The sequence below is a fragment of the Carex rostrata genome, chromosome 3, assembly GCF_964058835.1.
Source record: "Carex rostrata chromosome 3, lpCarRost1.2, whole genome shotgun sequence".
NCBI classification, from domain to species: Eukaryota; Viridiplantae; Streptophyta; class Magnoliopsida; order Poales; family Cyperaceae; genus Carex; species Carex rostrata.
The window spans coordinates 10,422,351-10,493,439 of NC_135920.1; the positions used below are offsets into that span (position 1 = coordinate 10,422,351).

Sequence of the window (71,089 nt, forward strand, 5' to 3'; positions counted from 1 at the left end):
GGAAATGTAGAGAAGCCGGCAGGATCATGATAGCATGAAGCCATCGGGTTAAGTACTTCTTCGTTCAAAAACTGCGCCCATTTGTCATCAGCTTGAGCACTGCCACCGTTAAATGAACTTCCTTGCATCATGTCAAAGGTGTACGTCGGCTCACAAGGAGAGTAGCTACTGTTCTCTATGTCTTCACCTCTTCCATCAGAAGAGAAATTCCCAGCTGGAGATTGAACTGAGGCTGCTACCGTCCATTGAGAGTTGGCCTCATAAGGAGCACCTTGATGCTCAATTATCTTTGGACCAGGTCCTGCTTTCTTGAATATACGACATAGTGCATATGAATCCTGATGTGAGAAAAAAATAGATTAAATCATTGGAAACTAACTTGTGGTATGAAATTAATTACAATTTACAAGTCACCTAATGAGCTTTTTATTACGTGACCAGATGGCGATACATATAGCTAGACCTTTGCATATATAAGAGAATGAAGGTTTTGGAAAAAAAAAAAAAAAAACTCTGTGTATATGATTATATCAGCTTTTTAGATTAAATATAAAGTTTCCCCTGTGGTAGTCACCTGAAGTCCTGCCGATGGTACATCACATTCACTATCATCAAGGCGGTATTCATGCATAACCCAACCAGTCCTGGAGCCATGCGGCGCTCGACCTCTATAGTACACAAGGGTTTTCTTCATACCAATGGAGCGTTTCTGGATGTTCACCTTTCGGTCTTTTCCTGTAGCTTTCCAGTAACCAGCCTTTGTTGCTCGGTTTGTTCTTGAGCCATTCGGGTACTTCCGATCCCGAGGACTAAAGAAGTACCATTCTAGATCCTTGCTTGGTAGAAATGATTTCTCTGTACAAAAATCAGAGTAGTTAATTTCATGTTATATATAAATATTCAACCGTCAAGTAATATTTCTTATTAATTTGTTTCTAACACGTTCACTCACAATTTGTAAAATTATTCTAAGAATATATATGTTCGATCTTACACATTGATGAGAAGCTTTTATATACTTTATTGACACAAATATTGATATATATAGCATAACTGTTATTTTACCAAGTGCAGAAAACACAAATTGCAACATTAAGTGGAAAAGAAAAATGGGGACCTCTAGCTATCATTAATTGCTATAAGTTGCATAAAGCTATCTGTAAATATGTACTTGTCATTAGATTTTCTATACATGATTTAGCCGACAGTGAGCTTGGTGCAATAATTATGCCTATGAGATAAAATGAATAATTAAGTAGCATAAAGAAATTAAAATTAAAAAAGACAAAGCAGAATGATTGGAGCCCACAATCTGAACAGAATCCAAGAAGGTCCCCATAGGAATACAAGATAAAAGTAAGAGCACAGGCAATTTTTACTTGCCTTGAAGAGTGTGAGCTTTCTAAAATATTTTGACTTGAGGCTAACAAATTTTTCTAACTTTGTTCTTTTCTATTTTTCCTCGGTTTTTACAATACTGGATTCAAGAGACGTTCTTTTGCAAATAACCCGAATATTCCTATTGAATTCACGTTATGCATCCTACATAATTTGTTTCATCAGCTGGAAGTTTATTATGGTATATATGTCGGTACCACATTGTAGGAACCTCAACAAGGAATCAACTTATATGCCATGAAAATACCGTTTCTTTTATCTGGTACTGCACTTTAGCTTTTGTTAAGATAAAGAAAACGTATCTACAGCAGGAGCAGGAGCATGAATGTGGAAATGTCAACATGTAAGATGACATTCCCTTCAAAAGAAATGCACCGACCACTTCAGAAAAATATAACAAGCTTCTTTCTAGAATATATATATTTGATTGGGTAAACAAATGGAACTATAAACTGGATTGCTACTGCATGTACTAGATTATATGATTGGCATACATGAACGAAATTATATATTCTGTATATATATATATATATATATCAACCTAAAATTGAACTTGTGAAAGACTTCATGCTTGTGTGTGGTGATTCCTTTCACATACATGATCTTCTCAAATCTCATAATTAATAAAAAAAAGAACTATACAACAGAAAATGCATATTGAATGAAGTATTTTCCAAGAAAACATGGGAATTGTCCTTTACCCCAAGAAGCAGCATGGTATCGCAAACGAATGAAAGCACTTGTTTAAACAAAGTATCAATAAGTATATATAATTTAATTACTCAACAAATTTTAAAACTCTAGTCTATACTATACACCTTCGGGTTTGGGACTATTGTTTTATAATAAAATACTTCATTGTTAATTACATTAAAAATAAACTTCTATAGTAAAAAAAAAAATTAAATTAGACCTCGCATTTAATGAGTAAGTACTCTATTTCTTGGAATTCGATGTTCAAGCTAAGAATAGTGTACTTTAATATTTCTTTGAATATGCATTAATTACATGTGTGTTCATCACTTCACATTTAAAAAAGAAAAACCCCTCTATTTACATGCTGCACATATTAAGCAAAAAATGCTTGTTCTTCCAAGTTAATTCATTTCTGCAAGAGATGCTAACGGATATACAAAATTTCTATTAAGAAATAAAGATGTGTGTACATACCCGGCAAATCCCAGGGTTCGCATTTGTAAAGATCGACTTCTGGAATGATCTCCAGTTCAATCTCCCTCCCATTTATCTTCCTCTTTAGATAGTATATCACTAGTTCTTCATCTGTTGGATGGAACCTGAAACCTGGAGGCAAGCTTACTGGCGCCATTAATTTAACACCTCAGTTTTCTCACAAAGCAAAAATTATTATAACTCACAACAAACCCTGAAAAATAGAAGACTGAAGCGAGTTAGCTAACAAACATCTAATTATGTGTGCGTTTATATATTACGCATGAGACAAAAAAAATGGGAATGAAAGTGAGGTAGAAGTACCTTTGCAATGGCAAAGGGATGGTGGCTAGAAGAGACAAAAATGGTGGGGAGAAGTGAAAGAGGAAGAAGGTAGGGAACCCTTCTCTATGGTTTTATAGAGAGCCTAAACCTAGCAATCAATGAGATTTTTTTTCTTTTTTTTTCTTTCTTTTATTTTTTTCTTTATATCAGCAGACAAGGGATGACGATTCTTTCAACCGTTCAGAGGAAGGCTCTTTATTTTTGAGCTTTAATGCTTTCTTTTTGTCTCATGGGGCTTTATATCGGTGGCAGAGATTATTTTATTAATATATGGAGCTTCTTTCTTTTTTCTGATAATAATATATGGACCTTCTATTCTTAGTCTTTTGCAGTAGAAAGAAGAATAGTTTGACGTGGCAAGTTCCTATTGGGCATAGGTGGGACCACAGGTAACTGTCTAGTCATCTATGGGTGTAAAGGAGCGGGACCCGAGGTGGGGACGGAAGCTTTCAGGTCAAGCCTTGACGTCACGTTCACACACGCTTCTCGATGTGGATTTGGATCCCGCCGTTATCATTTAACAATAATCACTTTTTAGATACCTAATTAAAAACAAATTTGTGCAGTAATTCTGTGCCTTTTACCTCGTATAATGTGTTGCTACAACTAAAAGGGGAACACTCTAATTGTTACAATAATTAAACTTCTTGCTATATATTAGTACATTATATTATGACAAGATTATCTGCGATGAGATTTCAAGAGTACAAGAACTTCCAAATTCATACGTCATATCCATGATATGTACGAATATGATTATGAAAATATGCAGAGAAAAATTTTCGGTTGTATCGTGAGAATAGTTATGAGAAATCTTAATTTTTTTTCTAAAAGCTTGATATCAATATAATTATTATTTTCAAATATTTTAATATAATTAAATAAAGTGGATTAAACAATAATATAATAATACTAATTAATTATGATTTTATAACGAGACTTCTACTCATAAACTTGTTATTCGATTATGATTTCATAACGAGACTTCTACTCATAAACTTGTTATTCGATCACTAAACAAATCAATTAAAAATTAATTTAGCATATTGATTATTACTGATACTTAATTTGTTTGAAATAAAATACAAATATGTATTTTATTATAATTTTGTTATGTAGAAAATTATTGTTTTTATTAAATATTCTATTTTTTTTTAATATAATAACAAATACTATAAATTGGAATATTGTAACACTGTGAACTTTAAAATTCAGATTTAATTAAAATAATAAGTGGATAAATCGAATAATATATATATACGTATATACGAAATTAGTGACGTGGATGGTGAACAATAATTATACGATTAATTGTGTTAAGAAAGAGGAGCAATAGGTGTTATATAAATCATTTAATCAATATCGAACAAGTGGAGGGTTTATTTTGCAAAAAGACCACTTACAAGTGGGGGCCCTTGTCATTCTTTCCTCTTTCCCTCCTTCCTTTCCTTTCCTGCGCCCCCATCTCTTCTCTCTTTTCTTTTGTTTCCGCCAAGAGAGAAAGACAACGAGAGAGTGAGAGAGAGACAACCCTAAAACCTCCCCCGGTGACCGTATTGCCCGAAAACGGAGATTTAGGAAGAGGAGCTCAAACCTCGCACATCCATCCGTTCCATTGGTAATTCCCCTTTCTATTTCTCTCTCATTTCTTGATTCCGTGTTTTTAGGGTTTCGGTGAAAACCCGTAGAATCGTACCAAACTGATTATTCCGTGCCTTTGTTGTTTCTATAGTGTAAATTGATTGATTCCGTGTTCCAAAGTGCAACCAAATTTCTGTTGGGTTTCGAGGAACGGTTCAAACCCATTTAATTAGCTTAAGCTGCGGAAAGAGTAAAACAAAAATTTTTACATCTAACTTAAGCTACGGATTAAATGAATCAAGAAGATTCGTTTAATCCTATTTACAGATCTACTCCATAATTGATTTCCTAAAGCATTAAATCTATTTACAAATTAAATAGATTAATATAACAATTTATACCTTGATTCCAAATCTCAGTTGGAATGCAGACCGAGCGAGTAGAGCCTCACCAGGGATGGAATCGACTCGCAGTATCACACGTGTGATACCTCTATTGGTTATCCACCAGGACTAACCGGAGAGCGATTTACTTCTTCTGCCAGAAATACCGTAAACCGCGGAATTCTGCAGAAACACTATTCACCGAAAAAGAGACAGATTAAATATATTTAAGAATGCAAGTTATTCCGTTTTACTAATAAAGCAAAACATGAAATACCGCAGAATCTAAAAATATATTTTTCCGAATCTCGTAATAACCAAAATCAGGGAAGAGAGGGAAAACCGATCAACGAAGTAATCAGATTAACACGTGAATTAGTGAGTCTTTCTCTCTACCCCTACCCCTCTATTTATAGACTTTTGAGGAGGTTGGCAAAAGACCAAAATACCCCTCAAAACAAATCTATTTACCAAAAGCCCTTGACACCTCATCCTTTTATCATGTGAAATGACCAAAATACCCTTGCCACCTCACATGACACATGTCAATACATGGGAAGTCGGCACCAAGGTAAAAAAGACCATTTTGCCCTTGGCCCATTAAGGATGAATAGTAAAAGGCTTTGATTTTGGGCTTTTGCCTTTGGGCTTTTAATTTTAATTAAGGCTTTGATTATTTTGGGCTTTTAAATCCATAATTCAAATCCATAATTAACAATTAAAATTCCAAATCAAATATATATAATTGTCATATACAATTATATTTCTTTTCGGTTATTGTTCGGTAGCTTTTATACAACGTAACGTGTACGTTTATAAATTAACCGTTGTTTCTGCTTGTCATTCTAAATGACATTTATAATTTAATTATATCATGTATAATTAATTATAACCATCTTAATATTAATTATAATCAATTTATAATTAATCAGTAAGATTCTCCGAGTAGCTCCTATATGGTGTGACCCAATAGGATCTGTGTTATGTTGGTAAACAGAGTTAAAACTGTTTTAACTTCTGTTAGTCATGGGTGGCATCTGGCAACACATCATGACCATCCAATTACACAGATGATGCTGTACTGTACAATATCACGATCCAGTAAACAATTTACTTGTGTCAGTTCTTCTGTCTCATAGCTATCAGATCAGTTTCAAGGTAGATGTGTGTCATCCTTGGTAACTGTATCTTTTCTTGATCTTGAGTAGATTATCAAATATAATTACTCTTGTAATTATACCGCATGCAGATAATCTAACTCTATCAAGGGGCCCAGTGATGCTATAGCTCGTATAGAGATACGAGGGACAAATAGTATTCTTGGCAGACTATCACTTCCTCAGCTAAGTTATATATATGGAAATGCTACCGTTATGGCTCCTTTTTACGGACAGCGTTAGATAACACTCACTCATATATATTTCTTAGTGGGAACGATAAATACCTCATACCGTAGAACTTTGACACTGAATGAAAACATAAATGACACGAACACAATTCTATTTAATGTTTCATTCGGGGTCTGTCAAATACCATGTTCCTAGAACATGTATCCATGTGATTAAAATGACATCTCGTGTCAGGTGGTTTGTAAAACTTAACCATCTTTTAATCCACATGCTAACTTTATCGCGGTAATTAGTGTTCCTGCTAATTACCTTGGTCAGTGACTTTTAAGAGTATATATATTATCTATATTATGGAGTTTCACAATTTCAGTCATGAACTCGAAATGATCCATAATTTCAATAATACTCAAGGCAAAAAAATGATATATAAATAAACATTCAATTCATGAACAAAGCTTTATGATTAACTTATCGTATTATTGACTTCTAGATTATTACAAACTAACAATCTCCCACTTAAGCTAGGAGCCAATCATCGTAGGCCCTAGTTACACAAATCTCTAGTATTCTAAAAATCTCGTAGATCTAAAGAAAAACTCATAGCCAGTCTCCTATGTGTCTCAAACCCATAGAGGCAATATGCATCTGGTGGTTGGCTTGAGGAAGAGGTTTCGTGAGTGGATCAGCTGTGTTGCTGACTGTGTCAACTCTACATATCTTTACATCACCTCTATTTACGATCTCTCGTATCAGGTGAAAACGCCGTAGAACATGCTTGGATTTTGAGTGCGATCTCGGTTCTTTGGCCTGAGCTATAGCTCCATTGTTGTCACAGTAGAGGTCCATAGGGCCTTGAACACTGGGAACCACTCCAAGTTCGCTAAGGAACTTCTTGATCCAGAAACCCTCTTTAGCTGCCTCGGATGCAGCTATGTACTCTGCTTCGGTGGTTGAGTCTGCTGTAGTCTCTTGCTTTGAACTCTTCCAGCTCACAGCACCACCGTTGAGTATGAACACATACCCAGACTGTGATCTTGAGTCATCACGATCAGTTTGGAAACTGGCGTCAGTGTAACCATTAATCACAAGCTCGGAATCACCACCGTAGACGAGAAACATATCCTTAGTTCTTCTCAAGTACTTAAGGATATTCTTTGCAGCAATCCAGTGCTCTTTGCCTGGATTAGCCTGATATCTACTCGTCACACTCAAAGCGTATGAGACATCAGGGCGAGTGCACAACATGGCGTACATGATAGAGCCAATAGCCGAAGCGTATGGTACTCTACTCATAATGCTTCGCTCATCAGTTGTCGAAGGACACTGAGTCTTGCTTAGCTGAACACTATGAGACATTGGCAGGAATCCTCTCTTAGAATCCTGCATGCTGAACCGATTCAGCACTTTGTCAATGTACGTGCTTTGACTTAAACCTATAAGTCTATTTGATCTATCTCGATAGATCTTTATGCCTAGTATATAGACAGCCTCGCCCAAGTCTTTCATTGAAAAGACTTTCTTCAACGAAGACTTGGCTTGTTGCAAAAGAGGAATATCATTTCCCATTAGTAGTATGTCATCTACATATAGGATAAGAAAAGCGATGGCACTCCCACTAGTCTTTCTGTATACACATGGTTCTTCTTCGCATCTGACGAAGTCAAGCTTTTTGACTTCTTCGTCAAATCGAAGATTCCAACTCTGTGATGCTTGCTTCAGTCCATAAATGGACTTAAGAAGCTTGCACACCTTCCCAGCATTCTTTGAATCCTCAAAACCCTCAGGCTGTGTCATGTACACATCCTCTTCTAAATTTCCATTTAAGAAGGCGGTTTTGACATCCATTTGCCATATTTCATAATCATGAAATGCGGCAATTGCTAGGAGTATCCGAATTGACTTAAACATAGCCACGGGCGAAAAAGTTTCATCATAATCTACACCGAGAATCTGTTTGAAACCTTTCGCTACTAGCCGTGCTTTGTATACAGTCATCTTACCATCCATGTCTGTTTTTATTTTGAAAACCCACTTGTTAGCTATGGGTTTTATCCCATCAGGTGGTACAACTAGGTTCCAGACCGTGTTGTCATACATGGACTGTATTTCGGATCTCATGGCCTCCAGCCATTTATCAGAGTCGGGCCTATCCATTGCTTCCGCATAGGTCAAAGGATCTTCAGTGTCATAGGCTGAGATCTCGTGCAGTCCCAAGTACCTTTCAGGTGCATGGACCACTCTTGTTGACCTACGTAGTACTCGTTCTTCGGGCTGTTGAACTTGATCCACAACTGTCTGCGGATCCAGTTCTACTTCAACTTGTGTTGAAGTACTTGAGCTCGGGACTAGAACCTCATCCACAGCTACTTGTGGATTTGGAACTTCCAGATGCTCATCAGCCGAAGTATCAAGAGGTGGGTTAATCTGATCTGGTTCAGATATTGTATTATGTGATGTATCTTGAATTTCTTCAAGTATTACATTACTCCCACTACTTCCTTTTGCGAGAAACTCGTTCTCCAAAAATATACCATGACGAGCAACAACTATTTTGTTCTCGGATTGGTAATAGAAGTAATATCCTTTCGTTTCCTTAGGATATCCTACGAAGAAGCATTTGTCAGCTTTGAGATCAAGTTTGCCAGACGTCGGACGTTTGACAAATACTTCGCAACCCCAAATTTTAAGATAAGACATAGTTGAGATTTTCCCAAACCATAACTCGTATGGAGTCTTTTCTACTGACTTGGATGGAACCATGTTTATTGTTCGTGCAGCAGTTTCTAGTGCGTGCCCCCAGAAGGATTTCGGCAGAGTGGCTTCACTCATCATGGATCGAACCATATCTAGTAGAGTTCGATTCCGTCTCTCAGAAACACCATTCCATTGTGGTGTCCCTGGAGGTGTGAGCTGTGAGACTATCCCACATTCCTTTAAGTATTCTTTAAACTCAAAACTCAAGTATTCGCCTCCACGGTCAGAACGTAGAGCCTTAATACTTTTGTTCAATTGATTTTCTACTTCAGTCTTGAATTCTTTGAACTTGTCAAAGGATTCAGACTTATGTCTCATCAAGTAGACATAACCGTATCTACTGTAATCATCAGTAAACGTGATAAAGTAAGAAAAACCATTTCTTGTGCAAGTACTCATAGGTCCACATACATCCGTGTGTATAAGACTTAACAAGTCACTTGCCCTTTCGCCCTTTTTGGAGAAAGGCGCTTTGGTCATTTTACCTCGTATACAAGATTCGCATGTGTCAATTGATTCCAGATCAAATTTACCAAGAAGTCCATTTTTATGTAACTTCTTGATGCGTTTCTCATTTATATGACCAAGGCGACAATGCCACATGTAAGTCGTGCTTTCATGTGATGCTTTGAGTCGTTTGTTATTTATGTTAAACACGGGTTTATTCATTTCCAGTATATAAAGACCATTCATCATATAAGAAGATCCATAATATAATTCATCTTTGTATATAGAACATCTATTGTCCTTTATCACAAAAGAGAAACCATTCATCTCTAAACATGAGATTGAAATGATGTTTCTGGAAATGCTAGGAACAAAATATACATTTTCTAGTTCCATTACAAGCCCGCTGGGCAAATACAACTCTATACTACCAGCTGTTACGGCTGCAACTCGTGCTCCGTTTCCAACTTGGAGTTGTATCTCCTTGTTACGTAGCTTCCTTCTATTCTTTAGTACCTGCATATTTGAACAAATATGAGCACATGATCCAGTATCCAATACCCAATCATTTATAGAGGTAGCAACGTTAACTTCAATAACAAAAATACCTGAGGTTGAAGCCTTGGAAACCTTTCCAGACTTCAGATCCGCTAGGTACTTCAGGCAGTTCCTCTTCCAATGACCCTTGCTATTGCAGTAATAGCATTCAGAGGAAGCAGCAACCTTTATCTTGGGAGGATTCGGTTTAAGAATCTTTTTCCCTTTGCCTTGATACTTGGGAGCCACCTTCTTTGGGGCTTTCTTTATCTTTTTCCCACCAGCTTGGATCATGAGAACAGAAGACTTTTTCTTCATGTCCCCATTAGCGATCCGAAGCATCCCTTGGAGCTCTTGCAAACTTTTATCCATACCAAGCATATGGAAATTCATGATGAATCCCGAAAAGCTTGGAGGAAGTGAGTGCAGGATAATGTCCGTAGCAAATTCCTTGCTTATCGGAGCATTCAGCTTCTCGAGCTGCTCAACATCGCTCGTCATACGGAGCATGTGAGTTCCCATAGAGCCTCCCTCGGCCAACCTGTGACCAAGTAGAGATTTTGTCACTTTAAATCTCTCGATACGCGCTTGCTCTTGAAACATGTTCTTGAGCTGATCGCATATGATATAAGTTTTGGTATCCTTGAATCGGCGCTGCAATTCAGGACCCATAATACTTACTACGAGACCTTGTACATCAAGCTCATCCTCTTTGTGCTTGTTGTACTTAGTGATATCCTCTGGTTTGCCATTTGTTCCTGGCTCAGCAGGGACAGGTGAGTTTAAGACATATTTTTTCTTTTCACGTCTTAGTACAATGGTGAGAGTACGGAACCAATCAGTGAAATTGGATCCGTCCTCTTTCAGTGTTTGTTTCTCGAGCAGGGAGCGTAGAGAGAAGGATGTTTCTTTAGCCATATTACTACAATGTTTAAAATGTAAAGATTTTAGCTTTGTTCATGTAATGTTTTATTCTAATGATAAAACTCCCACTGCAAATTTGTTCTATTCCCGTTTTGCAGTAGGACCAAGATCCCTATTTTCACCAATAACCAAGGCAGTGTATGCATATCATGGCTATCAGTTATCTTAGGTAAGCAAACTTGCTAATCACACCTCTTTGTGATTCTTGGTTTCGTTAAAACATCACGTGTATTTAACGAAGACTTTGCCCCAAGCCCAAAACTGTTTTGGAAATCATTGGTAAGTAACCTCACTCTATTTGGTTTGATATGTCGGACATAACCCTCGACCACCAAAGGTAAAAGGCGATGTCTACTGAGTAGTTTAATCATCAACCAATGAACAATGGTTTGAGGAGGATAGAGTGGGAAGGGCATACTACTTAGTATTTAATGGGTTGGTGTTTATGCTTAACAGTGCCAGCAATCTAAAAGAGATATGTCAGGAAGAATGATTAATGTGATTCTATTCGTATCTTTAAGCGACCTCTTTCATATGCTTCATTAAGCAGTCGTGGAAAGGAAGTCTAGAGTACGAAATGTGATCGCATTTATTTTCTATCCTTAACGTGCCAGAAAGAACGACTAATGTGATTTTATTCGTATCTAAAGAGACCTCTTTCATATGCTTCATTAAGCAGTCGTGGAAAGGAAGTCTAGAAAGGATACCGAATATGATCTCCATTACTTTCTATTCTTAGCGTGCCAGAAAGAACGACTAATGTGATTTTATTCGTATTTAAAGAGACCTCTTTCATATGCTTCATTAAGCAGTCGTGGAAAGGAAGTCTAGAAAGAATACCGAATATGATCTCCATTACTTTCCTTTCTTTTAGCAGTATCTCTTTCATATACTTAGCTTTTGTTAAGCAGTCAGTTCTTGCAACTGACTTTAGACATTCTAGCGGACACGTGAAAGTCGTCTGCCAGAAAGACAACGGTGAGTTCCTTCACAAATCTTTCTTTGACATCACGTTCTTTCACGGTTCCATGAAAACGATAAATCTAATTTATTCAGTTCATATCAAAGCAGTAAATCTAATTTACTTATATACGGGACCAAGTCAGGTATATTTATTTATCAGTTCCTAATTCTTTATTTTGCAGCTATGCTCAGTTCTTTATTTTATACCGTTTAAAGCATATAAACAGTTTACATGTTTTTAAAACAGATATTCTTTTCGTTCCATAAAGCAATTTGGTAACGTGACAAAGTTCCTTTTCGGCCAGCCATTAGGACATGTAAAAGGGGCTCCCAGGAAAGATTGGGGTCACGAGGACCGCTTAGACTCAATCTTTCCTAGACAGAACCATCTCTTTTACGGTGTGGAAATGACAGTTCTTACTAAGGTACTTTATTGCTTCATCACATTCTTCGATGAACTTTATTTTCCGAAGGTTTTCGAAAAGGCGAAAGATTTACACTAAATTTTGCCATTTCAAAAGCGTTAAAGCAATTTGGTAACGTGACAAAGTTCCTTTTCGGCCAGCCATTAGGACGTGTAAAAGGGGCTCCCAGGAAAGATCGGGGTCACAAGGACCGCTTAGACTCAATCTTTCATAGACAGAACCATCTCTTTTACGGTGTGGAAATGACAGCTCTTACTAAGGTACTTTATTGCTTCATCACATTCTTCGATGAACTTTAACGCGATCAAAAGTTTTTGAAAACGAAAATATAAAGAAAGCATAAAGAAAGCGTAAATCTAATTTAACTTTCTTAGTCGGAAAAATCGAACCAAGAAAATCTCATTTCTAATCGGTTTTGGACTTGTGCTGCAAATGTAAGAATTTAAACCGATACGCGGTACATGCACCTTATTTGCATAAGTTATAACTTTAGAAAATCAATCAGCGGGAGAGCCTTGAGCTCTGATACCACTGTTGGGTTTCGAGGAACGGTTCAAACCCATTTAATTAGCTTAAGCTGCGGAAAGAGTAAAACAAAAATTTTTACATCTAACTTAAGCTACAGATTAAATGAATCAAGAAGATTCGTTTAATCCTATTTACAGATCTACTCCATAATTGATTTCCTAAAGCATTAAATCTATTTACAAATTAAATAGATTAATATAACAATTTATACCTTGATTCCAAATCTCAGTTGGAATGCAGACCGAGCGAGTAGAGCCTCACCAGGGATGGAATCGACTCGCAGTATCACACGTGTGATACCTCTATTGGTTATCCACCAGGACTAACCGGAGAGCGATTTACTTCTTCTGCCAGAAATACCGTAAACCGCGGAATTCTGCAGAAACACTATTCACCGAAAAAGAGACAGATTAAATATATTTAAGAATGCAAGTTATTCCGTTTTACTAATAAAGCAAAACATGAAATACCGCAGAATCTAAAAATATATTTTTCCGAATCTCGTAATAACCAAAATCAGGGAAGAGAGGAAAAACCGATCAACGAAGTAATCAGATTAACACGTGAATTAGTGAGTCTTTCTCTCTACCCCTACCCCTCTATTTATAGACTTTTGAGGAGGTTGGCAAAAGACCAAAATACCCCTCAAAACAAATCTATTTACCAAAAGCCCTTGACACCTCATCCTTTTATCATGTGAAATGACCAAAATACCCTTGCCACCTCACATGACACATGTCAATACATGGGAAGTCGGCACCAAGGTAAAAAAGACCATTTTGCCCTTGGCCCATTAAGGATGAATAGTAAAAGGCTTTGATTTTGGGCTTTTGCCTTTGGGCTTTTAATTTTAATTAAGGCTTTGATTATTTTGGGCTTTTAAATCCATAATTCAAATCCATAATTAACAATTAAAATTCCAAATCAAATATATATAATTGTCATATACAATTATATTTCTTTTCGGTTATTGTTCGGTAGCTTTTATACAACGTAACGTGTACGTTTATAAATTAACCGTTGTTTCTGCTTGTCATTCTAAATGACATTTATAATTTAATTATATCATGTATAATTAATTATAACCATCTTAATATTAATTATAATCAATTTATAATTAATCAGTAAGATTCTCCGAGTAGCTCCTATATGGTGTGACCCAATAGGATCTGTGTTATGTTGGTAAACAGAGTTAAAACTGTTTTAACTTCTGTTAGTCATGGGTGGCATCTGGCAACACATCATGACCATCCAATTACACAGATGATGCTGTACTGTACAATATCACGATCCAGTAAACAATTTACTTGTGTCAGTTCTTCTGTCTCATAGCTATCAGATCAGTTTCAAGGTAGATGTGTGTCATCCTTGGTAACTGTATCTTTTCTTGATCTTGAGTAGATTATCAAATATAATTACTCTTGTAATTATACCGCATGCAGATAATCTAACTCTATCAAGGGGCCCAGTGATGCTATAGCTCGTATAGAGATACGAGGGACAAATAGTATTCTTGGCAGACTATCACTTCCTCAGCTAAGTTATATATATGGAAATGCTACCGTTATGGCTGCTTTTTACGGACAGCGTTAGATAACACTCACTCATATATATTTCTTAGTGGGAACGATAAATACCTCATACCGTAGAACTTTGACACTGAATGAAAACATAAATGACACGAACACAATTCTATTTAATGTTTCATTCGGGGTCTGTCAAATACCATGTTCCTAGAACATGTATCCATGTGATTAAAATGACATCTCGTGTCAGGTGGTTTGTAAAACTTAACCATCTTTTAATCCACATGCTAACCTTATCGCGGTAATTAGTGTTCCTGCTAATTACCTTGGTCAGTGACTTTTAAGAGTATATATATTATCTATATTATGGAGTTTCACAATTTCAGTCATGAACTCGAAATGATCCATAATTTCAATAATACTCAAGGCAACAAAATGATATATAAATAAACATTCAATTCATGAACAAAGCTTTATGATTAACTTATCGTATTATTGACTTCTAGATTATTACAAACTAACAATTTCCAATTTACGAATTTTCCCAAAAAAAAATTGATTAGGATTTAAATTGTAAAAGTGCCGGAATTTAATAAATTGACCTATGTATAGATCCTAACGAGCACGGCTAGCGGGATTGACGAGCTTACCGAGTCGCGAGATCGCGGACCCTCTACGTGCCCTACGTAACCAGGTGCGGGGGTTCACGGGATCTGTTTTGGGGTTTATTCGTAGAACTAAATAACGGTGCATGTTATTATATTTATGTTGATTGCTTGATTTAAATAAACTGTGCATAGCATGTTGAATCTCTGATTGAAATCATTTGTCGCCGCATTGCATTAATTGTGATATTAGTGTAATTGAATTGTATAACTGTTATGATTCTCATGTTGGTACGGTTTATCGATTGTTGATCTGTCGTTTTGAATAAGTGAGTGGAACCACAGTATGACTTGGATTGATTGTGTGAAGTGAACAGTGTATCATAGTGGAAAGTCTAGCTAGCTACTAGACTTTCATCCAGGACCCTTATGCGCATCTGGAGAATGGCCCTAGTGAACCCAGTACCGGTTGGGTAAGGGAAGTGCAGTGTAATTTTAGGTAGAACTGTGGTTCAGTGATTCAGTGAAAGTGTCAGTGGTTTCTTTTTGAGAAAAGTGATATTCTGTTGCATATTCGCGGAATATGCCCGTGTATATTTTAAGTGATGAATTGATGAAATTGTATGACTTGAAACCAGAAAATAGAACTGTTAAGTCGGAGGTGATCGATAGTTGATATCTGTACCTCATAACCAGACTTATATATATTATATCTGTGAAACCAAATCTTTCTGGAAATTCGTTGATTGATGTTGATGAGATGTGAATTGAAATCCGTTTGAATCTATTCCCGGTACATGTGCATTTATTATTATTGGTGAGTAAATAAATAGATGCCCTATTGCTAGTGTATTTAGTTCTGGTGATGGATTTCTCACAAATCCAGTAGCCCTTTAAATTCCGCACTGAGAAAATGGATGACAGGTTTTCTCACCCCCTCCCCTCGGGGAATTTTTCCCTTTGTATTGATATGTGTAGGTAAACGCGAGTGAAGTGGGACTCGGGCTCGACGCGTGAGTATAGGCCGGGCTAATAGGTTATGCCAAACCCCTTTTATGCCCATTTTGAATGTGTAGTTGAACCTGTAGTCGGTTATTTTGATGTATAGGTTATTATCGAACCGTATCATGTTATAAAACCCTAACGGTATGTTTTAAATTGTTGTTATGACTTAAATGTTGAAATTGCATATTAAATGTCATTAAAATTTCTAGTAAATGGGGAATAATTGTTTAATTATACGGGGATTTGATCGGGTTTGAAAACGGGGTGAAATTTCACGAAAATGGGCAAAGGAATGAAAAACAGTACCCTTATTGCGGGCCGCAATGAGAGTAGACAGAGGGAAAATTCGCAGATTAAAATCCAACCAGGTCATTGCGGGCCGCAATACATTTATTGCGGGCCGCAATGAATGGAGGCAGAGACCAACCAGGTCATTGCGGGCCGCAATACATTCATTGCGGGCCGCAATGAATGGAGGCAGAGACCAACCAGGTCACTGCGGGCCACAATACATTCATTGCGGGCCGCAATGAATGGAGGCAGAGACGATTTGCAGAGGCTGGAAATTTTGGAACTTGTTGCGGGCCGCAACTGCCCTATTGCGGGCCGCAATGGGGATTCTGAAAAATGCTGTTTTGGGTATAACTTAGCCAAATTAAATCGGATTTGAACCAAACTTGTTTTAAATCAAATCCTATGATAGTATGATTGTATTTTAATTAAAATTTATGTGAAAAAGGACTAATCTGGACCGTCCATCTTGATCGGTAAACTTGACTAATCTGGGCCGTCGGTTAAAGGATTTTCATGAAATTTGACCTCTCCGAAATAAAATTTTCCGGTGCTTCGTAACCTCAGACAACGCTCGCAGGGGGCTGCCGCCCCCCTGCCACCCCCCGCATACTCCTAGGAGCAGGCCCACACACATAAACATAACAATATATATATATATAAAACCGCATTTTAAAACACTGGCGAAAACTGCGCGACCCCCTGTTCCGGGGTGTGACAAATATAAACTCATAATAATACAACTCAAAATGATTTGATGTTATTTCATAATATCTCAAACAATTAATATATAATTATTTTAGTTGCTAATATGTTCAAATTCTCATTGTTTGCAAAAGCATAAAGTGAAGACAAAGTGAAAAATAGAAGAGAGAACACCTAATATTAACGTCTTCATCGTGAGAAAAAAAAATAGCTCCAACTTAATCTTTTTCTTTTCCCATCGATTTACACTAGATTGAAAAAAAAAAACAATGAAAAAAATACTCAATACCATTTCATACAAACTTCCATCCGTAACATACCATGACAATTTTATCCCAATTAACCCTATATTCATTCATTCCCATGGATTTAGGCTAGTGTTAAAATGACAGTAAGAGGGGCGTCTCAGACCCTAACTTATTTTTATTAAATGTAGAAAGAAAAAAAAAAGTTTCATACTGAGAAACAACATTAATGTATTAAATCTATTGTGATTCTCCTACAAATTTGCTGTGATTCTATGAGAATCACAGGACCTTGCTTTTTCAAATCTATCCATGCATTTGTTTTGAGATTTGTGCATAGAAAACAACATATTTTGATATTTATGCATTTCAAAAAATAGAGAGATGGATTTGAAAAGACAGGGTCATGTGATTCTCAAAGAATCACAACAAATTTATTTCCTAAGACGTATGAACTATGGTATATGTTCCGTAATGAACCCATTTAAAATTTGGGAGAACCTAGCTATCCCCCCGTAACAATCCCCCATTTATCCCCCAGTTATTAACTACCTGGATAACTACTAACTACCTAGGGGGGCCACTTACTATTTGGGGACTATCTAATATTTGAAAGATTTTAAAACTGGCGCGCGCAAGTATTCATATATAATGTATCAAGTATTCATCTATAACACATCAAGTATTCATAACTAATATATCAAGTATTTAAAAAAAAAACTGGACACATTTTTAGAGGTGGTTTTTTTTTTCCCGTTCAATCTAATCAATATTTCTGACGATCGGTGAGGAATTTTGTAAATCTAAAACCACGAATGTTTTCTACATAATTTTATCTTTCAAATGAGATCCATGATGACATGCTTTCGAGTTGTTCGTTGCACAAGTATTCATCATCATCAAGAAAGTATTCATTCTCGTCATGCAAGTGGAAATATAAAAACTGGACACATCACTCATCCATCTTTTACACGTTTTTAGAGGTGGATTTTTTTTCTCCGTTCAATTTAATCAATATTTCTGACAATCAGTGAGAAATTTAGCAAATCTAAAACCATGAATGTTTTCTACATAATCTTATATTTCAAATGAGATCCATAATGACATACTTTTGAGTTGTCCGTTGCACAAGTATTCATCTCTCATCGAGAAAGTATTCATCCTCGTCGTGCAAGTGCAAATTAAAAACTGGACACGTCACTCATCCATCTTTTACACGTTTTTAGAGGTGGTTTTGTTTCTCCGTTCAATCTAACCAATATTTCTGACGATCTGTGAGGAATTTTGCAAATCTAAAACCACGAATATTTTCTACACAATTTTTATCTTTCAAATAAGATCCATGATGACATACTTTCGAGTTGTCTGTTGCACAAGTATTCATTTCTCGTCACGGAAGTATTCATTCCTCATCAAGAAAGTATTCATCCTCGTCGTGCAAGTATAAATATGTAAACTGGACACATCACTTATCCATGTTTTACACGTTTTTAGAGATGATTTTTTCTTCTCCATTCAATTTAAACAATATTTCTGACGATATGTGAAAATTTTTACAAATCTAAAACTACGAGTGTTTTCTACACAATTTTATCTTTTAAATGAGATCCATAATGATATATTTTCGAGTTGTCCGTTGTATAAGTATTCATTCATACACGTTAAAGTATTCATTCGTATACCTCTATTTTTTTTTCAAAACAAAATTATTGAAGTAATGATAACAATATTATTAAGAAAAAAACAAATTTAATAGAAAGTATTCACACTTGTGCATTGATGTGTGAATATTTACATTGTAGAATATTTTATTTCAACATATTGTTAGATAAATATATTTTGTTACAAATTTTTTTTGGAAATTGATGATATTAATGTGTAATATGGAAAGTATTCATTTATTTACATTGAAGTATTCATTCATAAGATATCAAGTATTCATACATACACGTTGAAAAATTCATATCCAAGATATCAAGTATTCATAACAAAAATATCAAGTATTCATATCTCTATTTTTCTTAAAAAAATTTTTTTGTCATTTCTTAGTGAAGTCTAATTCACCATTAATGAAGTTTGTTCTTTGGAAATAACTCGCTACTTTAAGTTAATTTTAATACATTCATTTTTCAATTTTTTTGCCGCTTGATTTGATACTAAAATAACTCGAAAATATAAAAAGTTTGCATGTAAATGCATCACTCATAGAGTAAATTGGTTTGAACAGTTTGAATTCACCATTTGAACCCGATTTGATAGGTTTTGAAGTTGGTGTTATATAGACTGAAACGACATTGATGTTATATTAGCCATACTCAATATTAATACCTAAGACATCAAGTATTCATTCATACACATTGAAATATTCGTTCACACACCTCTATTTTTTTTTTAAATTTGTTTTTCCTATAATTTCTTAGTACTTAATACCAGTACAATCATACACAGTTCATACACTATATAGTTAAAATAACTACTAAAAGCCAATTGAAATAAAATAAAGTATAATCTATTAAATCCATATTAAGGTGTCTCATTGAAAGCCTTGCCTGTTGTAAACATCTGGATCCAATTGTGTCATTGTGTGCTGGTACGCATAGCACAAAACTGAAAAAATAAGCACCTGCAAAGGTCTGACAAGGAAATGAAGTAAAAAAAAATGCAAATTAGCCCTTATAGCCATTCAAAGTTCATTATCTAATCATTAAAATCAACCGGTACCCAAAGTTTCGGTAAACTCAAATTATAATCAATCTAACACTACTCACTCATGAGTTCAGCACTCAAGCGAGTCTCATTTCAGCCTGTGACCCTGGCACAATAACAGTACCAGATAAGTAGAGTAATGTATGATTTTCAGCCCGTCTTAACAGCATCCGAAACCTGTCTTGACAATCCCTTCCAGATGGCATCATTTATTTTTTAAGATCAGAAACTAAGGATCTCAGGTACATTATATTTGAAGCTATTTAAGTTGAAATTGACCCCTGAATTTCTAATCTCAAATCAAACCGAAGTTATAACATCAGTTATTCTTAATAGAGCTTTGCTACAGGAAAATCGATAATATTAATCGTGAATCGCCATAATTAAGTCAAAATAGTAAAACAAGTAGTAAATTTCTAGTGGTTTGACTGAAATCACCATCTGCAATCCAATTTCACATCAGTTCAATTGATCCAATTTTAATTTCCTAAGTCGATTTATCATAAGGAGCTGACCTTGACCTGCTGGAGAAAGAGGACAATGGAGGAGTGCGCCTGAAACCCGCTTGAAAGCTTAAAGCTACGATCAATGAGACCGGCAGTATCATCGTCGCAACCAATGGCGATCTTGCCTCTACCGCTGGAGCAACATTGGATCCTTCCAGTGATCTCGGCAAGGATCACGGCCTTCCCACCGGATTTCTCCTCGAAGAACTCGAACTTGCCGCCATTGATACATCTTGCTCTTTCCGATCTGTTTCTCTCCGTCAAGAAGCCTTCGTGTCCAGGTTAGAGAGAGATGGTGGACAAATCAGAGGTGAAGTCGGAGAAGAGATCGAGTGAATACTTGAGCTATCAACGAACGAGAAAGAGGAAGGAAAAGGAGAACGAAGGGATAAAGAAATGGAGAGGAAGGAGAGAGAAGGTAAATGGAGAAATTAGTTTTGTTAAGTCGTTAGTATGGATAAGGAGTTCGGGGGATGAAACGGGGGATGACAGCCCGGGGGAAATTATAATTACTCTTAAAATTTTGAGGACAAAGATAAATCTTATCAACATAATAGTAATTTTTAAGTTTATATCTGATTAGTATTTTTTTAGATATATTAAGTATTAAATAAGAGTAGGTTTCAGATTCGTAATGTTTTTTATGAGTCATGATATCAACACTACAAATCTTTTTATTAACACAACACTGTCTAAATATTTTAATATATAGACAAATTTACCCTTCATTAACTATTTCCTTTAGAAATTGTATCCCTCTCATTTACCATTATAGTATTTTCTTTTCTGAAAAATTACTTGGTAAATAATAATATTCCTTCACTCTCGTACATTATGATATATTTTTCTTTCTATAAAAGTTAAATTAATAAATTAAATAAATATTTGATCATATTTGTTATTTATATATTTCATCATACTTTTAAGATTTTTAAATATATTACAAAAATGAAATATTTTATTATATTATTGAAAATCTATCATTATATACGTTTATTTTACCCAAATTCACAAATATATACTTACAAAAAAAATGGCAAAATATTTTTTGTTGGATATAAATCTATCGATACTAATATGTAAAATTTCACCAACAATATTTTTTTTAGACAGGATCTTTTCAATTATTTTTCATTGAATATATTCATTACTATATTTGTTATAGATAATAAAACTCATTTAAATGAAGAAATCAAGAAAAAACATGTTAGAAAAAGGATTTTTCAAAATGAAAAACGTTTATTAATATATCTTTTAAATGAAGATTCCATGCTCTATGTTGTAATATTTTGAAGATTCGTGTTATAATTAAACTTATTAATTGTCGAAAAATTATTTTGGTGTTGACAAAATAGATATATACACGAGTTTTAATTTTATTATTATTTTTGGATGGGGAGAGGGTGGGGGAATTTCATGGGATGGTAGTAAGGGAGTATATATGTTTTTTGTGCTTTTTAGATAAACAATATTTCAATTTAGATAATAGAAGAAGATCCATAAAAATCAGTTTGTTTTAAAAGAAAATAGTAGAAAACCAAAAAAGAACCTTCTAATAGCTTGATAAATAACAATAGAATCATTGAAAGCTCCAATCTATTGTTTTTTTTTTCTCTATGAAGAAGATAGACAGATTAAGAAAGTACATTAAAAAATATATTAGCATTAAAAAATTTCCAAATTAAGGGAGCAACATAAGTAATTGATTGTGGAGGGTAATTTTGTCTATCAAATAGAAATTTTAAATTGTGTTGTGTCAATAACATATTTTGTAGTGTTAATATCAGCTCCCGTTTTTTATGTCTCAAGCTTACCTCACATCCTTATCTTTGTTTTAAAGTTTAAACAGTCGATCTAAACTGTTCAACACAATCTCCCTATTAAAATGCTCTTGGAATCCAAATTTTATATTTTTGAAACTTTTTTACTATTTTTTTTAAATATGTACAAAGTTATTATTTTTCGGAAGATTATGGACCATCTAAAAAACTGCGATTTTGTACCGAATTTTTTATTAATATCCAAATTTAATATTAAATTTCAAAAAATAACCACATCAGCAACGTTTCTCGAAATATACCCTTTCTGAAATTTTTTTTTCCGGAAACAGAGGCTACTTCCGGAAAAAAAATTTCCGGAAACGGGCTATTTCCGGAAAATTTTTTTACGGAAACAAGCTCTTTCCGGAAATTTTTTTTACGGAAACAGAGGTGGACTACAAAGGGCGCTGGCTAGGGCGCTGGCTCCACCCGTCCCCATCAGCCATCAGCGTTTTTTGAAGGTAATTTTTTTTTATTTAATTTATTTAATTTATTTAATTTTAAATGGTTTAAAATAATGTCCAAATAATTTAGGAAATACCAAATGTTCTATAATTGTTTAGAAATTACCGAAATAGTCTAGAATTGTTTAGAAATTACCGAAATGGTGTAGAATAATTTAAAAAATACCGAAATGGTGTAGAATAATTTAGAAAAATACCCAAATAGTGTAGAATAATTTTGAGAAATACCAAAATAGTGTAGAATAATTTAGAAAATACCGAAATAGTCTAGAATTGTTTAGAAATTACCGAAATGGTGTAGAATTGTTTAGAAATTACCAAAATGGTGTAGAATAATTTAGGAAAATACCCAAATAGTGTAGAATAATTTTGAGAAATACCAAAATAGTGTAGAATAATTTAGAAAATACCGAAATAGTCTAGAATTATTTAGAAAATACCGAAATGGTGTAGAATAATTTAAAAAATACCAACATAGTCTAGAATAATTTAGAAAATACCAAATGGTGTAGAAAATTACCTTAGTAATATAGAAAATTATCCGATTAATTTAATTTTTTTTTAGGAATCTCTTTTCCTTTCGGGTACCTTTCGGAGCTCTGATTGTCTGATCGATCGGATCTGCGATTCAGGTTTTTACATTTGAATTTTTTTTATTTTAATTTAAAATATAATTAATGAGTTCATTTTAATGGTTTAGAATATTGTCTGATTAATTTAGAAAATACCAAAATGATGTACAATAATTTACAAAAATACCAAAATGATGTAGAATAATTTGAAAAAATTTAAGGTGATTTACAATATTGTTCGAATTTTGTAGTATGGCAGACCCAGTACTTAAGCATAGATTTAGCCCCCTGTTGTGGATAGTTCACGGTAATCACAGGATATCTGAGGCGTCTAAGGAGGTAAACATTTACTTATTTCGTTTTTCATAACTCTGTAAGTAATCAAATAAATATTGTAATTAATTTTTTTTTCTTATTTTAGAGTAAAGAGATTTTAAACGTGAGACATTATCGGCACAAATGCGAGTATAATGAGAGGTACGCACCATTTTTAATTCGAATGGGCTTATATCAGCTCGCGACATTGCCCGATATCGCCCTCGATGCGGCCCTCATTCATGGACTTGTCGAGCGGTGGCGTCCGGAGACGCACACTTTTCATCTTCCATTCGGAGAGATGACAGGTATTAACTAATTTAAATATTTTTTTTTATTCCTTACTGACAAGTCAAATATATTACAGTTTCTCTGGAGGATGTGAGTTGTCTATGGGGTTTGCCTATTACGGGGGAGCCGATAACGGGATTTACAAACTCGGCGAGTTTTCAAGGCCGACTGTATGAGTTGCTGGGGGTGAAAGATGATGAAGTGAAGGGGTTCATGAAGAAGAGGGGAAATGATACGTACGACATGCTTATCGCCAAAAAAGCTGTCCGTGAGCGCTTCAAAACATTACCAACAGATTCGAACGAAGAACAATTGAAATGGTTAGTATTTTTTTATTTACAACCTTATTCGTATTTTATATTTTTTAATAATGTACTCACATTTTAAAATTGACGGTTAGGTATGTCCGTGGATTTCTCCTCGACATGCTAGGGAATACAATGTTTGCTGACAGTAGCGGGGACGGAATACCGCTGTGGTATCTCGGCATGATTGAAAACTTGGACGAGCCGAGAAAGTACAACTGGGGCGGAGCTGTTCTCGCTTATTTATATAGAAATCTATGCCTCGCATCCAGTCCTTCATGCAAAAGCATGAATGGTCCCACCATGCTTCTGCAACACTGGTCGTGGACCCAATTTCAAATTCATCGGCTGTTACCGGGATCTCAACCGAATTGGGGCGCAGAAACAGAAGATACATGTCCATCATTTGCTGACATGTGGAAAGGCCCACACAATTGGGAAAACTCGTCCCATGGTGCAACCTCCGGTCCAAGTATCCCTCGCGACCAGATTCAGAAACTGACGGATAACATGGTCAATTGGCAGCCATACGCATCTGTTTACCACAACCTTTCGAGAACAACCCGGGCGGATCAGGTACATTATAGTAAAGTCATATTATTTCTTTCATTTATGTCATCACATTTATAATTTGTACCTAACATTGCAACTCTAAATTTGTCAGCCGTTCTACTTGTACCGCGGTCCTCTTATTTTTTATTGGATTGTTGAGCATCACAATCCTGATCGCTGCATGCGACAGTTCGGAAGATGGCAACAGATAGAGCCACCGCTTCCCCAGGATGCAGTCGAGCACCAAGAGCTGCACAAGTAATATTCGCAAATCATATGTGGTTTACTTATTTTAAAGTATTTATTTACTTATTTATTCTACTAACCTTGTAAACAGGTTGAAATCGGGCTCAAAGAGAAATGCCAACTGGGCGCAAGTGCACCGTCGGCATGTAAACGATGCAACACATTATGCAGATCATGTGTACGAAGTAGGTCGTCCGTGGGATATAAATGACCTCCTAAGATATCATAAATGGTACCAGGAGAACTGCATGGCATCCGTCTACCTGTTTGGCCAGCACGTGGTGGGTATGGATCGTAATGTTCCGGTTTCAAGAGACGAACACTCCAAGTCTGGATACATTCCCAGCGGATCGACATTTGTTCGAAATGTAAACATTTCTAACTTTGAATTTTATGATTGTTTTATTATATATCATTTATTATACTCCGAATATACGTACAGGCTTTGCGTGGGATAGGAGAGTTAGCACATGGCACACGGGCATTTTTCACGAAGGGTCTCCGTGCAATTGGCAAGGGCAAGATGAGACTAGGTTGGTGCCTCTGCAGAGATAATGGTTATGGAGACCGTGCTATTGCCATGCTGGAGGATGCGGGGGTTCCACGTAATTGGGAGGAAATTCCATCCGACGATTCTTATCCTTTGGGAACGGAGCCGATGCCACCAGGCCCTGTATTTGAAGGCCCAGATCCAGTGACGGGCTGGTTATATGATGACTCACAATGGAGGGATTACATCCGTCCGGGAGAGTTCGCAGGGCATACTCTATCATCACGTGCCAATGCGCGCCAGGTATGAATTCAACTTACAAGCTGATTTAAAATTTAATTTGTAGATAAGAAAAACTATGTATGAATTGCAGGAGCAGACTCATGAGCATACTCAGGAGCAGACTGATGAGCAGAGTCATGAGCAGGCGTATGAGCAGACGCATGAGCAGGGGCAGGAGCAGGATATGAGTCATGCTGAATGGATGAATGTACTATTCGGCGATGAAGGTGGCCCGGTATGTAATACTTTGATTGAGGTAATTTTGTTTTTTAATTTACAATCAACAAGTAATAAAAAATTTCTTATGAAATGCAGATGTCTCAGGATCAAGCGGGTTATTATTACTATCAAGGACTGTCTCAGGAGCAGGCGAACGAGATGGAGCAAATACAATTTGACCAGGCAAGGCACGAATCAATGATGGCTCATATGGAGGCGCCTCCGACTCCATTCTTCGACCACGCATTCGGTGATCCCGGGGTGTCGTCTTCTTATGATGCAGGTGATCCTGGGGCGTCGTCTTCTTATCCACCTCCTGCAGAGGATCCGTCTCAGACACCACATGCAGTGGATCCCACTGACGCACCGCGACGTTCACAGCGTGCTAGGGTTGACGCTTCTCGCTTCTCACATTCGCAGTATCCGGACCACCATGTACATGCACAGCGTCGCCAGTAGGATTTATGGATTTTATCTTGTTATTTGCGTTATATGTTGTTATTTTTATTATCTTGTAGGACTCCTCGTATATTTTTTATTTATAGATTTGTGTTATATTTTGTTATTTTTGATTTATCTTGTCTTGTGTGTTGCATCGAAACCATATCCTATAACATAACAAAATAAAATAGTTCTCAACACATACAAATAAAATAATTGTCGACACGTACTTAATTAAATAGTTCTCAGCACATACATAATAAAATAGTTCTCATCACATACAAATAAAATAAGTCTCAACACATACAAATGCTAGCCAGACTTTTTTATGTCCCCCAGACGACGTGCTAGCCAGGCTTTTTTATCTACAAAATCATCATCAGATATTTCAACTCGTAAATATTCCTTTATCTGCACACATCTCGGACAGTCCTTTTCATCTCTTCCACAGAATTGACAAATTTTTTTATTTTCCCCGGTCTTTTCTCGATTGTTACTGTCCATCTTGGTGGTCTACAATTTCATAATCAGCAACATTATTACAGAATAAAATAGTTCTCATAACATTATTATAGAATAAAAAACACACATGTTAATTTCTACGACGCGGACTGAAATGTTGTCCGAGGGTGCGCCAAACGGTTGTACTTGTTCTTGCTGGTTGCTCTGCCGCTGCTTGCGCCTGTCTTGCTGCCTCCTCTACATGTAGTGTAGAGCATGCATTAGATTGTGAATTTAGTTAAAAAAAAATTAACAACAGTTGGTTTCTCAGTTATACCTGCAGCATTTCGATCAATTGTCTCACGATGAGCCTGGTGTCCGAGTCTCCGACCACGCATTCTGTCCATCTCCATCGGTATGCGGTCGTGCTGTCTCCTTCCTTTTTTTATCAGTCTCGACTCAGGTTTAATTTTTGGGCCCTCATACACTGGCCATTCACATTGGTTGCCTTTCGGTTCCCAATGTCCACTCCATGTTTGTGCCACTATTGACATACGGTACAAGGGGTTGACGTATAAATTTTCATTATATCTCATTTCACGGACAACGGCCATAAAATGAGAACAAGGTATGCCGGTCAATTGAGGCTTCTGACATTCACATTCAACCTTGTTGTTGTCCTTAACAACAACCCTATACCCGAAATCTCTATGAGTATACTCAAGTCTCGGCTGATTACGCCTTGCTGGAATTTTTTCACCCTTAACTAGGACCTCAAAAAGCCCATAACTTCCACGATAAGGAATCACAGTCATGTTCCTTCCTTTTCCAATACGCTTTTGCAATAACTTAGTTACCCTGTCGGACCACACCTGACCATGCTGACATGCCATTTGAGCTTTGTTCGATCGTTCAAAAAACCATTTATTTAATTTATAGAACGTATCCTCCACGACCGCTGCAACCGGTAATCGCCGACTAATTTTGAACACGGCGTTCAGTGACTCTGACCCATTTGTTGTCATTATCCCCCATCGGTGGCCTCCGTCCAAAGCTTTATACAACTTCTCTGGACATGGAAGCTCGTCTTCATCGTTAGGGTCCCTCTTACCCACCTTGTTAAGGTAGTCGATAGCCTTCGGACAACCAATTTCAAAGTCTTGTAACATCTCCTGCAACCTCCTAGGTTTGCATTTGTTCACCCCAGCTATGAATCTGTCACTAACCTCTCTCTTACGGCCCACGTGCTTGTAGAGATTTTCGGCAACATGTTGGGAGCAATACCGATGCACACATTGATCGGTAGACTCATCCCATCCGAGATTTGGATCCTGAAACACGGCTTTAATTCCCAAATGTCTATCCGATATGACACAAAAGAATCGATTATCTCCAATTACTTCCAACCTTAACCATCTCATAAAAAAACCCCAGTTGTCAGCGCTTTCTTTCTCCACTATTGCAAAAGCCACTGGAAGCAATTGGTTTTCAGCATCGTACATACATGCCATTAGCAGCCTACCTTGGTACCGTCCCGACATGAAACATGCATCGATACTAATCACTGGTCTGAGAAACGGTATCGCTGCAATACACGCTCCAAATGCCCATGCCGCTCTGTGGAAGTGCCTATCAGTTTCTTTCTCAATCGGTTTCGAGATCACACAATACTTAGTTCCTGGGTTGTTTCTCTTGATGGCTTCCAATAGTGGAATAAGCAAGTTGTACGAGTTCTCCCAACTCCCAAATAGATTTGCAATAGCAAGCTCACGGCCTCTCCATAATTTGTTGTACTTGGGGGTTACCTTATCATATTTCATCATAACGATATCTCGAATATGATTTATAGAAGAACACACGTCCCTTCTAATGGTCTTATCAATCGCAAGGGCAACCATCTCTGCTGTAAGCTGACAATGATCAGTACGTGTTGCCGATACTGTGCACGTATGGGGAAGTGCTTGTTTGGTAATAATCCAAGATTCTGAAAGACCGTTCTGCTTTGCGGACACCTTAAATTTACAAAAAACATCTCTGCACCCCACCTCGTAACGTCTAGGTTCGCTCCTAATAACCCTGCACTCACAATTATTTTCAAGATGAAACTCATTGATTGCTATCTTTAGAGCCGTTTTCGACTCAAAAAATACACCTTTAGCCAATGGATTATCTGTCATTTTTTTTGAGCTGCCGAAAAAATCGACATCCGCAGGCCGAAAACCGGATATGTCATTGAAACTGTCAACCGGATGTGTCATATTTTCCCGACCAGTAATCGGGTACTGTGATTGACGGGACTGTGGTTGTGAATGATTGGGCTGTCCGATATCATCATCGGAACCCGACGGCTCACCGGAGAGCATCTCATCTCCACTCGCCAAACTATCAGAATCAATTGCATCCACAGGTACATGCGAATAATCGCGTACATGTCTGCGGACCGCACTAGAACTGGGTCGGGATCTCATTGGTATATCCACAGAGTGCCGACCGGTACTAGGTCGGGATCTAACTGGTATTGGGTCTTGATCCACATGATTATGACTACTACTGGGTCGGGATATAATTGGTTGATCCACACAGTTGCTACCGGTACTGGGTCCGGGTCTCATTCTTACATCCACAGAGTACCGACCGGTGCTAGGTCAGGATCTAACTGGTATTGGGTCGGGTTCCATAGGATTCTGACTGGTACTGGGTCGGGATCGAGGTTCAGGAATCTGACTAGTACAGTTCGGTTCCAATTCTACATATAACTCCATAATCTGGAACCTTTGTGAAAAAGACGACACAATTCCTAAAATCATTTCGAATGATTGTTGGTCCATTACCGGTACTAATTGATAGTCACGTTGTCCATCGGTGGACATATTAAACCTGGCTTGAATTTTCAGATTTGCTTGACTAGCATTGTACCCAACAAATTTATAAATCTCATTCTGAAGATAATCAAAATTGTGGTTCACGGTTATCGGTAATGAGTATTTAGCTCGGGTACTGTAATAGACCCCCTCATCATTATATTGGATTTCCCCTCCAGTATAAATTTTCGCACAAATAGTTGTCATTTTTAATTTCGATTGGTCTGACAATTTCAAAAATAACAACATATAATTAATTAAAAATTGTGTTGGCATTGGTAAAAATATTCTGGACAATTTTCAATAATTATTCTACACTATTTTCGAATTTCATAAATTAATAGGGCAACATTCTAAACTATATTGGAATTTCTAAAATTATTATAAACCATTTTGGAAGGTTGTAAACAATTCTAAATTTTCTTGACAATATTTTAAAAAATAAAAAATATTTTGGAATGAAGTAATTAATTATAAATTAAATTAAATTAAAAATAACATAAAGAAAATATAATTACCTCAATCGAAAACCGGTCGATCTGACTGTCAGAGCTCCGTAAGGAATCCGAAAAGCAAAAAGTTCCTAAAACAATTCTAAATCATTTCAGAATTAATCATAATTATTTTAGAATTAATAAAATTATTTTAGAATTAATAAAAATTTTAAAATTATTCTGCACCATTTTTAATTTTTTTCAATTAATATGACAATATTCAGAATTTAAATAATTTCAAATTAAATAGTTACATATTTAAATAATTACAAATTAAATACTTCTAAATTTAAATTATAAATAAAATAAATTTAAATTAAATTTAAATTATAAATAAATGAAATTAATATTATAAATTAATGAAATTAAAATTATATATTACTTAAATTTAAAATATAAATAAATTAAATTATAAATAATAAATTAATAAAATTCGAAATATAAATAAATTAAAACTTACTGTGAGAGAGCGGATGAAATGAAAGCGACGACATTCTGCGAATTTATAAACTGCATTTCCGGAAATTCCGTCTATTTCCGGAAAAAAATTTTACGGAAACAGGGACAATTTCCGGAAATTTTTTTTCCGGATTTATCCAGTTTCCGGAAAAAAAATTTCCGGAAATTCGGTCTATTTCCGGAAAAATTTATTCCGGAAAGGGTATATGTCGAAAAACATGGCTGATACGGTTATTTTTTTAAATTTAATATTAAATTTAGATATTAATAAAAAATTCGGGATTTTGTACCTATCAAAAAAATTGTAAAAAAGCGATGGCAAGGTTGAAAATTCCAATATTATGATCTACGTACGCAGAGCTAAGAAATTTTATGAAGGTGATAAGTAAAAAAAAATATTGGAATTTTTTAAAAAGCGATGGCAAGGTTGAAATTTTAAATTTTGTAGGTGATAAGTAAAATAATTTCAGAGATTCAGGTCATGAATTTGACTTTAAAAATTTGCCAGGCTCCGAGTGTCGATCAGGTACGTTTTCTATTTTTTTAGGATTTTTTTTTATTTTTTTTACTCGAGTGTCTGATAGAACTTCTCAAAAATTGCTCTTGGGATGAAAATTGTTGAGTGAGTCTATGGTACTATGCATATTACGATTTGGCCCGTAATACGGTTAAATATTCGACTTTTTAAAATCCTAATGGTCGATCCGAACCATTAATCTTGTTCTCCATATTAATATGGAGTATGGCTAATATAACATTAGTGTCATTTCAGTCTATATAACACCAACTCCAAAACCTATCAAATCGAGTTCAAATGGTGAATCCAAACCGTTCAAACTAATTTACTTTATGAGTGATACGTTTACATGCAAACTTTTTATATTTTCAAGTTATTTTTTTATCAAATCAAGCGACAAAAAAATTGAAAAATGAATGTATTAAAATTAACTTAAAAACTCAAACATTTGACCGCTTGACTTGATATCAAATAAACTCAAAAACTTATAAACTTTACATGTAAACGCACAACTAATGAAGTAGATCGGTTTGAACGGTTTGGATTCACTATTTGAACTCGATTTGATAGGTTTTGGAGTTAGTGTTATATAGACTGAAATGACACTGATGTTATATTAGTCATACTCATTAATATGTGTTTGGAGACCAAATTTTACATTTTTTGAAATTTTTTTACTATCTTTTTAGATTTATTGAAAATCACTGTTTTTGGATGGTCCAGAATTTTCAGATCAAGTGACTTTCTAAATATCTAAAAAAATAGTAAAAAAATTTCAAAAAATGTAAAATTTGGTCTCCAAACACATATTAATATGGAGAACAAGATTAACGGTTCGGATCGACCGTTAGGATTTTAAAAAGTCGAATATTTAGCCGTATTATGGACCAAATCATAATATGCATAGTACCATAGACTCACTCAAAATTGTTTGTTCATATCCGTGAGTCAAGTGAAGCAAGTTTATATATCCCGCCACATCCTTATCCCTTTTTTTTTTTTTCTTGTTTGCCAAAATGTAATTCGCAGCAGCCAAACTAGCTAGTAAAATACAAAAGGTTAAAGGTCTAATCGAAGAATCAACAGGTTACACTTTCTGATCCAAAGCTTTATTATTTTTCTTCTTCACATCTTGTTCTGTTGAAATATAAATGTGCGGCCTTTGATCATTTCTCTTCAATCTGATCTCCATGATCCGCTATATATCCGAATGTCATCAAAAGAATAAATATAGAAAACCCATCTTTTATTGTTCAAAAAGAGGAGGGCTGAAATGCCCCACATTATTGTTTCTGTTTCCATAATCTAAATAATTGATCTAAACTGTTCAACATGATCTCTGTATTAATATGTGCTTGAAGATCAAATTTTATATATTTTTTTAAAATATTTTCTTATTTTTTAAATAAGTACAAATTAAATCGTACTACTTTTGGACGGTCAAGAATATTCTGAAAAAAATAAACTGTTATTTTGTACATATATAAAAAAAAAGGTAAAATATTTTTAAAAAACAAAAAATATAAAGTTTGATCTCAAAGCACATTTTAATATGGAGATCATGTCGAGTGTCTTAGATAAATTATTTGGACTTTAAAAATAAAGATAAGGATGTAGAACATGATTGGAATTTGGGGCACAACAACAATGGAGCATTTAAGGGACGAGTATCCTCTCAGGTATTGGAGTGGGACCCACAACCTTACGGCCCGGATAAACTCAATCTAGTGCCTATTTAGAGATAGCACAGGAGGCCAGTATTATTTGTGCTTTGTGATTCGTACAAAGTTAAAAGAATGGTCCAGATCCACTAATTCTAAAATATTCCCTTGTTCGGTACCGGAATTCGCATTTGAGCCCTCCTCTTGTTCAAAATACCACTGAACTTGTTTTGAAATATATATTAGGTTAAATCTCCTTCAACTTTATAAGAAAATTCATCTGAAACCACAACACTTCCATATAAAACACCAGTGAACTTTATATGAAAGTATAATTAATGGTCTCAAATTAATTTTAATTTTGAGTTTCAAATTTAACGGTTTAACTCAGGTCTAATTAACCAAAATGAATGTCTGCCGTGTCCCATTTTAAATACGACGATGTGAGATTTTTTTCGAAAGAAGGGTACTCAATTTTTTTTAATTAAATTTGTAATAAGATTTGATCTGTGTTTAATTGGGCGTTCAAATAAGATAAGGTTAATTTCTTGTGTATCTTTCAACTCTTTCTTATTTTCTTATTTATCTTAATTTCAAGACTTCAATATATTATATTTAGCTCTCAACTCTTCTCATTCTTTCTTATTTACCCTTTATATTAAGTCAACACACTTTAATTTTAATATTTCTGATTATACCCCGCATTTATTTCAACTCCTTTAATTAAAGCAAATGAAAGGCATATAAGAGGGACAATGGTGAGGCGACGGATGAGGAGGAGAGGCCATTTTTGAGCTTCTCCTTTGCTTCTCTAGTGGAGCTTTTTTATTCACAATAATTCGGATCGTAGTGCGAGTTGTAGTGCAGGTTTGGGTCTCTCGGTTACTTTTTGCACTTGGTCGGGAAAGCGTTAGGTGAGTAAAGACCTTGAAGGGTAAAGGATAGAAGAAATGTAAAGTGAACATTGTAAAAAAGAATGTGCTTCGGTAACCCGCTAACCTGATCATGAGTTTAGTCGTACACTCCTACTGGATTTGGAGTGCGGTGCTAAAATACACTAACCACCATTGTCTCTCTTCTCTCTCCCATGCCTTCATTTGCTTTAATTGAAAAAGATGAAATAAAGGAGGGACATAATGAGAAATATTAAAATTAAAGTGTGTGAACTAATTGTAAGGGGTACATAAGAAATAATGAGAAGAGTTGAGAGGTAAATATAATAGAGTGATGCTTCTCTGGACATAAGGACCTATTTGTAAAATGAATATATTTTTATTTTTAAAGTTCAAACAGTCGATCCGAACCGTTCATCTTGTTCTCCATATTAATATGTGCTTGGAGACCAAATTTTACATTTTTCTGATTTTTTTTACTATTTATTAAGATGGGTACAAAAAATATCAAATTCAGACCATTGAATTTTGTACCCATCTTAATAAATAGTAAACAAATTCAGAAAAATGTAAGCTTTGGTCTCCAAGCACATATTAATATGGAGAACAAGATGAACGGTTCGGATCGACTGTTTGAACTTTAAAAATAAAAATATGTTCATTTTACAAATAGGTCCTTATGTCCATAGAAGCCTTTGCCAATATAATATATTGAAGTCTTAAAGAATAAATAAATAAGAATTGAAGGACATATAAGAAATTAACTCTATAATATATTGAAATCTTGAAAGATAAATAAAAAAATAAGAAAGAGTTGAAGGGTATACAAGAAATTAACCCTATAAGTAAAGTGAATGGACTACCTTAAATCTAACCAGTATTCTAATTAAGCCTATACATTATGAATCTTTAATTCGTGACATGAATGGACTACCTTAAATCTAAAACATTATAAGTGAGAATGTCAACAAAATGCGAATAAGCTAGCGTAACTCTTTTGAATCTCAAAAATCAAAATGCAATATTTGCAGCGAAATAGTTGACACGTGGCGACTTAAAGCATACCAGTAACTACCATTACAAAAGGTAGAAACTTCAGTTTCTGATCCGCTCCACAACCAATTAAAGAAATTCTAGCAAAATTTTGACATATTATTTGGCAATCTCGATCGAGTTGGTAGTTCTTCTATGTATACCAATATTATGTTCTGCAAAATTATTGTGGGATATAAAATTTTTGTTTGGATGATTTGTTAGATTTAAGAAAATAATTAAATAACTGAAACAAATCAAGAAAATAATTAAATAACTGAATAGAAGAAAGAGAAGAAAAAAAAAAAGATCCTCTTCTCGGTGCAATTTCATTGTTTTGTTGTAGAACATGCAATATTTTAATATTTTCTCAGTATATTCCTAAACTATTATTCGTATTACTCTTACATAGTGTATGCAATAGCAAATTTAAGTGAAAAGAATGGAATCAATTAACTTCTATTTTTTTTTAAATTATATTTATATTCAATTTTCTTTATAAAAAGAAAGGGAAGAAGAAAAAAAATGCTCTTTTCGGTGCAATTTCATTGTTTTGCTGTAGAACATGTAATATTTTAAAATTTCTACAATATATTTTTAAACTATTATTCATATTACTCTTACATCTTATATCGTATGCAATAGCAAATTTAAGTGAAAAGAATGGAGTTAATTGACTTCTATTTTAAAAAATATATATATATTTATATATAAATTTTTTATATATTTTAGAGAAAAATGTCATGGTATTGTAAAATTGACTTCTCATTCTCTGCAGAAATTTTTTATATAATTGGTCTATTTGTGTTTAACTCTCATAGTTCGAAAATCCAATTTTGTTCCTGATCGTATGTTATTAATTATTACTTTTCTAGCATTATTCATTGTGTGTGTGTATTTTTGAAACAATCCCTTCATGAAGACGCATTGAATTATTTTTTTCTATAGTTCTTTTAAATTGGCTTAATTATTTTTAATTAAGTTAATATGCATGGTAGAACCTCCATTATATATCCTGCCTCCGCTCCTCCTCCCTGTCCTTATATTAATTTCCAGCAACGCAAAAGAAAATTATAGAGATCATTAATTTGTTTGGTAACACCAAATTTTAGGAGCATAGGAATGAGGATCTATAGAATATATTTAAAGAGTACAATAATTTATAGAAATGTGCACAAAAGAATTATTTGGTTGTATATAGCGAGAACAGTTACAGAAATGATTTTATGAGAGAAAAGGTCATGGAAAAGAGATTTTTAACCCAAGCAAAAAAAAAAAAAAAAAATCCTCCCATGGAAGGAAATTGAAAATCAGTAAAAGTTCAGTTCAAAATAATATGAAAATTAAAATTTTCCGAATATTACTTGAAAAATAACTTTCATATGTTGGACTTTAATTTGAGTTTCCAACGTTTACATTGAAAAAAAATTATAAAAGAAAAATGGAGGTCAAGCCTTCAAATTCTAATGATAAAGACACGAAATGTCTAGATTTTATAATAGTTTTTATTAAAAAAAAGTTACAGAAAAAAAAATTAAATTAATTTACAACGCCCATGTTAATATGTTGCTGTGTCAATCCGGAGTGTTTCGCAAACTAATAAGTGAAGTCTTGTATAAATGAGTCCGGCTAGTATGACATCGGTGTCATATGACATTAACTTCAAAATGATCGAATAGACTTCAAACAACTAATTCAAGCCGTTCAAACCAATTTACTTTATGAGTGATACATTTACAAGTAAATTTTTATATTTTCGAGTTATTTTAGTATCAAATTAAGCAGTAAAAATGTTTAAAAATAAATGTATTAAAATTAATTTTAAAACTCACATATTTGACTGCTTGACTTGATACTAAATAAATTCAAAAAATTATAATTTTTGCATGTGAACGCACAACTAACGAAGTAGAACGGTTTGAACTGTTCGGAATCATCGTTGAAGTCGATTCAATAAGTTTTGGAGTTGGTGTTATATAAGCTAAAATGACACTGATGTTATACTAGCCACACTATGTATAAATATATTACTAGTCGGCTACTTACCAGCTGACCTTCAGAGAAAAAAAAAAAACTTGTATAATTTTGTAAAATTTTGGCACCGCTACGGACCTTCAAAAAACAGCAAAATTATGCCGAATTAACATAAATTGGGTTGAACAAATTTCCATGAATTTCCATTGATAGTTAGAATAAATATCGTAATCTGTAAAATTTTGGCACCGCTACAGACCTTAAAAAAAACAGCAAAATTATGCCGAATTAACAGAAATTGGGTTGAACAAGTTTTTGGGACTAAAATATTTTTTTAGAGCAAATATATATATATATAGACTGATCCTTTGAGTGGCCCCATAAACTTTTGACATACAACTTGCGCCTCCCCACCCAAATGAGCTTTTCCTTTTACATCAATCCATCTCTGCCACCCTGCTTTAGGTTCCTTTCTCCTTTCCTGGTTTATGCATTATGCCTCTCCCCCGTAGCTACATACAGTATCTTACCAGTATTCTCAGCCAGCAATTAATTCGGTGTTACGGCTCCAATTAGTATCATACTTTGGTACCTCCAATTTATTTCTAGTAAAGTACTCCAATGGGGTAATTTTTTTTTGTGCTGCTGGAGTAAAAAATTTAATTTCCAATGTGGTGGGTTTTTTTTTTTCCTTAGCGTGAGCTACTCTTTTTAAAATGTACAAAATGTGCTGCAGCTGTGAAACAAATTGAGATTCAAATGTGGGTGTCTTTTAGCTGAACAAGAAAACAGCGGCACAAAAAAATCCAGTAAATAATATCAAGAAAAAAATATAATTCTCGCATAAATTCAAATTTTAATGATTTCATGTTAGATGACCAATCGAATTCTAAATTAACTCAAATTCGTTACACACCTTAATTATCCAAAATAATTCAGAAACATTCACAATTCTAATTGTTTTTATATAAATTGAATGCACAATAATAGTTAAATGTATACTAGAATTATTCCAATTTTTAGTAGATAGAAAATTAATTTCCGATAATATATAACATTGAGTATCTTTTATATAAAAAAAAAAAACTATACCACAATCTTTAATGTCCAGATTTTTACATTTAATGCAAACTAATTTTTACCTATTAAAAGAGATAACCGACGAAAAAAAACTTCAATATTATTAAGACAAGATAAACATAAAAACTTGAATGCGCAAGAATTATCCTAAAAAAATATTATTTTTAATAGAATAAATTGCTGATTAATTTGTAAGCTACTACAAGAATATAGGTAACAATGTGCCTGCAATGAGCTATCTGATTATTATTATTTTTTTAAAATTTTGCAATCACACTCATTTGTGATACGGCCTGGTAGAACAAAATTGTGAAAAAAATTCTCCATTATAAATTAATTGGGATAGCAAAACCACATAGTTAATAGAAGAAAAGCGGGTTAAGCTTACGCGTAAACAAATTGCTCATTATTAATTAAGTAATACTAAATACATATATACGTACTAATAATATATACTTGAGCAATACAATACTTGAATGATAAGCTGGTAACTGATAAAAAGCTACAGCAGTACAGCTTAAAAACCCAAGGCCTCTTGGTTGGGTTCACATGGGGTGTGAGGGATAAAAGAGAAAAAGCGCAATTAGGGGACACAGCAGAACCCTGTTGATTAATTATATGTATACATTTTATTTAATCTATAAAGAGGGAATAGTACTATAATAGTAGTATATCTCTTGTGCAATTTTGGTCTCGTCATAGGGACTGGTTTCTGAAAGCCTTGTTCGAGACTAAAAAGAAATCTACAATTCCAAATTGCTATGATAAAGATTAGAATACTAGACAGTTAATATTAAATTCAATTCCAATGTTAGAATGAGTCTTGATGAAGTATAAATTGTGGTTTATTATTAGACTGAGAAGAGGAATCCAATAAAACCGAAAGTTTGCCAGCCAACCTCCAACTTTACCTATTCCAAAACAGGCTTCAACTTGAGTATCTCAGGCTACAAAATCATATTAAAAAACTTAAAAGGGAAGAGAATCTGGTAGCTTGTTTCTAGCTAGTTTGAGATCTGCACATTTTTTATATCTCACGTTCAGATCAATTGTATCCAGCAATGTTGTAAATAACGGTATGCGGTCGTCGGATGGACAAGGTACTGTCAAGCGATTAATCAGGAATAATCGGCCGATTAGTCGGAAAAATTCATGACAGTTTGGTCATCACCAACGACTAATCGGCCGATTAATCGACCTAAACGGACGTTTTTTACAACACTGGTATCCAGTAACCCTCAATTGTATTCTTAAGCTTCACTGTGCATTTATGCTGTACTTGGCCCAAATGTGCCTCAAATGGAATTATCTTTTTAAATTTTTGTGGTGATGAGAACCTCACACGAATCAAATGTAGACTCCCAATGCGCAAATTCAAGTCGTGAAACAAAAAAAACATTGCTCTACAAAGTTTATTCACGAAGTACATATTAACTTTTATTTAGTTTACCAGAATTTGGCATAATTATCATAAAAAAATACAGTAACGAGCGAAAATCTAAATTCAACAATGGAACGAGAAAGGATATAAACTTAAAGATATATTACAAGGGTGAAATTAAAAAAAAAATTGAAAATTACAACTTGAAAATCAAACAGAAATCTTATCACCCTCTAGAACTGCACCGCTCCATATATGGTAAGTGGTACAATGTCCTGGTACCAGCAACAATTACTAAAGGGTGGGGGAGAGAGAGAGAGCACTAGTATCCTTTTAGTCTATGGTTTTGAATCTATAATGTTGTGGATTATTATTTGTTGCATCCTGAATACAAAGAAAAGAGGAATTTGTATCCTCTCAAATAGAGAAGGAAATATGTCACGCCGTGATTAGCCACGTCATGTGTCGATCACGTGACATGATTTGCGTGTCGCGTGACGTGACCGCATTTGAGCAAAAATTACACGTCACGCGAACCAGTCACATCACTGTATAAAACATAGAGTATTTAGGTTTTTATAGTTAATTTTCAGCTTTTTTTTTTGTACGCATAGAGTATTTAGGTTTCTCTTTTAGTGTAGATTCAGTGATATCGGCACTCATGTAGTACTGATTTTTATTCTCTAGTTTAGTTCAATAAATATTTGTAATTTGAATTTTTAAAGTAACATCAGATGATGTCCAACAACCTTTCCTTAAAAAAAAACATATTTGCAACATTATTTACTTATTTTAGAATTTTTTTATCTTTTTTTTGAATTTTCAACAATTTAAATTAAAATACAAAGAAAAAGTTTGACGTGAATAATTTACATCACGTCTGTTACGTCACGTATACTCATGACATGACCATTCACGTGACGTGACCGTCCACCACTATTTTAGTCACATCACGTCACGGCGTGTCACGTATTTCCTCCTCTACTCCCAAATACCGGACCGAGTACAATAAGCATTGGCAAACTCCCGACCAAGCGATTGGAATCCAGTGCCTATTTAGATATAGGGGCTCCGTTTTGAGATTTGTGCCATATTAAAACTGACGACTCAGATCTCATTCTACTCAGGTATTGCACTGGATCTGAATTCAGAAAAAAGAGAACTTTCAGTGTTCAAGTTAAGGAACTAAACAGTAAAGGCCCACAAATCACACCTCACACTTATCCAATTGGATTGCAGAAATAAGAAAAATTGATCTCTTTTGCGGCTTGTTTATCTCTATATTTGATTTTCTTTATAATTTTTATATATACTCAACTATGTACTACTGCTTCAAAATTTAACTTGTAAATGGTTTGTGTGTTATTTCATGTTTTTATTTATGTGGGTGAGTGTTATCATGTGGGCAAGATAACACTCACCCACATAAATTTCAACAAATTTTCTCTCTCACAAGATAACTCAGAGTACTAGTAGTTAATATCAAACAAATTTTATCTCTACAATTTGACTAAATTAAACACTTTGTTCATTTCTGCATTTTTTTCGCTTTCCAAATTTGTAAAACAGTGGTAGAAGAGCAGCACTGCACTTGGTTAGTACCAATACCAGGTTCAGCCCATTATTTTGATTGCTAACCAGTACAAACGTCAGTGGCAGGTTGTGGAATTAACCAGTACCAATCATAGAATATACTTGGTTCTTCTAAAACCTAACTCTGAACCCTATAATAATTTTGAAATTATAATGCTTGAAAATGATAATGCATTCTCTTTTTTACTTAAAAATACACAAAACTTTTGACCTTGATCTCTCATGAAATGTCAAATGTGAACCTTTACCAATGCCGATAGAAAAGTCCATCAGGTTATACTGGATAGCAAGATGGTATACAAGCTGATAAAATATATTGCTAAACGAACTGGGATATGCTAAAACCAGCACATGACCCTAAATCTGTAAATCAAGTGAGATAACTCAGAATAGGAAAACATGGTAGAATTTAAAATATTTATCACCATTACTGACCTGTTCCCTCATGAAAGAAACAGCAGCCGAGTCCCTGGATGCAGTATGCAGCATCAGTTTTACCAAATGGTGGTAATTTAACGACTGATAAAGCAGAACCTATTCTGACATGCATGGACAATGATAGCAAAAATTTAAGCACTTTTCGGGCATAAGCAAAACAATAGCTCAAGAAAATACAAATCACCTAGCCTTAGCTTCAATGAAAAAAAAAAGTCCTCTCTCTTCAGCTAGCTCAATAAGCACGTTATTCTGAGTGATATAAATTGTTCATCCCAATTTAGGGAAAAGAATGAAATAATAGTAGCTTTACATTAAAGAATGAAGTACAAACAATTAAATGCACTTCCAAAAAAAAAAAAAAAAAACTTTTGTGATTGTTACCTACTATTTGAAATCAGCAGTGTGTGCAGTGCTACTACTGTTATTGGGATTCAATCAGCATAGAATTGAGCATGATATTAACTGCCGCATCATAAACTGCATCATGATAATGCATCCCATCTAAAGTACAATGCTGCCCACAGCCATGTGTCAGCCGCCCGATATCAAGCAGCATGAAAGGCCCGCTTGATCCATTTAATATCCCTCTCATATCAACCTCCCTATCATAAGCTTCTAACATAGTACCAGTCATCTTCACTTTTTTCTCCTCTGTGTTAAGCTTGGAGTTGACAAGTTTAGGTAGACCTAACCAGAACATATGTGGATGCAGTGAGATTGACGGCTCAAGAAGTGACTCTGCTGCTCGCTTTATTTCGGCCAAGGCAGCACCATAGTGAGATGGACTTGTTATATGTAGCACGTGCCATAGGCCCGACCCAAGAATTAACAGGTCTGGATAGCGAGGAGTCAGTCGAATGTCTCGAAGGAGGTGTGTTATATTTGATTCATAAGGTGCCATACAAAATCTATCTGCCATAAAAGCCAAGTAGGTCAATTAGGCTGTGTACCCATTTGAATTTTGTGTGTTTATAATAGTGGGGTATAAGTGTATAACCCACTGATTTCTGCTAAATCAGAAAGTGTTTTTTGGTACCAAACAGCTAGTACCAATCAGAAAACTAGTTCAAACCAGAACTGCACCAGATCAATTGTGAATACTAACCTGATGAGAGAGTTCATTTTCATAAACTAGCTGCCCCAAAACTAAGCTACACTGTGCTAAAAAATAACAACATATAAGTAATCTACCTTGATCCCTCGATCTGGAAGTGTTAGCTGGTAATCGCTGTGGCGGCGAAAGAGATCAGGCTCAACATTGGACACTTGGGCCGGATCAAGGAGGAGCCTAAGTAGCGCCAAAAGAATAAGGCGCGCCTGAGAATCACCCGCTGCGAGGATCCATGCGCCTCTAAGCAGCTCCGAGGCGTGGCCACTGGAGAATCGCTGGAAGTCACAATTCTGAGATTTGTTCCATGACCACGTAGGAGAGGGGAGTGAGTCCAAGAGATGCGGTGGAGGCGTGAGTTGCAAAGAGATGATGTGGGAGAGAATGCGAAGTGGTGGGGAGTAGAGGGAAGATGGAGAAAGAGAAGTAGAGAGGTGAAAGAAACGCTGAGGAATAGGAGCTTTCTGCAGTTCAATCGCCACCGGACCATGGTTAATGGTTGCCGAGGTGTTGCTTGGGTCACTGAAGGCAACGCAAAGAATGAGACGCTACTTTGACCAGGGAACCGACAGGAGGTATCAAGCCCAGCCCGGCCCAATCCACTACTCATGATCCGAAGCCAGGAATTTCGTCAGGGTAGGCGAACATATAGAGAAGAACCTATATAGTTGCAAAAAAAAATTCAATGTCTTTAAAAGCTTGGAGAAGTTCTAATGCAAAATTATCTACAGAAGTTTCGAAATAGTATCAATGGTATTTCACTGGTTTTGAAATATTATCATCTAGACCATTAAATCTCATACCATACCTATCTGTTTTTCACACATTACATGATACAATCTCCCGTGAATTCAAGATTCGGACCCAATGGGCTCTACCTTGCCCATCTCCTCTATTCTCCTTGATATCCAGAAGGCTCTGGATCGACTTGCGATCTCTCTCACCAACATCAGTTGGCACCCGTTAACTCACTTTCTTCACATCTGTCTTCTCTGTCGCAGCCGAGTGAGGCCCCACCACCGCCACTCAATCCAATCCCACCGATTCTAGCACCCTTTCCACCCAAGAAAACCGGTCCAGCCGGTTCCTGCTCTGAGTCCTCTCTACCCCGTTCTGAGCCTCAATCAGGATCATCTGTGCCTCTTGCTACAAACGCACTTTCTCTGATATCGTTCGTGACTCCATTCTATCACACAACCCGTCAATCCGCTCCGATATAGATCTGGTCACATACCACCCAAGACCTTCAAGAAATCAAATCAGACTCAGTCCGTAACCTCTCAACAAGCTGCAGCTCCTCATGCACTTCCCACTTCTCAACCTGAACCTCCAATTGTGGATTACTTCCTCTTGCCACTGCTCAACCTGATTATGCCATTACTCAGCTTGAATCTGCCACTGTTCTGCCTGAAATTGACATTGCTCAGCCTGAAACTACCTATGCTCAGCCTGCTACTGCCACTGCTCCTCTTCCTGGTGATACTCGTGGCAAGGGCAAGGCACTTCCTTCTTCTGATGATCTGCGACACAGCCTACGTCGCAAGCTGATGGAAGGCGTTAGTCAACAGACGGGTGGTAAACCTGGTGGCAATGCAGGTAATGCTATCCTCTCAATTCCCCTATATTCATTTATCTGATGCTGAGATTATTAAGATGCTGAGATTATTAAGCTCTATGTACTATTACTGCTGATGATTCTACGTCTTCTAATGATTAGTATCTTACTTGGAATGCAAAAGGGTTAGGTTTAGCTTCTAAACGTCGTTTTCTCAAAGATCTGTTACTTAATAATCATATTGACATTGTGGGTATTCAGGAAACTAAGAAAGATTTGTTTACTACTAGGACTCTTAATGCTTTTAGTTCATCTATTTCTCATTGGATATTTAAGTCCTCTCAAGGATCATCTGGTGGCCTTCTTTTAGGCATCAATGACACTAAATTCACTATTATTAACTCTTGGATTCAGGATTTTTCTATCACTGTTCACTTGCAAAATAAAATTGATTCTTTTGAGTGGCTTTTTACTGTGGTTTATGGTCCTGTTCTTTCAGCTCAACGTAGTTCTTTTCTTACTGAACTTCGTTCCATCCCTACTTTAGGTCCACCGTCTTGGTTACTTTGTGGTGATTTCAACTTCATTAGGTCTAGACAAGAACGCCAAGGTCCTTCTTATAATTACATTCTTAGTAATAGATTTAATAACCTAATTTCTGATTTAGACCTAATGGAATTGCCTATTCAAAACTGTAAGTTCACATGGGCACGCTCTATTTCTTCTCCCTCCAAAGCTTTACTTGATAGATTTTTCTGTACTAATGAATGGTTTACTAAGTACTCTGCTTCCTTAGTTCGATCTTTACCAAGGATATATTCTGATCATAGCCCTTTAATCCTCTCTACTGATTCTGTCATGTCTCCCTGTACTTTTTTAATAAAATTTGACAAAACTTGGTTGTCTCAAGAAGGTTTCTCTGATTTGGTTATTACTTGGTGGTCCTCTTTTCAATTAGGTCCTAACTTGGGATTATCTTGGCAACTCAAATTACAATTTTTTAGAAAAAAACTGAGAGGTTGGAATGCCAACCTTCAGGGGGAAAAACGTCGGGCTAAGTCTTCTCTTATTGAAAAAATTGCTTCATATGAATCTTTGCATGAGTCTAATCTTTTATCCCCTAATGATTTTGCAAATTGGCAATCTTGTCAGTCTTCTTTACATAAATTATATCATGATGAGGAGATTTATTGGCATCAGCGATCTCGATTAAAATGGTTCATTGAGGGCGATCGTAACACTAAGTTTTTTCATGTTTTTGCAACAACTAGAAAGAAGAAAAAATTTATTTACTCTTTAGAAATTAATGGTATTACAGTGTATGATCCATTAGCACTTAAACAACATATTACTTCATATTATAAGGAATTACTAGGTACTTGTTCTTCTAGATTTATTTCTCTACAACCAGATTTATGGCCTGTTTCTGAACAACTAACCTCTGCTCAATCATCCTCCTTAGAATTACCTTTCACATTGGAAGAAATTAAACATACGGTTTTTTCTTGCAATCCCAATAAAGCTCCTGGACCTGATGGTCTTTCTTTTCTGTTTTATCAATCTTTTTGGAATTTGGTACAATCTGATATTTTTAAACTATTTTTGGTCTTTTATGATAGGACCCTTGATATCTCTAAATTGAATTTAGCATCTATTTACTTAATCCCTAAGAAATCTGATGCTGTTACTATTAAGAATTATAGACCCCTTAGTCTAATTAACTGTAGTTTCAAGATGATTACTAAACTTTTAACTAGTAGGCTTTCTTTAGTTATAGATCCCCTTATTGATGACTCACAGGCGTCCTTTGTTAAAGGACGGTTGATTGGCGATAATATTGTTTGTGCTCATGAAATTTTACACCAAGTTAGACGTACTAAACAAAAGGGTATCTTACTTAAATTAGATTTTGAGAAGACGTTTGATAAGGTAAATTGGGAATTCTTATTAGAAGTATTACATGCTAGAGGTTTTGGCTCATTGTTTATTAATTGGATTCATGATATCCTTCAAGGGGGTAGAACTTGTGTTACTTTTAATGGTGAACAAGGTGCTTATTTCTCCTGTAAGCAAGGTCTTCGACAAGGAGATCCTATTTCTCCTCTTTTATTTGATTTAGTAGCTGATTCATTAAACAAAATTCTTAATAGAGCACAAAATAGTGGTTTAATATCTGGTTTAGGTTCCTTTAATAATAATGAAAAGGTGTTGAATCTGCACTTTGTGGATGACACCCTTTTATTCTTAGAAGCTGATTATATTCAGTTAGAACGCTTAAAGTACCTATTATTAGGCTTTGAAATTGCTTCTGGTCTTAAGATTAACTTTGATAAAAGTGAATTGGTTGCTTTAAATATTAGTGATACTCTTGCTACTTCTTTAGCTAGCCAATTAGGATGTAAATTGTCAACTCTACCCATTACATATTTAGGGGTCCCTCTTCATTGGAAGAGATTACAGATTTCATATTGGTCCCCTTTAGTAACTAAAATTAATTCAAAGTTACAAACTTGGAAAGGTTCTTTACTATCATTAGGAGGGAGGGTAACTCTCCTTAATTCAGTTATTTCTTCCATACCACTCTATTGGCTATCTTTATATCACATGCCTGTTACAGTTAGATCACAAATTGATAGAATTAGAAAGAAATTTTTATGGTCTGGGGGGTCAGGTACTGCTGGTAGGAAGAAGTACCACCTTATTAAATGGTCCATTGTTTGTTTACCTAAAGATCAAGGTGGTTTAGGGATACTGGATTTGAATTACATGAATATTGCCTTATTAGCTAAGTGGTACTTTCGTTTTAAAGTATGGAAAAATATTTTAATTACTAAATATGGTGTCACTGGTTTGCATATTCCTAGCTGTTCTTCCTTTTGGTTGGGAGTGCTATCTCACTTACAAATTTATGAGTTAGACATCAATTCAATTGTTGGTAATGATAGGACTACCTTTTTTTGGTTAGATAGATGGTTCGGTGATTGTGCCTTGTATTGCGTTTACCCTAATCTCTTTAGAATCGCTTCCAACCAAAAGTTTTTAGTTTCTAATGCATCTCACTCTATTCTTGATATTCGTTTTACTAGACAACTAACAGGCATTTTTTTAACAGAATGGACCCATCTCTCTAACTCTTTAGTTTATAGCAATTTATTTACTGATCCAACCTCTTCTGATAAAATTTCTTGGCGATGGACTAATTCTGATTTATTCACTGTTCACTCTTTTTATTTGTGGTTGTCTTTTACTGGTATTTCAAATAAATCGTATACTACTTTATGGCATTCAAAAATTCCCCTAAAAATAAAAAATTTTATTTGGTTACTTAGACAAGATAAAGTTCTCACTAAATGTAACTTAGCTAAAAGGAGATGGCAGGGTAGTGTTAATTGTCATTTATGTGGTGAACCTGAGACCGTTGATCATCTTTTTGTAACATGCCCTTATATTTCTTTGCTTTGGTCATGGATAGGGAATTACAATAACTTTCATTATAATTGTCGTACTATTTCTGACTTGTGGCTTTTTGATAACTGGATTCCTTTAAAGGATTCATTACTTGTTGAATTAGTTCGTGCTGCCACTTTATGGTTAGCGTGGCTTACCAGAAATAGGATCTGTTTCCAACACGTACCAGTCCCTAATGTTAGTTCTATAGGATCTGCTATTATAGCTTTAACTTCTTATTGGTGTAAGGCGAGACTTGATGATTCATACTTTAAATTAACTCTCATTTTACCTATGGATACAACTTATTTGAATCAGGCAGGTCCTCTGATAATACTTTCGGACACAAGCACTCAGGAAAGGGGAAGCCCCATGGGGGATTCAGACGAGGACGCTTTTCTTGGTTTAGAGTGGCCGAACCTTTCTAACTATTTGCGTGATAGGGTTGAGAATGGCTATTGATGGTCTCCTCATTGATTCTCCTGATGACGTTTTTCTCTTTTATGAGTGTTGTGGTTCGAAGTGTTCCGTACTAATTGCTCTAGTTGACTTAGTTGTTTTTAGTTGTATTTTGTCTTAGATGTTTCTATTTTCAGTTTAGTTGTTATTGGTTTTGTATATTTTGAATTTTGTAAGGACTTGGACGTTTCATAATGAAATCAGGTGGTACCCCCACTTTTTCAAAAAAAAAAAAAACACATTACATGATACAATAATCTAATATGTAATTCAATCTAATATGTTTCTCATACCTACCTTCTCTCTAAGAGCTCGAATAATGTCATTGAAAGTGGAGCTACTTGGCATAATTCTCTAGTTCAGAAGCATATCCCAGATCACCAACCTACAATTGAAAAGAAGAAGGTGAATTAAAAACTAAAAATAGTAATTATGTTACAAAGTCATTATAAGATCAGCCTGTTGATATATAAAATTGGAGATCATTTGGAAGACCACTATGTTACGAAGTCATTATCATTGCAAAAATACCCAAAAATACCCAATATCTAATAAACTTTGCTTTAGACAGTAAATGGTAAGCAAATGGTAAAATAAACTGAATTAGCAAAAATAAAAGTAAACAATATCTAATAAATTGTGCTTTAATTGACTTTGCTTTAAACAGTAAAAATAAACTGAATTAGCAAATGGTAAGCAATTCCGAGTTCAGACCCATTAAAGCAAAGGTCTTACTGTGCTTTAATTGTCAAAAGCCAAAACCAAGAGTCTAAGAAATTCTAATCATCTGATTCAGAACAGTTCTAAGCAAGTGTCTAAGCAATTCTAATCATTTAATGATCAAAAGCCAAAACCAAGAGTCTTACACTCTTACTGTGCTTAGTGCTCTAATTGTCAAAAGCCAAAATCTTACAATATCTAATCATCTCATTCAGTTCAAATTTCTTCAGCAATTGAAAGTCTAAGCAGTTAATTCAATCATATTAAGAAGAAATTTCAGAATTTAGAGAAGGGAATTTTAGAGAAAAGGATTTACCGAACAGCAACAGAGGCGGCTAGGGTTAGCGGCAGCGGGCACAGGCGGGCTGGGCGGCTGGCACAGGCGGAGGTGGGGCTGGCACAGGTGATAACAAACAGGATGTCACAGCGGTAACAGGCGTGGCTATTCTTCTCTTCGCGCAGCGCAGGCGCAGGTCTTTTCTGCACGCATTTTTTTTCCTTTTTTTTCCTTCGCGCAGGCACTCTCAGCAGCGGAGCGGAGTTTGAGATTTTTTTTCTATGGGCTCTGGGTTATTGGGTTAGTTCTGGGCCTGCAGTAGGCAAGTTTAATTATCAGGAGGAGACAAACCCAGTAAAAAAGCCTGGTTCAAAAAAATAATATATATTTCAGGGATAGAGAAATGCCTGCAGAAGCCTAGCTTCGCCTCTACTCATGATGCATGTTAACGATGCGTAAAATGTCACTAAACTCGTGGTTGCGCATATGAGTGTTTTACCTCTTTTAGGTATCAAGCACAACGCAAAGAGAATTCGCTTCCTCTAAGATATCTCATATTTTGCGTGACTTTTTGAAAAATTTCAACTGTTCAGATACGTTACATTCTGCACGAATCTCAAAACTCAAATGATACTGGCCCCTGTGTAATCCCCGAATAGGCACCGGACACGTCGATCACGCAAAATATGAGATATCTCAGAGGATACACACTCACGCAAAGAATGAGACGCCACTTTGTGCAGTCTCCCGCCGCTTCCCAAGTACGCATTTTATTGAACATATTGCGAGCATGATCTCCTCACCACCTCTCGCCTCTCCCCTCTTCCTTTTCCTTCCCGTAGTATATTAGATGTCTATCCAGGCCAATCGTCTAACTTCTCTTCTCTACTTTATCAGCCTTAACTCCCCACGTCTCCCCGACCTGAAATGCTCTCATGCTTTGCTAATTGTCTCCTATGCCTTTGTACCCAAACCCATATCTCATCGTCTTGTCTCCCTTTACTGCCTCCGTGCAATTGACAATTCTGTCCTTCTACACTCCCAACTCCAGTACCCGGATCCAATTGCTTCTAATTTAATCCTGAAATTTCTCGTTCACAGTTCTCAACCAATGCAGGTGCTCTCTTTCTTCTGCCAGCAAGGACACCCAATTGATTATCGACCCAGCAAATGCACTTTCCTGTTACTTGTCACTGTTGCCAATCTTTGCAAATCGACTAACCATGAAAAACTTCTTCATTGCATGGCCATGAAAATTGGGTCAATGTTTCATGTTCCAATACCCAACTCATTGATACATCTGTATGCTTCCTTTGATACGTTGGACCATGCCAGACAGATGTTCGATGAAATACCAAACAAAGATAATATGTCATATAACTCGTTGCTTGGTGGGTATGTAAAAGTGGGAGATCTTGAAAAGGCTGAGGGCGTGTTCAATAGAATGCCGGAGTACGATGTGAAATCTTGGTATATCCTTTTCAAGGGCTGTAATGAATCAACAGTTTGAAAAGGGACTTGGATTCTTCTACCAAATGCTAATACTGGGAGTAAAACCTGATGAAGACTTAGTTGTCACTGTACTCTCAGTTATAACCCATTTCAAGCTGGTTCCTTATGGGAAAATGGTGCATGGTTTTGTGATTAAGAGATGGATAAAAATTACAGAACGTGAGAGAATTGCACTGATAAATTTCTATTGCAAATGCTAGCACCTTGACTGTGCGATTTTCTTGTTCGAACAAGCTAGGACGAACAATGTCTTCTTATGGAACACATTTATTTTAGGCATTGGTAGCTCAGGACAGGGGAAAAATACTCTTGATTTTTTCACTAGAATGCAAGTCAATGGGGTGAAGCCAGATGAGCAAACATTTATATGTTTACTGCTAACATGTAGTCATGCAAAAAGTCTTGAATAATTTGAGATTATGAACTCTGCGTATAGAATGAAACCAACCTTAGCTCACTACTGGTGTTTGGTCCATCTCTTTGTTCATGTTGGGCGGCTAGACTATGCATTAAAGATTGTACATATTCTACCATGGGATAATCAGTCCTCACTACGGGATGCGCTTATTCATCTTTCCAACCTAGGCTGTGACGTTAGCACAAGTGAATACTCGAGTAGGTAGAGGTAATGAATGAAATGAAGCACAGACACCTAAATCAATTATTTGATTACTAGCATTCACAAGTCAGGTAATTGACATATCCCAGAATGAGATGACAGGTATTCATTAGGTTTAGGAGGAAGTCTCAGTGCCCGGGGATGTTGCAGTCTCCTACGGGCTATCAAGATGCAATAGAAATAGAAATTGAAACACCTAGCTATTCCATCTATACTACCTAGATAGTTGTGTCAATTTCTAAGACTGTGCTCCAGAAATTTAAGTAGAGGGGGAGGGGAGGGGTTGGGAACGTGAAATTTTTCAAGCATTTACATGCCAATCTCCAATGCCACCTACCGAAGGAGACTGGAGGGCTTGCATTGAAGTTTTTCACTGCTGGAAATGGTTTAGGAAAAAAAACAGGGTTCCTCTGTACCTATGTTTCCAGAGATCAAAACCTAGTAGCTGATGATCTGACAAAAAGGGGTAGAATAGGGAAATGGAATTATACAGGATTTACCTATCCAATTTTTTCTTAGTCTGATGTACTAGGGAATAGGTATCTGATGTACTGGGATGATTTGGTTAATATATCAAAGCCTACGAGCATTAATCCTCAAAAACAAAAAAAAATATTCGTCGGTCAAGAGTAACAGCGTTACTCTGCGCTTGTTACTCTCCCTTCCGCGTTATTTTCTAGAGCGAGTAATATACTGATATTTCCCCCATTCTCCCTTCCTTCCCCTCCATTCCCTCTTTCTGAAGCTTAATCTTAAAGAAATAGATATCTCATTTCATCACTGAATTCATATAAACATCAAGGACTTTGTAATTCAAACTAAGGAAAGTTACTTTTAAGTTTTGTGAAATTGTAATTTATTAATTGTATACAATGTTTCTTATTTTTCTTCTGTTGATTTTTTCATGGAATAATCAGTTTTCACAAAGTCTTGAGACTAAAATCATTCAACAGATTTTGTTATTCCTGTGATTCTGACTTAAGAATTCCAGACAAGCAAAGGACAGCAGTTGATGTTTAGTCGTTCTATGTCTTTGTTCTTTTTTTTAGTCGCACAAAGGAATAAAAAGGAGAAAACTTATTATTTTCTAGTCGTTCTATGTAGGGTTGCACAAAAAGTATGTAGTTCGTGATTCGATTTGAGTTTGATTTGAAAAAAGTTCACAATTAATTCGATTCAAAATTAGTTTGTTCTGAAACAAGTCAAACTAGTTCAGTTCGAATCTTCTTCAAACTCAAACTAGATATAATTCGTTCAAAATTGATTCGCGAGCTATTTAGGTTCGAATCTCAAATAATGCAACTAATGGATTCAACTATCAATCTTTAATAATGCAGAAACCAAACTTATATCAGAGCTCAAAATTGTTAATATAATAGTAACTTATAATAGGAAAATGTTTCAACAGCGTAACAAATTAACAATGGAATAAGTTCCATTTGACTAGGTCCATGCCGTGATTTTAATCAATCCAGCAATGTAGAAGTAAGGAAATCTTGAGCTAGTTCATAATCCATCAATGTGAATTCGTTAAAGGTAAAAGAAAACCATGTGAATTTTGTTCCGCGAGAAGAAAACTAATGCATAAACTACCGATAAAACTAATGCCAAAAAACTTTGTAGTTCGTAATTCGATTGACTTCGATTCGAAAAATTTGTAGTTCGCAATTAATTCGATTCAAAATTAGTTTTTTCTAAAACAAATCAAACCAGTTAAGTTCGAATCTTATTAAAACTCAAACTCAAACTAGGATAAGTTCAATTTGGTTTGATTCATTGCAACCCTAATTCTATGCCTTTGTTTTTTTTTTCGGTTGTCGTTATTTTAGTTGTATAACCTTTGCACAGCTTAAAATTCTCAATCCCAACAAGCAAACAAGCCACCAACCGCTTTCGAATTCATATCCGATTAGAGAACAAACAAAAATAAAAGAGAAATGAACAAATAGAAGTATAGAACCCATCAACAGACGCTTTGTTAGACGAATTTCGAGTCCAACTACACAAGACTAAATTGTACAACTGAATTGGGTATAATTTTGTGTTTTTTAGCATAGGAGTATAGGAGTTGGATGACAAAGAGTTTTGTGTGTGTGTGTTTTTTTTTCTTATAATCTGTTGTAACTAAATGTTTCAGTCAATGAAACATACATTTTTGTCCTTTTTTAAAAAAAAAAAAATTGTACAACTGAAGAAGTCTAACACATGCTGCAGCAGTAGCCAGCAATTCCTTGTGCAAAAGCTCCGAAATTTTTATTAATATCCAAAATATTTAATTAATTTTAAATTATACTCACTTTTTGGTGGAATTTTCAAAAATGACTAAACCGGTCAAAATATGACTGGTTTTAAATTACCTTTCCGCCCAAAATTTCACCGGTTAAAAAATAGAAAATTCACTTTTTCATCGGCCAAAATTTCACCAGTTAAAAAAATATTTTTTTTTTTACAAAACAGAAAATTTTATAGTTTATTATTTTTTTTGTATTGAAAGATTAGAAATGTTTAATATATTTCTTTGAAAATAGATATAATACAATATAATTTTATTTATTAGAAAGACTGCGACAAATAATCCGGATCAACATTTTTCAGGACGGATTTTTCGCAACTGTAAGAAAAATTAATATATTTCTCTGTGTGTTATTGGAAAAAAAAAATGCTTGGATTCTAAGTTATTGATCCCAGTTCAAAAGTCACTTCTAAGTAAATACATAAAATATTATGATTCTTTTATTTTTGGAAAAAATAAAAACTTATTTAATGATTGTTATTCAAAAAAAATTCTCAAAATAGATACAACTTTTTAGAATTAAATGTACTAATACAATATTTTTTTGTATTACCTAGAAGTGACTTTTAAACCGCGGTCAATAACTTAGATTCAAAGTATATTTTTTTTCAATAACACAAAGAAATATATTAATTTTTCTTACAGCTGCGAAAAATCCGGCCTGAAAAATATTGATCCAGGTTATTTGTTTCAGTTTTTCTAATAAATCAAATTATATTGTATTACATCTATTTTCAAAGAAATATATTAAACATTTCTAATCCTTCAATACAAAATATAAATAAATTATAAAATTTTCTTTTTTTTTAAAAAAAAGTGGATTTTTGTTAAGCGGTGAAATTTTGGCCATTGAAAAAAAATGGATTTTTTGCTTTTTAATTGGTGAAATTTTGACCGGAAAGGCAATTTAAAATTGGTAATATTTTGATCGATTTGATCATTTCTAAATATTCCAATAAAAATGAGTATAATTTGAAATTAATTAAATATTTTGAATATCAATAAAAATTTCGGGCACAAGCTCAGCCTAAGAAACCCAAGCAAGCTCGATTCCATATCCTCTGAGGTAATATAATATTTCTGTTTAGATTTGGACCGTTCGATCGAAATTCGGGCCTGTTCGATCCGATGTGAAACGCACGCTCTCCCTCCGATTTCGTTTTTATCCGTGTCGCGAGAAAGTTCTATCCCCTTGTGGCCTTATCTCTCTTTCGAAAAATTGTTCTCCTCATCTCTCTTTTTTCTTGTTACACGCGGCTGAACAATCGTGCTTGCTCTCCACTTTCTTCTTACTTTCTCTCTTTCGTGGCAATCTCTCCTCTCTCCAGCGCTTCTGTGCAGTGGCTGCCTGTCGTGCTTGCTTCACTACACTTTGATTCTGTGTCTCACTCGTCCTGGTATCTCTCCCATCCTTTTTTATGTAGATGCTTAATTTCTTTCTTTTCTATTCTTCCTATCCCCGATTCAGGGTTATAAATCGGAACAGAGCTTGTAAGATTTCTTATTTTTTGCGCAATTGTGGATGATTTTTGTGGGTCAAGTCTATAAAATGAATCTCTTGTGATAATTTCAAGGTGTAGAAGACGTGACCATCCTTATCCGCTATACCATTCCTTCATCTTGACCATTAAATCCGTGTATCATCTATCATCTCTAGTGAACCCAAAAGGGCGGTGATGGCGGTTTCCTACGCAGCTGTTGCTTCCCTTCTTACTGCCTTCTCTAGCCTAGAGAAACTCTCTTTGCCTCCTGACTGCTCCATTCGGCTCAAGCGCCGAGTTCTTCCAAGCCTCAAGGATCAAGCTCTCTCTACTCGGTTAGGTGTAGCACCGGGGAGATGCGGGTTTGCTGTGGCATGCCTTCCATCGACCACAGAAAGTGAACCAATTGATCCCACCAAGCTTTACATCAGTGGTAATGTACTATCCTCTCTATGTGAAACTGACATATTCTGTATGTTATAATTGTGAATTGGGTCCATTTTGCCCTTTATGATAGAGCGAACTGTTCCAAAATCAGAAGGGAATTTGCTGGGCACTTCTGAATTTCCTGTGAAACAATAATTAGGTATAATTTTCACCGGTTTGCTTGTATAATGAAAGTGGGTTGATTAATTGATAATTGCAAGATCATTGTTTTTGATTGAACCTCTGAGAAATCTGCTTGTTTCAGGTCTTTCATTCCGCACCAGTAAAGATGGCCTCATAGATGCATTTAAAAACTATGGTCAGCTAGTAGAAGGTTAGATAGTTTTGGTTTTGTTGTCATGTCATCCAAGTAATTACAAACTTTGATTAGAAAATCCGCTCAATAATGCAAAAGGTTCCAAACTCTATTGATGCAGTCAACCTAGTGATGGATAGAATAGCAAAAAGGTCAAGAGGGTTTGCATTTCTTCGTTATTCCAACGAGGAAGAATCAAGAAAGGCCATTGAAGGGATGCACGGAAAGGTATTAGTCTTGCTTCGGTTTGCTAATTTCATGGTTCTTTTAGATTTCCAAAATCTTTTAGAACTATTTTGGCCAAAACCACAAATCTTGGAAGTTCCATCACCTAGAGCACTAAGGCACTAGCATGTCCAATTCTGCAGGCCAACTTTAATACAAGTGCATCCATTTAGTTCTGTAAATTAGAGTTTATTTTATGTAAATTTGTCTATATGCATTCTCACTTCTCAATAAATGGCCTTAGCTTTCTGCAATACCACAAAGAAACATTTGACTTCTATCGAAGTTGTTATTGATATCTGGTAAAATTTTCTTCCTTCTACTAGTTCCTTGATGGCAGAGTAATCTTTGTGGAAGTTTGTAAACCAAGATCAACAGTGCCTCGACAACCCAAGCGAAGTCCGTTGCAATATTAGTCGGCTCTTCTTCACTTATTCATTTGGAGTGTACTCAGTTCTTTCTATTGAAGTTCAATATAGATGTGTAGACAGCTTCAGATTTGGGCTAGAAGAGTACTATTATTTTCTTTTTATTTACTGGTGTCAGAGATTCAGTTATGTATTTTCCACTTTTAAACAGAAAGCTTGTGTTAACAGTTGTTCACAAATTGGTTTGAAGAGAACCTGTTTATACAAGTGAACGAATTTAAAATGATTAGAGAACGAATATAAAATAATTAGACCATCTATGATATTATTAGAATTTTTAATCTGAAACTGAGATGTGAAAGAGTGTTTTATTTAAAAATTATGCAAAAAAAAATTTATTAAGAAACTGTCTATCAACTTCATTAATTTAAATTATTAGCTCGAATTATTCATTCTTTTTAATTTATTATTTTATTACTGATGTGATTTAATAAAAATTCTAAAATTAATTCAAAGATGTTAAAATTTATATGAGATTTTAAAATCTACAAACTTTGATACTTAATTTAAAAAAAAAAATTGCCAGTTAGTAACTTAAATATGAGTTATGCTGTGATGAACATGCTTAGATGAAAATACTTGAAAATAATAATTGCATTCATTAAAAAAAAATTATTATCCTGCGCATGAGCTACAATTTTCTTTGAAAATTAACTCACCTAGACAGGATAATTACATCCATATCCAACTGGTTGTGCTTTACAAAGTTGTCAACGCTTCTACTCTCGACCAGTTTAATCTAATTTCGTGACAAATTGCCTCTAACCTAGATAACCTATTAAGACTCCGCTAATTTACAGACCTGACTTATCCCCCGTCAGCACCCGTTAGGAGAAATGACACAAATCTTACAAGTCACCACGACACAACTCCTAAAGAATACCAAAAAAGAAAAAAGAAAGAAAGAATTATGTAATACTTGACATCCAATAGCAAAAGACGAGTCATAAAGCCTGCGTCATAAACCCAGTTTCAATCTTGTGTCTTTTGTAAGGCACAAAACCCGTGAGATGTTTTTCCTCTTTCTTTTTATTTGAACTAATAGAAAGGTTTTCTTCTGGCTCACCAGCATCTAAGGTCTCATCAACTACTTCACTTGCATTAGTAACAGACCCCAGCGAGGAGCTTTCCTTCTCATGTTCCTGCTGCTGTTCAAAACTCCCAATCATTGGATTAACAATTGGAAAAGGCCAAGTACCATAGACCGACCACCAAGGCAAAGGTGCCATCACAGTAGGTATGTTCATCCCATCTCCAGTATATGATGGTACATAGTAAACAAATGAGTTTGGGTTGGCTGCACTTGGCCATTGTTCCTGTCTTTGCATATCCAAATCTGCTGCTTTCTCTATGTTTTTTGTGCTTTCTTTTGAAGGAGCAGAATTCTGCAACTCAGATAACATAACCGTCTTACCAAAGAGCTTGATAGATGGTGCTTGTGTGTCCCGATCAGATTCCTGAAAGGATATTCAATTAAAGGATTTTAGCTATGGTGTTGTTATAAGTTAATAAGTAACCTAGAGATGTCTTAGTAGCAGACTAACCGTGACTGGTACCTCTGGATCAGCACAGAGATGCTCTTCTGCTGATGTGGCAGTAGGTGATTGACTTCTGCTGTCTGGATCATTTGAACCAGAACCATATGACTCGAGATGATATTTACATACCATTTGGTCCGAATTTTCAGACCCAATACTAGATAAAACTGAGGTAGGTGACCCCATCCCTTCTTCAGAAACTGGAGAAGCCAGCAGAATGGGCTTTTCCAGTTGCTTTGAAGTCAATGAATAATCGTTTTTCTGGTTTCCAAGTTTGCGTGGATATGGGTGCACTGGTTTTCTCTTTGGTCTTGGAGGAGGGATTTCAATGCTTGCTCCACTGTTAGGTGATTCCTTTGTAACCTGAAATTGAAACAATAACTTTTAATAATCAAATTAATTAAAAAAAAAGGAAATAAAATCATATTCAATAGGTCTTCGTACAGAATCTTCCATTACATCCAAACTACAACATAATACAAAGATAATACTAAGTTCTTTGCGTTTGACTGTCAATCATATTTTATAAATCTTGTACCTTGTATAATGTGATATAAAAAATATTCTAAAAGAATATAGCAGGAAAGCATTATCAAGTCATTTACACTATTTATGGAATCTTCTCAATTTAACGAGATAAATCTTCTTATTACAACAAGTGCATATTCAAAACGCCATAGAAAAATGTCACATAAATATCATTTCAACTTCTAGCAACTTAATCTCACCTACATGACACTAATCTCAGTGTCTGCTAAAAATATAACCCAAATACATTATTTTTTTTGTTCTTCATAACCTCTGATTTTGAATATACTTTCTCACCCTGGACCATGGAACTAAATCCAAACTATGTATCGCAAAGACTTGCATCAATAGTCATTTGAACAAAACTTTACATGACTTTTGCACAATTCAAATATTTAGTTCCAGTACTATACGAATTCTACATCAGATTTGGCAGCAGTACTATAACAATATAATAGACTAGTTTTCATGAGGGAGAATAAGACCTTGGAGAAAAACTTCTGGGCGTGGCTCCGAATTTGGACAGTAGTCTTGGTACCTATATGCTCTGTAACATAACACAATGAAGTGTTAACACAAATTTATGTACTTCAACACCATCCTATTAACATTTAACTAAGCAATTGTTCTTAAGTTTCTCCAAAACTTGCACGCATCTAACCTTCTATGCGCCGCCAAGCTCGCCCATACAGCTGTAAAGCTTCTAGAAACTTCTGATGCTCCTCCTCAGTCCACTTCTCTCTTTGTTTCGATATGGTGTATGGCTTCCTTACCTAATCATAGAAGAATATAGAATATATTAATTAATATTTAATAGGATCTATTGAGTAATACTAAGTTTATGCCTTGAGTAGACCTACATTTCTTGTTTTAGTATGGAGTTCCCAATACCAGATATAATATCAATCAAGTAATCTCATAAAAAAAATTTGAGCTAAATGGTACCTTAGGAACCACTTCATCTCCATAGGAACCACCGTCTGCACAAGTTCGATTCAGCCCATCAAATGGTACCCCTTTCTCCTAGAAAAGTCAATTCAGGAACAAATTTAGAAAAAAAATTTGCACTGAATATTATGAATCAAAATCGAGTTATATAGCACTTTAGATTTCAAATTCCAAAGCACGCTGAAACAAACTAATAATATACCTCTATATCCATCTCTTGGGGTGCCATCGCTAATCAAGAAAATTTTGCAGTAAACTCGACTAAACAGTGAAATTTAGTGTTATAATTCTCTTAGCCTTCCAATTCTCTTTCTCCAGTCAAAACAAGAGGCAGACACGCTTCCACTTGTGTCAATTACTTGATCAACTGCCTCAAAAATATTCTTTTCTGACAAATTTCCCCTAAGAGCCTCTACAATCCACATAAAGATGTAATTATCTCAAATCCCTGACAAATTTCATAAAAATTTCTTCAATAAATTTACTTTACTTCATCTCAAACAGTCGAGATCTAATTGTTTTGTACGAAGGCTAAGAAGAAAAATTAGAGAAATTAAGTACCTGGTCCCAGCTTAGGAGTCTCTAGAGAGTTCTCGTTTGTTGGAAAATTCAACAGAAAATATCTCACAGCTTAGCCACACTCTAATGAAAAGAGCGTCGAGGAGGAGAGAAAAATTAAGTAAAAGCTTAAGTTTAAAACGAGAGGCTCAAAGATGCCGAGTGGAGATATGAGAGAGGAAAGGGGGATGAAAAGGAGAAGGAATAAGCGCCACGTAGGAAAGGCTTTTTTATTTTTCTTTTCTTTTTTCCGTCGAAAACTCCAGAAGCCGTTTAATTCTTGTGGCTGGTGATTCTTGGCCCCACCTTTCAGGACACCTGTCTTGTCGAGTCCCACGACCGTTTTTTAATGCCGTCTGTGGATTTCGGGTAGGGACGACTACGACCACAACACTGTTTCCTCATTGAATAAAATAATTTCTGTTATTTCTTATGGCCAGAATTGCCTTGTGCTTTTTTTCACGTTTACCCCCCAAGATTACAGATCTAATCAGTTTGAAAATAGACATATTAACTGTCCAGTCCCTAACTCTTCTACAAATCTTACTATAAGCTGTTATTGCTGAACACATCATTTATTTTGAGATAAAGCAAATCTTATATTTTTTTTTCTTTTCAGTTTTTTCTATATGTTATTAAGCCGTTACAATAATAAAACCAAACATTTTGTTAGCGGAGGATCAATTTATTGTAAATGTCTAATATAAACTGGCAAAAAGTGTGATTTATCCTTTTTTTTTGTACTTTTAAACCACTATTAATATTAATGAGTGTATATTTTTCTTACCGTCATGTAAAGAATACTTCTTATTCAATATATAATTTGTAAAGTTGCTTATAATTACAAAATTTAAAACAAGACACTGATAGAAATGGAGAAGATGGAAGTGTTAGAGATTGTTGTTAATGTTAAAAAATTTGGTTGCTTTTGGAAATTGTTAGAATAGGAGGAGATATTCTTAAGAAATCAGGGTGCTGCCTGCTGAATGCGTATCCTCGCATTAACTCAAAAAGGAATCTTTTGAGTTAATGAATTTCAACCGTCTGATTTGAAACGGAGCCAATCCGGCCATGTCATGTCTGCTGTGGTTTGGACTTTAGCTCCATGCCATGTCATGGCTCGCCTACTGACTTTCTACGCCAGTGTATCATTCGCTAGAAGTTCACATACAAAACCACACACAAATCAACACGTTACTCCATCTCCGAATTACTCGAAAGCAAGTTTTTACTACTTAAAGCATGAAGATTTGACATTAAATATTTTGTTTATCACTAAAGTGATAGTTATTATATATTTTCACATTAAAGTAGCTGAGTAGCCTCGTTGTTTGTGTAAAAGTATTTTTAATTAGCTGCATCATCAGATGGGGAAATAAATCTGCTGTTATTCCGATCCTAACCCTTGAATTTTTTTTAATGTGCGAATCTCAACAAAAATCAACAGTTGAAATCGAAATAAATTATTCCTTTAGAATAACAACAGATTTATTATTAGTAACACTTTGCCATCGAACTTTAACAAAAGAAAACAACATTTTTATTTGAGTTCAAATCTGCTGTTGTCTAAATAGAATAACAAAACATGTTATTTCAAATCTAACCAATGGGTTTTATTGAAATTCGTGTATGGAAAAAAAATCGAACGATTAAATTAGAAATAACTAGGTCATGTTATCCCATTTGGATAACAGCAGATTCGATCCGATTTATTTACCATCAGATAGTATCGGGAACTTTTGTGACAACTACAATATTTCTCTTGGATCGACTTTTTTTCTTTTTTACAAAAAGTTAAGACGGCAAAAACATATCATTGTTAAATTAATTAGTATGCATATATATAATAAATTATGAAAGACAAAGTGCGATTTTTTTTAATATATTTTTAAAATAATGAAATTAAAAAAAAAATTCTTCTAAAATTTATAGTGTCACAATTATTTTTCTAAATGTTAAAAACTTCACATTTACCTAATTTATTATTTTTTATTTAAAACTTACTTTACATTTATAAACTTCTTATTCATTATTAAATAAATAAAATGTGTGTAACTAAATATATTCAATCTTCTAATTGATCAGTTTGTGAAACTAAATATTTATTTTTTTCTAATTGTGACGTACACCCAATGACATTTAGGTATATGCTTCCATAAATTTCAATCTTGCATACCTTGTTTTTGGTTCTCCAAGAGCATAGCATCCGATTGCAAGAGTGTGTTGCAGACAAATTGTTTTCAATTCAAAGACGTGCGTATTTTAATGGAGATGCTTTTGAAGGTGAAAAACTTCTATTTTTGTGATTACGCTTTTGAGGTAAAATTTTATTGAAAATAGCAAATATTTTACATTGAAATTCGACAAGTAGACATACGGAAAAAAACAATATGCACTAGTGCGAAAAGGCGTTAAACAATATGGGGTGAATTTCGTCATAAGTCACTAAACTTTGTTATTTGTTACGAATTGGTCACTCAAGTTTGATTTGTCCATTTTTAGTCACTCAATTTTGTTATTTGTCCCAATCAAGTCCTTCTATAATTTTTCATCCAAAATCTTAACGGAATATGCATATTCTGTTAGTATTTTGGATAAAATATGCTCATTATGTTAATATTTTGGATAGAATGAGTATATTTCGTTAATATTTTGGACGGAATTACAATATTCCTTTAAGATTTTAGATGAAAAAGTATAGAAGGACTCAATTGGGACAAATAATAAAGTTAAATAACTAAAAAGAGATAAATCAAACTTGAGTGATTAATTCGTGACAGTAACAAAGTTTAGTGACCTCTAGTGAAATTTATCCAACAATATGGAAGAAAAGTGAACATAGAAAGGACATGTGCATGTGTTAACGGTCAAAGATGTCCGCTCGTGAATCACATGCTATTTAACCAAGCATAAGAGAATAGTATTTGAAAGATTTCAATGTGGTTAAAAGTAGAAATTGAAAGCCCATAGTCTCTTCCTGAATAAGGAAATAAATCTGTTGTTATTCTGAAGGATAACATGACCCTGTTATTCCGATCTCAGCCGTTGATTTTTATTGAGATTCAGATAAAAAAAACTTTTTCTTGAGATTCGTGCATTAAAAAACTTTGAACGGTTAGAATTGAATAACATGGTCCTGTGATCTCTTTGGAATAACAACAGATTTATATCCCCTGAATAAGCATATTCCGGGAGCTAATTAAATTAACTTAAATCATGCAGCAATAACTTCATGCTTCGTTATACAATTTTTATATATCTCAATAGAGGATAAAATGAGAATTTTAGAAATGTAAATAAAATTTTAATTGTAAAAACAAAAGTTGGATAACAGTGAGAGTTTTTTTTTTAATTTTGAAGGGTAAATATGATATCGCGAATTAAAAAAACTACTTAATATTGAGGTTCTTTAAAGGATGTACCTAATATTTGTCAAAGATAAGTTACGGACAAGTGCATTAATTATTTAAATCTATTAAGAAGAAGTCCGAATTAAACAGAAGAAATCATATACAAAGCTAAAATTTCTATTAAGACGAATATTTTAAAGATCCTACCAATGGGGTCTCCTTAATCTGTAATAAATAAAAATTATATCTACACACAATTTAATTGAAAATCGTGACAATTGACACTCAAATCTGAAAACTAAAATTTTAAAACTATAAATAATTAAAAAAATACGTACAATTTGAAAATCTTTTCATGTTTTGATCATCTTATAAATATATGAATATTTATTCATTTTAATTGTATATGATTTATAGCAATGGAAAGAATTTCAATTTAGGAGTTAAACCACAAATATGAGATAGAGATTCGTACAAAGTCATCCAATTACTATTTTTTAAGATAAAATTTACGAGCAAGCTTCCACACATATATTGTCTTAGCTAGCCACTAGAGTTGATTCTTAATTATACCAAATTTTATACTAGTTAATATTGTACTGGTTCGTATTGTGTAGACACTAATCGATTGATAGACGAAATTAATATATCACATATCACATACTAATAAAAAGTAAGAATGAATAATAAAAAAACCTAAAGTCAACATACCAAATAAGTAAAAAAAGATAAATAATATAAGATACTAATGCCAACATCCAATATATCATACAAAATAAAGTTTGTTGGTGTGAATCTCCTCGTGGATGCATGTTGGCGTCTTAGAGACGACATACTGTTGTCTTAGCCAGAATTGTAAGTTTGCATGCATGATAGTACACTGCCTTACGGGTGTCAGTATGTATCCACAAGGATATTCATACCAGCAAACTATTAAGAGTTTTCATTTTAATTTTGTATGATATGTTCAGAGGCGGAGTTACTTGAGAGGAATGGGGGTCAATTGATCCCCATTAATTTTTAATTTTTTTGCATTTTTATAAGATTTTCTATGTAATTTAAAGTAAAATGTTATGGATATGGTAAGATTGACTCCCATTTACGAATTTTTTTATTGATTGACTTCCATACTTTGATTTTTTTTTTATTAATTGACTCCCAGCCACCTTTGACTCTCATACTTTGAAGTCTAGCTCTGCCTTGGATATGTTGAATGTTAATATTAGCATTTACTATGTCATTTATCTTTTTATTATGTATCTTGTCTTTAGATTTCCATTAATCATTCTTACTCTTTATTAGTATGTGATATATTAATTTCATCTATCAATCGATTAGTGTCTATACAAATACGAACTAATACAATTATTTTTTAACAAATTGTAGTTATTTATCTCCCAAAAGAAACTGGTTAGATTATCCAGCAGGCCATATAGAAGCTCCCGCTGAATTATCCAATGGGTAGACCCTACGTGTGTACGACCCGCTAGATTTCTAGTAGTTTTTAATTCTTGAAAATAGTTGATATTTTGTTTAATTTGAATTTTTCTTAATGTTATGATTAAAAATTTAGGTCTAATTGTTACAAAGCTGTTCAGCAAGGACCTTCTTAAGGCTAACTTTATTTAGCTTCCTTAGCCGCTTAATTCTGCCGAACATCAATTCTCTAGTATGGATTAAAACAATCTCATTTAGCCTTTTTTTACTCGAATTTTAATCTCATATTCCTTTTTAAGGTTCCTTCAGCTTCCTTTAACTATCTTAATTTCATATTCCTTTCTTTAGCTCAAAGAACAAATCCTTCTTAGTACGGATTAATATTCAACCTACCATACTGCCAAACTGCCCCTGCAGGTCTTAAATGAAATTGCAGAGTTGCAGGGGATTCCAATCAAGGGGTGGGGCCTGGCAAGATATATCCAATTATCCACTAGAAGAGTCTTTCTTGGCGTGGAGATGAGCCAACCAATGACCGTCTTTCTTCTTCCCACCACGTAATACAGCTCTGATCCTATGTGTTCTCCTTTAATTGCTAAATATATAGCCAGTACCCGACCCTGGGGTCCATATCCCTCATTTCCGAGCTTCACGTGTTACATTACATACATAGCTTCTTTCTATCATGGATAGAGTTGAAATAAGAAGCGGTTTCGGGAAAGTCACATCCAATATCCAATTTGTATAATTCTCTCCGTAAATCATGAACCAGTAATATCTTTGCGGCCCCGGCCTACTAAAATATCTTGCTATCCAATGATAAACAGGCACTTGTCGCGTCCTGGGTAGCTGGTTAGACCTGATGCAGCGACACATGTCCCGTGAGCGAACGAACCACAGGTGTCGGATCCGTATCCTCCCAGGTACCTGACTCAACACAATTGAAAAGAACGGTCCAGATTTAATTTCAACCGGTTCTTGATCGGATGACTAAGGGCCAGTCAGTATTATTTTTGCTTTGAGATTCGTTCCAAGTTAAAAATAAAAGTTTGAACCATCCGATTTAATTGTACTCAGTCAGATAACCTGAGAGGATATGAATTCCAGGTGCCTCGCTGTCAACTTAAGTCTCGACCAGAAATACTTGGACCAGAATGCATCGCTTTGGAATCAAGCGAAGAAGTTCTCCTGTAGCTTCAACTTTGAAACTGATCGTGTGCATCTAGGGAATAAAGACTAAATTTTATGGGTAATACTATTTGCTAAAGATACTATGACACAGAAGATCTAGAGATCATTCGGTCAGTAAGAACGCAAATCTAGAAAAGCGGTCCACGTTGTGGGCTTTATTCTAGAGAGCCAGCTGGCGGAACTTATTAGTGGTGAATGTATGGCTGAGAAGACCTAGATCTTAATTATTTTTGTTCATCTGCCAAACTGCCTCAGTGCCTAGTCAGATAATATCTGCATATCTTTTCGCTTTTTGAGTCTCCAACCTAAATTAATCTGGTCTTTTTGAAAGGTGAAATTAAGCTAATTTGTCCCTATAGCACTGTCTAATCACTTCCGCAGATACCCGAAATTTGGTCTTGGCAGAAATATGTTTAAATATATTTTTTTTGGAAGCTGATATGAGTACCCGCGCTACAGTACCTGCACCTAAACTGCTATAACTGTTTGTAGGGACCAAATTGCCATAACTTCAATTCAGATATGTAACTTTTTTTTTAATATTAATAGTCAAATCTTGAAGTATGTAGTTCAAAGAATACAAGTATTTATATCTATATAGTAAACAATGTAAATGATAAATTAATTATTTTTAAATAATTGTACCCACACTTTTTTTTGGAATTTCTGATGTCATACCCGCACCTAAACTACCATAATTGCTTGTGGGGACCGCAACTATTCCAGATCTATAACTTTATTTTAAAATGTTAATAGTCAAATCTTGAAGTATATAGTTCAAAGAACACAAATATTCATATCTACATAGTAAACAATATAAATGGTAAATTAATTATTTTTACATAATCGTACCCGCATCTAAACTGCCATAATTGCTTGTGGGAACCGCAACCGTTCCAGAGCTATAACTTTTTTTTTAATATTAATAGTCAAATCTTGAAGTATATAGTTCAAAGAACACAAGTATTTATATCTGTATAGTAAACAATGTTGTAATTTTTACATAACTGCTTGTGGGGACCTAAACTGCCATAATGTTGTAATTGGATCCCTCCTCTTTTTACATATGACACTGAAAGTATTAATATCAAAGTATTAAAAGTATTTATATCTATGCACTAAGATATTTATTTTTATGAGGTCAACTATTTTTGTTAGAGAAATGTTGATGCGGAATTAGTGCCGAGGCTTTGAAAGAGTGCTGCTGGGATTTTAGAATAATAATTAGTTGAGACTATATAATATCTTTTTAGAATAATAATTAGTGAAGACAATATAATTAGTGGGGATCATAATACATTATTCCTCTAAATGCGGGTACAGAAATAATTATTCTTTTTTTTAGAAAATAAATTTGCAAAAGTCCTAAAGGACTAAATGAAGAGGTATTCAACGATCGGTACGGTTAAAACTGAATTAAAATGGTCAAATCAAATTTTATTGAATTTTTAAAATTTTAATTGAAATATCCGAATTAAACTTGTCAACCAAATAATAGTTGAACTAAAAAAATTGAAATAAATTTTGATTTATTTAAAAACTAGTCTTTAGTCTAGTGACAAATGCATATGGTCTCTATGTAGGAAATTATGGATCCGAAACCGGATGGGGGAAATCATTTGTTATAATAACAAGGGTATTAAATAGTTTTCTTCTTAAAAAAAAAAAAGGTATTAAATAGTTAAGTGACTTGACCTCCTACCTTTACTCAATTTTTTTTTTGATTTATATGATTAAAACGAAATAACAAAAAATTAATTTTAAAAGGTCAAAACTCAGACATAAATAAATTCATTTAATAATCATAGAAATACATATTAAGATATTTATCAATCGAACTGAAATAAGAGAGAATAAACCAAAACAAATATAAAACCCAAAGTAATTTTAGTAAAAATTAAGTAAATTTCAGTTTGTTTGATTGAATCGAAATAAAAGAGATTAAGACGACAAATACAAAAAAACCAATTAATTCAAAAATTCAACTTACACTTGCTATTCAATTCAGAATTTATCGGTTCAATTGAAAATCAAATAAATCGGATCCAATAAACACCTGTCAAGACAAGTACGATACAATGAAATATTCGTTCTAATCGCGAGTTATTTTCCACTGTTAGACAATAACAGATCACTCAACTCCTGTATACAAGTACCGAATCTTATTTTTAATTGTTCCCAAGGGCATTATTGGGTTTTTTTTCAAAAGTAAAATGTTGTAGTGGTGCTAAAACAATCATATTAAGCTGTATATTGTTGACTTCTCAAGACACGTGAGCTGTAACTATTTTCCTTCATATCCTCTGCGACACATGCCTAATAAATATTTGTCTTGTGGCAATATTTGATAGAGAAATAAAGAGATAACTCTTAACACATGATACAACAATTATATTCTTATTTCTTTACTTTATCTTACAAAAAGATTGTTCTCCTAGATGAATAAACTATTTTTTTATTTTAGAACCAAAAGCACCACAAAATAGGGATGCAAACGGATCGGATAATATCCGTATCTGGATCATATTCGAAAATTAAATACAGATATCTGATATCTGAATATTTGTGTGGATTCAGATACAAATATGATTTTGAATTTTAATTATCTGTATCCGAATAGGTAGATATATACTATATATATAGAGAGAGAGAGAGAGAGAGAGTATACTCACAAACAATCAAATGTCGACAAGTGCAATCTGGACCAATTTTGAAAACACGGCAAAAACCCTATGCCCATACGCAACGTCAGTATGGTTTGACACGGGCATAAGGGGGGACAGTATACTCACAAACAATCAAATGTCGACAAGTGCAATCTGGACCAATTTTGAAAACACGGCAAAAACCAAGGGGGTTAATGTTAAAAAGCACATGGGGAAAGTACTGTGCACGGTATGGGAGCTGTGGAAACAGAGGAATCAGGTATTGTTTGGAGGTCAAAAACTGCCGCCGAAACACTTGGCAGATAGAATCGATCAGGAATACAAACTGTGGGAGAAATACATCTAGTGTACCAGTATACCGGGTTCTTAATAATACAACTCTGCAAGTGCATGTTCCGAAATTAGAAGGAAGGCCTGGGAGGAGTTTTGAAATGTTTACTGGGGATTCGTTTTATTTCTGTTTGGGCCTGTGGCCGCTTTTGCCTTTTTTACCTATTTGGATTTTGTTTTGGGCATCTCTTTCTTTTATCTTAGTTTCTAAATAGTCTACGGGCCTTATACAAGGCAGCAAGAAGGATGTAGTAGATGTAGTTGTAGCTTTTAATTTTTGAATGTTGTTATGTAATATCTTATTTATTATCAATACAGATTGGCAGCCACTGCAAACTTTTTCAAAAAAAAAAAAAAAAAAAAAGAGAGAGAGAGAGATGGGCTATGGTGCATTGCTCTAAAATTCAAAATTCAAATGACCGATCCAAACCGTTCATCTTGTTCTCCATATTAATGTGTGCTTGGATACCAAATTTTATATTTTTCTGAATTGTTTTACTATTTATTAAGTATTTTACAAAATTGTTGATCCAACGGTGGCTTACAAAACAGTAAAATCAGCAGCCACCGTTGGATCAACAATTTTGTAAAATACTTAATAAATAGTAAAAAAAATCAGAAAAATGTAAAATTTGGTCTCCAAGCACATATTAATATGGAGAACAAGATGAACGGTTTGGATCGGCCATTTGAATTTTGAATTTTAGATTTATGGTCTAATGCACAAACCCCTCCATGCATTGCAATGCACCATAGCCCATCTCTATATATAGTGTGGCTAATTTGCTACCGAAAGCACTTTGACCGAGGTGCTTCCGGGGCTATATTAGCATATGTGATGTTCAAACAACAAATCCAAACCGTGAGATGTTTAATCTATATTAAAATCTACTTGGAGACCAAATTTTACATTTCTTGAAATTTTTTTTACTATTTATTAAGATGGTTTGAAAATCGCTGTTTTTATTAAAATTCTGCACCATAAAAAAACAGCGACTTTCAAACCATCTTAATAAATAGTAAAAAAATTTCAAAAAATGTAAAATTTGGTCTCCAAGTAGATTTTAATATAGATTAAGCATCTAACGGTTTGAATTTGTTGTTTGAACATCACATATGCTAATATAGCCCCGGAAGCACCTCGGTCGAAGTGCTTCCGATAGCAAATTAGCCACACTCATATATATATATATTATGAAAATATTTATGTATATATCTACGGATATTCGATATCTAATTTGTATCCGTACATATCCGTCAAATATCTGATCTGTATCTGTACATATCCGTCAAATATCTTATCCGTATGTGTATCCGAAAAATAAAACAGATACGGATATAATTTTACTACTATCCGATCCATTTGCATCCCTACCACAAAAGCAAAACAAATCAATTTTGTTGAATGTATGTCAGTTTCAACCTACTAATCAATGATCTCTTTTACAAATGGTCGGGCCCGCTAATTTATATACATTAATAATCTGTGATCTAGAATCTAATTAATTTTTACAGATAATATAACGAGGGTACAAATAACGTTTCACCTGTCAGGCAGTCACCACCGAATTTATTTTTACAGAGTATAACGAACGGCTTGGTTAATATTCTCATCCCTCAATTGTGTTTTTTTAATTATCATTATTTACGATTGTGTTGGCCTGATTTTTTTATTTTTTTTTGCAGTAAAACCCATAGACGGTTTTATTAATTTAAAGAGTTACAAAATAACTGTTACATAGTTGTAAATTAGACAGAAAATGTCTTAGAAAGTACTCAGCTGTAAATAAAAACACACGGTGGTATGTGTATCATGGAATTGAATCAACCAGGTCAGGACAGTTCCAAGAGAGACACTGAATCAAACTGGACCAGAAACTGAATCAACCAGACCAAAACAGTCACCACTCAGAGGTCTCAAGGAAGAGTCATCAGTGTAGAAAGCAGAAAAGAGAGAGAGAAGAGTAGAAGAAAAAAGTACCTAAAACAAACTAGCATAAACAACATATAAAGTAAGTAACTATATGTACAGCTGTATTGGAAAATAAATAAAAATTCCAAATGGAAAATAAATAAAAATTCCTGTGTATTGGAAAATAAATAAAAATTCCAAATGGACGATGCCTAGAAACACTATTTATTTCAGATAGAGTAGATGTAGATGAGGTATTTCAGATAGAGTAGATGTAGATGAGGGGGCTGATCGCCATGGGCGAAAAATTGCCTCTGGCATGCTTTCCGTTCTGAACGGATAACAAGGAAACATCGGACCCGTTATATCACTGTGGTTTCTGCGCTTTACTCAGGCTAAAGACTTATATATAGCACCTTCATCTCTTATCTGTCCCTTGTGGGACTAACGACCCACCCATCCGGACACTTGACTCTGTTATATTCTAAAAGGAATATTGGGCCGGATGAGATTCTCATTCCAAAGTTGGACTGTGGCTGAGTTTTTTTTCC

The 71,089-nt window shown here is 34.7% G+C and overlaps 4 protein-coding genes, 2 long non-coding RNA genes and 1 pseudogene across 9 annotated transcripts in view; 1 reads left to right on the forward strand and 6 right to left on the reverse strand.

The window, feature by feature from the left end:
* The window catches only part of LOC144551978 (NAC domain-containing protein 54-like), a 4,468-nt gene extending 1,705 nt beyond the window's left edge, over window positions 1–2,763 (reverse strand). The window contains exons 1-3 of the mRNA XM_078300090.1: window positions 2,569–2,763; window positions 575–855; window positions 1–338 (exon numbers count right to left, since the gene is read on the reverse strand). The exon at window positions 1–338 is cut by the window's left edge and continues 7 nt beyond it. Coding sequence (XP_078156216.1) covers window positions 1–338; window positions 575–855; window positions 2,569–2,725 — 776 coding nt within the window. The 5' untranslated portion in view covers window positions 2,726–2,763. The remainder of the gene's footprint in view (window positions 339–574; window positions 856–2,568) is intronic.
* Window positions 2,764–10,172: 7,409 nt separating this feature from the next.
* Window positions 10,173–10,882, reverse strand: LOC144551849 (uncharacterized). The gene is made up of 2 exons (XM_078299946.1): window positions 10,339–10,882; window positions 10,173–10,234 (listed from the first exon to the last, which is right to left on the reverse strand). Exons 1-2 carry the CDS (start codon window positions 10,880–10,882, stop codon window positions 10,173–10,175), a joined length of 606 nt encoding a protein of 201 aa, XP_078156072.1.
* Window positions 10,883–40,483: 29,601 nt separating this feature from the next.
* Window positions 40,484–40,791, reverse strand: LOC144551420 (uncharacterized). Its single transcript, XR_013510818.1, has 2 exons — window positions 40,654–40,791; window positions 40,484–40,599 (listed from the first exon to the last, which is right to left on the reverse strand). It is a non-coding gene; the product is annotated as an uncharacterized LOC144551420 (long non-coding RNA).
* Window positions 40,792–41,011: 220 nt separating this feature from the next.
* LOC144551421 (uncharacterized) lies at window positions 41,012–41,315 on the reverse strand. Its single transcript, XR_013510819.1, has 2 exons — window positions 41,212–41,315; window positions 41,012–41,139 (listed from the first exon to the last, which is right to left on the reverse strand). It is a non-coding gene; the product is annotated as an uncharacterized LOC144551421 (long non-coding RNA).
* A 77-nt stretch (window positions 41,316–41,392) lies between these two features.
* LOC144551850 (protein ALTERED XYLOGLUCAN 9 pseudogene) lies at window positions 41,393–43,456 on the reverse strand (annotated as a pseudogene). Its single transcript, XR_013510888.1, has 3 exons — window positions 43,376–43,456; window positions 42,391–42,870; window positions 41,393–42,112 (listed from the first exon to the last, which is right to left on the reverse strand). The product of XR_013510888.1 is annotated as a protein ALTERED XYLOGLUCAN 9 pseudogene (transcript).
* A 10,926-nt stretch (window positions 43,457–54,382) lies between these two features.
* On the forward strand, window positions 54,383–56,354 carry LOC144551413 (organelle RRM domain-containing protein 6, chloroplastic-like). Its single transcript, XM_078299367.1, has 5 exons — window positions 54,383–54,601; window positions 54,862–55,118; window positions 55,377–55,445; window positions 55,549–55,655; window positions 55,979–56,354. The coding sequence occupies exons 2-5, from the start codon at window positions 54,881–54,883 to the stop codon at window positions 56,066–56,068; spliced, it is 504 nt and encodes a 167-aa protein (XP_078155493.1). The 5' UTR covers window positions 54,383–54,601; window positions 54,862–54,880; the 3' UTR covers window positions 56,069–56,354.
* Window positions 56,355–56,659: 305 nt separating this feature from the next.
* On the reverse strand, window positions 56,660–59,824 carry LOC144551418 (uncharacterized). Of its 3 annotated transcripts, none has more exons than XM_078299376.1 (7): window positions 59,656–59,824; window positions 59,297–59,506; window positions 59,092–59,169; window positions 58,808–58,919; window positions 58,632–58,693; window positions 57,625–57,981; window positions 56,660–57,537 (listed from the first exon to the last, which is right to left on the reverse strand). In XM_078299376.1, the coding sequence occupies exons 2-7, from the start codon at window positions 59,321–59,323 to the stop codon at window positions 57,025–57,027; spliced, it is 1,149 nt and encodes a 382-aa protein (XP_078155502.1). In that variant the 5' UTR covers window positions 59,324–59,506; window positions 59,656–59,824; the 3' UTR covers window positions 56,660–57,024. The 3 variants fall into 3 exon arrangements, with proteins under 3 accessions (XP_078155502.1, XP_078155503.1, XP_078155501.1); XM_078299377.1 differs by having other exon boundaries at window positions 57,637–57,981; window positions 59,297–59,542; XM_078299375.1 differs by having other exon boundaries at window positions 59,297–59,542.
* Window positions 59,825–71,089: the final 11,265 nt, after the last annotated feature.

Excerpts from the sequence above, each read along its gene's own strand:
- LOC144551418 (XM_078299376.1), bottom strand. The coding sequence starts at position 59,323 with ATGGCACCCCAAGAGATGGATATAGAG. Across the intron at positions 58,920-59,091 it reads GAGATGAAGTGGTTCCTAAG|GTAAGGAAGCCATACACCAT; the intron begins GTACCATTTAGC and ends TTCTATGATTAG. Across the intron at positions 57,538-57,624 it reads ATCCAGAGGTACCAGTCACG|GAATCTGATCGGGACACACA; the intron begins GTTAGTCTGCTA and ends ATATCCTTTCAG.
- LOC144551849 (XM_078299946.1), bottom strand. The coding sequence starts at position 10,882 with ATGGCTAAAGAAACATCCTTCTCTCTACGCTCCCTGCTCGAGAAACAA. Across the intron at positions 10,235-10,338 it reads CATGAATTTCCATATGCTTG|ATAAAGAAAGCCCCAAAGAA; the intron begins GTATGGATAAAA and ends GGTGGGAAAAAG.
- LOC144551413 (XM_078299367.1), top strand. The coding sequence starts at position 54,881 with ATGGCGGTTTCCTACGCAGCTGTTGCTTCCCTTCTTACTGCCTTCTCT. Across the intron at positions 55,119-55,376 it reads CACCAAGCTTTACATCAGTG|GTCTTTCATTCCGCACCAGT; the intron begins GTAATGTACTAT and ends TGCTTGTTTCAG. Across the intron at positions 55,656-55,978 it reads TTGAAGGGATGCACGGAAAG|TTCCTTGATGGCAGAGTAAT; the intron begins GTATTAGTCTTG and ends TCCTTCTACTAG.